Consider the following 72,089-nt stretch of genomic DNA (forward strand, 5'->3'; position numbering starts at 1 on the left):
AAGATGTGCTTTAACTGCAGACTGTCAGCTTTCATTTGGGGGTATTTAAATCCAAATCAGGTAAACGGTGTAGGAATTACAACAGTTTGCATATGTGTCTCCCACTTCTTAAGGGACCAAAAGTAATGGGGCTTCTCAGCTGTTCCATGGCCAGGTGTGTGTTATTCCCTCATTATCCCAAATACAATGAGCAGATAAAAGGTCCAGAGTTCATTTCAAGTGTGCTATTTGCATTTGGAAACTGTTGCTGTCAACTCTCAAGATGAGATCCAAAGAGCTGCAGTATCAGTGAAGCAAGACATCATTAGGCTGAAAAAACACAACAAACCCATCAGAAAGATAGCAAAAACATTAGGCATGGCCAAAGCAACTGTTTGGAACATTCTTAAAAAGAAGGAAGGCAGCGGTGAGCTCAGCAACACCAAAAGACCCGGAAGACCACGGAAATCAACTGTGGTGGATGACCGAAGAATTCTTTCCCTGGTGAAGAAAACACCCTTCACAACAGTTGGCCAGTTCAAGAACACTTTCCAGGAGGTAGGTGTATGTGTGTCAAAGTCAACAATCAAGAGAAGACTTCACCAGAGTGAATACAGAGGGTTCACCACAAGATGTAAACCATTGGTGAGCCTCAAAAACAGGAAGGCCAGATTAAGGTTTGCCAAACGACATCTAAAAAAGCCTTCACAGTTCTGGAACAACATCCTATAGACAGATGATACCAAGATCATTTTCTACCAGAGTGATGGGAAGAGAAGATTATGGAGAAGTATTAAAAAGTGAAAGTTTGATTTATGATTATTATTCTGTCCTATTACTTTTGGTTCCTTAACAAGTGGGAGGCACATATGCAAACTGTTGTAATTTCTACACCGTTCACCTGATTTGGATGTAAATACCCTCAAATTAAAGCTGACAGTCTGCAGTTAAAGCACATCTTATTCGTTTCATTTCAAATCCATTGTGGTGTATAGAGCCAAAAATGTTAGAATTGTGTCCATGTCCTAATATTTATGGACCTGACTGTATATACCAAAAACTGGCATAAAAATCTCTCCCTTTGTCTACATTCTCCTTAGTGCAATTGTTAATATCTATTTGTACAACTCCTCAGAAGTACCAGTAAGTCTTTAGCAAGACGTGTCAAGCCCTATATAAGTCACTGAAATCTGATTAATGAACCAGGATTGTCTGTCTGGTCTTGCCATGTTATTATTGATTCAGGAAGTGACAAACGTGAGTCATAAAGTGAGTTTAACAAAGTTATATGACATAAAATGCATACACACTCAGTAAACATGATTCACCCAATTCCAGCACTCTGTGATCACTTTTCCTGATATTGCATATCCGTAATCTATAGCTGTTAGTCACACTCTTCTACTTCAGTGGTAAATTTGCTAGCGCTTAAAGGAGTTGTCTCCTCATGGACAATGGGGGCATATCGCTAGGATATGCCCCCATTGTCTTATAGGTGCTGGTCCTGCACCGATATCGAGAACGGAGCTCCGTAAGTTAATTAGGGCGCACTGCGCTCCTATTCACTTCTATGGGGAGCCGGAGTCCTCCAGCCACCAACTTGCGGGGCTCCGTTCTCCATATAGGTGTGGGTCCCAGGGGTGGGACCCGCACCTATAAGACAATGGGGGCATATCCTAGCGATATGCCCCCATTGTTCACTATGAGACAACCCCTTTAATGCTCATTGCCAATATGGGGCATAGGCTTAGAAGATCTTAGCTAGGTCTAGGAGCCAGATCCAAAAGATAAAGAGACATGAAATGTTGTTTGGAGATTTTTCATATATAAATTAATTTAATTTACTAAGCTAATTAAATGATGAAATCTACAGCTATGTCCCTTTTGAGTCCCCTTGTCTCCTAAAACTCCAATTCTGTATTAGCTCCCACACAGGCAGAGAGCTTTGTGCCCTCCACATGTCGGTGACAGGTATGAAGGGGCCATTTTGTCGGGCTTAGTTCATTAGTTAGACCAGCCAACTTTTTTTCTCGGTCATGATGGAGAAGGGGCTGGGTTAGCTAATGAACTGACACAGATGGCCAATCTCTTTTAAAGGGGTTCTCCTCTATTTTGTTTAATTTGGCCAGGGAGCAGTTTAAAATAAAAAAAAAGAAAGCTTTACTGTTAAAATGTCCTGCCAGTTATGTGCTGTTGCTCTGGTCCCCACCACTTTAATCATTGCTGGGCCTGTACTGATGACATTGCCTTTACTTGTCCTGTGACCACTACAGTCTACCAGTGGCCACAGTGGTTACATGTATGTATATCACTGCGAAGGACAGTGATTGGCTTTTTACAAAATCCTGGGGCACCCCTTTAACCAAATAAGTCCACAGATAGGGAGAGGAATCTCAGAACAAATGTGGAGGGGGACTAAAATCGGGACATCCCTGAAGATTTCATAATTAAAGGGCATCTGTCATTAAGATAAAATACTTTTTTTTAGCAGATCTGTCATGCAGTTTCTGAGAAATCATTGTTTTCATTAATATTCAAAAGAAGGGCATAAGTGCACCCGAGGGTGGGCCCTAGCCTCTTCATGCATCTTAGCTCTTCTCTGCAGCGAAGGTCTCTCCCCTCCACTTTATTGAAAGGGCCAGGCAAGATGACGCTACTCGCTACTGATACCTGGTCCCGTCAATAAAGTGGAAGTGGAATGTCCAGCACAGCAGAACAGAGGAGCTAAGGTGCACAGTCCCACAAAATGAGAAAGATCTTCCTAGATTTTCAGAAGTAAAATGCTGTGATTTAAAGGGGTTTTCCGAGATTTTTTAACTGATGACCTAAACTCCATCCGTGTCTGATAGCTGGGGGTCCGACACTCAGGACCCCCACTGATAAGATTTTGATGACCAATGCAGAGGATAGGTCATCTGTTCAAAAGTCTCCGAAAACCCTTTTAATGTTCAAAGCATTCATTTTGTCAATGCATTGTGTATCCCACATGGTGATGTATAGGCAACAAACAGTTATCACGAGCAGTGTTAGCGTGGTTCCCAGGTTGATTGGCTTCCACTGCAAAATCTGAAAATATTGGGGTTTGTTGTGGATTTTGACTTCCCCGTTAAACTCAATGGGGGAAACAAAACCGCCAAAATTCTGTGCTTGACATTAACATGCTATTAATTTAAAATTCCACGACAGGTCATTTTCCACATGGAAAAAGGAAATCAGTGTGTGGATGAAATTTGTATAAAACAAATCCCACTCTCTTTGCTGGTATTCAAAATCCAAAGAGAAAAATCACAGCAATTTCAGGGCACGTGGATGACTGTTACATTTATAGCTAGTTTACTATTTTTATTTTAAACCATTTCCTTGTAGATAAGTTTTATAAAGTCCCAGTATTGAAAATTTCTAATATATCTGGATATTTTGAGATTGTTGAAATACCGTTTGTGGATTTTTTGTCATTGCTGTGTAGCCCAATCCTAAGTATTCTCATGTCCTACTATACATGCATTACTACAATATATTATAACATATAAGCATTGTAAATGAATAGTAGCTGTGACCAGTGGCGTACATAGAGAAGTAAGGGCCCCACAGCAAGGATCAAACCAGGTCCCTCACACAGGACAGAAGGGTTTCCGCCTAAACCCTTTTCAGTGACCCATGGGCCATTTTTCCACTGCTTCATTTGCTAAAAGTTGTTCCTTTAGAGAGCAGAGTCCTGACCAAGTTTTCACCTCCAGTAGAAGAGGGGATAATCCCAACTGGGCCCCCTCTTGCCCTGGGCCCCATAGCAGTCGCATAGTCTGCCGCTATGGTAGTTACGCCCCTGCCGGTGACTATAGGAAACTCTGTAATATACCTTACCATGTGCATTGATTGCACATCCTCATTTGATCAAACTGTGCCTTATACAAAGTGCCTTGTGTTTATAATTATGGTTAGCAGCAATAGATCAATGCCTGTGGATGTTATATACAGTGAATGTAGACCCACTGTGCCAACCAACTGGTTTGACTTTAGACTAGTCCTAAGGGTGCTATCTTGGCAGTCTCCTGGTTTTAACACTTTAACCACTATACAGGGTTCCAGTGTGGTTGGCTGCTGATCCACGGGTGTCAAGAGACACCATAGCAAAATAAGAAGGGAACAGGCAATACTTGTGATCAGGAAACAGGCAGAGGTCAGGGCAGGCAGAGTTTGTGCAACTCCATGAAACTTATCTGAGATAAGAGCTGGCAGCAAAGGGTCAGTACATTGAACAGGCAGTGGTCAGGTCAAGCAGGGTCATAATCAGTAGACAGACAGAGTTCAGTACAAGGGCAGATAAACAGGAACAGCAGACCTTCATTTGCTAGCAAGGCTGGCCAAGATTAGGGTGGGCGCGCTGGCCCATTAAGAGTTAGGAAGTGTGCACTCGCATGCCCTAGGGAACAAGTGAGGAGACCTAGTAGACCAGCACAGTCTGCGGCCTGCAACAGGAAACACAGAAATCCAGCGACTAGGCCTCTGCAGGTGGACAGAGGAAGGACAGTGGAACATGGGCAGAAGGAGCAGCACTGAAAGGAGGGTGAATGAGTTGCCGCCTGTGCCCGCCTGGAGGAGGGGGGTGGCGCCAGGCACAGAATGCCAGCATAACAGTAGATATGTGAGCCATATCTATTTTCAACAGTTCTGGTATCATGTCCTACATTACTGCTGCTGCTAATGAGGGTTTGCCACAGAGAGTTAGAAAGGAGAATCTCCTTCTATGGGCAAACACCATAGCACCAAGTCTCCACCCACTTACCTAAATAAAGCTAAGAATTAGAGACAGAGATTTCAGAGGGGTTAACTAGTCAAAAAAAATACAGGATACTACTGGCAAGACATGTTATTCCTCATGTACAAGCACTGACAAATTATTCTGAAAAGTTATCAATATGTATCCTTGTAAACATACTATAGAAAGGATATACTGTATGCAGAATTACAGAACTGTGTATATACAGTACTGTATTTACAGGATGTGTGGAAATAAATATATACCAGGTGCCTCATTAATGCTGGCTCCATTAAAATATATCAACCATCAAAACATATAAAACTAGACATTACTTTCTGCGTCATAACACATTCAAGCAGCACGTAACCTGTCATTGGTTATACATTCACATACAGTATATTTCTATATTTTTATTGGTACTTTAACCTCTTAAGGACACACAGCGTACCCGTACGTCCTGTGTAGTTTTGATCACCACCGCACTGTGGGCGGTGATTGGAACTGAGTGGCACAATGCCACAATGACCCCCCCCCCCCCGCGCGCGCATCGGCGATCGCAGCAAACCGCAGGTCAATTCAGACCTGCGGTTTGCTGCGTTTCTGAGTTATTCGGGTCTCTGGTGACCAGATAACCCGGAACAGGATGGTGATCTGTGGTGTGATAATACACCACCAATCACCATCCTTAGATCCTGTGAGATAATGGTGACATCACCTCACAGGATCTCTTCTGATTGGCTGCACAGGCGGACGGGGGTTAACTCCCCCGTTCTCTCCTCTCCTCCTCCATTCGGCCGTTGGATTTCGCAAAGAGAGCAGCCTGCTGCCCTATCTCCAGACTGCACCCCCTGATCTGTGCCCAGCACCCCCTCTTTCGATCCTCCACGGTGGGTTAGGGACAGGGTAGGGAAAGGTTTAGTTCAGGTAAGGAGACTTTAGGGAAAGTTAAGGTTTTTGGTGTTGCATCATCCTCTTAGGGTGTCTGGGGTCCACAGCCCCCTTGCCCCCCCTTCACCCTTTTTTTGGGGCGCAAGCTTTTTTTTTTTTTGCGCACGCTGACAGTGGACGGCAATCTTTAGCATCCGGCCACTGTTAATGCATCGCCTACACCACCGCTGATCAGCGTCGGACGGCTGATCAGCGAGTTAGATTTTTTTTTTCTTTTTTCAATTTTTGGGGGCTCTTTTTTTTTTTGTTAGTTTTTTTTTGTTAGTTTTCCCTGTTAGGTTTAGGGAAAAGTCTGGGAACACCCGTGCCCCCACACACACGCACACCTAATAAAGATTTACACGCACACACACGCAGATACACACTCCCCTATGGCCCGCCGGACGTTCTCGGCCGAGGAGGCATAAGCCAGCCTTGCCTCCGAGTCCGAGAGCCCCAGTGAGGACGGAGATGACCCCCACATTGCTTTTGTCATCCACGTCCTCCTCATCATCAAGCGATAATGATCCTCCGCGAATATTCGCTAGAATATTTGTTTCATATTCGTCAAAATCGAATATTCGTCATTTTTCTAGTTATCGCCATTATTATGCGATTTAAATAATTGCGTATTGCGATTGTAACTTAAGGCTACTTTCCTATTGGTTTGATATCTAGAATTAGCGAAGATGATGAATATGACGAATGTATTCGTCATATTCCTCAAAACGAAGATAACTAAGTATTTTCCATCTTCGTTTTAGCTCCATATCTACTTCGCTAATTCTAGCAATCAAATAGGAAAGTTGACTATCGAGACAGCTAAGTTTAATTCGCTATATGATTATATTACTTAGCTTTTTTTCATAAATAGAATAATTACAATAATCATCAAGTATTATAATTATTCTATTTATAAAAAAAAAAGCAAAGTAATATAATCGCATAGCGAATTAAACTTAGCTGTCTCTAAAGTCAACTTTCCTATTTGATTGCTAGAATTAGCGAAGTTGACGAATATGGAGCTAAAACGAAGATGGAGAATACTTCGTTATCTTCGTTTTGTGGAATATGACGAATACATTCGTCATATTCGCTAATTCTACCAAGCCAACCATAGTAAACCAGGTCCAAGTTGAAAACGCAATTTGATTATTATAACTTGAATTTCTATTGATCTATTCTGACTGGGAACGAGCAGGCCGGAGTACCTTGGGAACTGTAGGCGCCCGGATCGTCCCTGGCCCCAACACTTTCCAGGTGTGGTCCCCCATACTGGAAAGAAGGTACGGACCCAAAAAAAGTGCAGAGTGTGTCACAGGAGGGGGATACGGAAAGACACCACTACTCAATGTGACACGTGCCCCGATGATCCGGGCCTTTTGCATTATTGGTTGCTTCAGGGAGTACCACACTTCCATGGAGTACTAAATTTATAATCCCCTTTTCCATTTAGCCACTGACAATCGATAAAAACTATGGTTCTCAGACTTGAGATACCCCCAAAAAAATTGTTCAAAAAGTTTGTAAAACTAAAATAATAAAAAAAAAATACAAATTAGGCATTGCCGCATCGGTAATAATCTCCTCTTTAAAAATACCCCATGACCTAACCGCCCAGATTAACACGGTCCAAAAAAAAAGAAAAAAAAAACGGTGCAAAAGAAGAATTCTTAGACTGTAGAGATACAAATTATTATTTTTTTGTATCAAAAAGGATAATATAGTCTAAAACCTAAATAATTGTAAAAAAGTAGACTTATTAGGTATCGCCGCATCTGTAAGAATCTCCTCTATAAAAATACCCCATGACCTATCCTCCCAGATTAACAGTGTCCAAAAAAAAATTACATAACAAAAAGTTTTATAGCAAGCGATCAAAAAGTCATATAGCCCCTAAAATAGTGCCATTAAAACCGTCCCCTCATCCCGCAAAAAATGAGCCCCTACCTAATACAATCAGCTAAAAAAGCAAAAAGAAAAATGACTCTTAGACTTTCGAGATACAAAAGATTTTTTTTTGTATCAAAAAGGATAATATAGTCTAAAACCTAGACTTATTAGGTATCCCCAAAATATAAAATATCATTCCCAAAATGATCCAAACATGAAGTAGACATATGGGGAATGTAAAGTAATAACTATTTTTGGAGGTATTACTATGTATTATAGAAGTAGAGAAATTGAAACTTGGAAATGTGCAATTTTTTACAAATTTTTGGTAAATTAGTTTTTTTTTTATAATTAAAAATATATATTTTTTTTTACTTCACTTTACCAGTGTCATGAAGTACAATATGTGACGAAAAAACAATCTCAGAATGGGCTGGATAAGTCAAAGCGTTTTAAAGTTATCTCCACTTAAAGTGACACTGGTCAGATTTGAAAAAATAGCCTGGTCCTTAACCACCTCAGCTCCCCTAGCTTAAACACCCTTAATGACCAGACCACTAAAAATGGGTTTTGCGGATCCGATCCATGGATCCGTGGATCCGTAAAACACATACTGACGTCTGAATGGAGCCTTACAGGGGGGTGATCAATGACAGGGGGGTGATCAGGGAGTCTATATGGGGTGATCACCCCCCTGTCATCGATCACCCCCCTGTAAGGCTCCATTCAGACATCCGTATGTGTTTTGCGGATCCGATCCATGGATCCGTGGATCCTCAAAACACATACGAACCTCTGAATTGAGCCTTACAGGGGGGTGATCAATGACAGGGGGGTGATCAGGGAGTCTATATGGGGTGATCACCCCCCTGTAAGGCTCCATTCAGACGTTCGTATGTGTTTTGAGGATCCGCGGATCCATGGATCGGATCCGCAAAACACATACGGATGTCTGAATGGAGCCTTACAGGGGGGTGATCAATGACAGGGTGATCAGGGGTGATCAGGGAGTCTATATGGGGTGATCACCCCCCTGTCATTGATCACCCCCCCTGTAAGGCTCCATTCAGATGTCCGTATGTGTTTTGCGGATCCGTGGATCTGCAAAACACGGACACCGCGGATCCGCAAAACACATACGGACATCTGAATGGAGCCTTCCAGGGGGGTAATCAATGACAGTGGTGTGATTAATGACAGGGGGGTGATCAGGGAGTCTATATGGGGTGATCAGGGTGTTAATAAGGGGTTAATAATTGACAGGGGGGGGGAGTTTAGTGTAGTGGTGTATAGTGCTGCTTTACAGAGCTGCCTGTGTCCTCTGGTGGTCGATCCAAGCAAAAGGGACCACCAGAGGACCAGGTAGCGGTATATTAGATGCTGTTATCAAAACAGCATCTAATATACCTTTTAGGGGTTAAAAAAATTGCATCTACAGCCTGCCAGCGAACGATCGCCGCTGGCAGGCTGTAGATCAGCTAGTTTACCTGCAGTTCCTGTGCGCGCGTTCACAGGAAATCTCGCGTCTCGCGAGATGACGCCCCAGCGTGTCCAGGAGGAATAACAGGGCCGCCGCAAAGACGCAATCCTGCGTACGGCGGTCCTGTAGTGGTTAAAGGGAACCTGTCACTGGGATTTTGGGTATAGAGCTGAGGACATGGGTTGCTAGATGGCCACTAGCACATGCGCAATACCCAGTCCCCATAGCTCTGTGTGCTTTTATTGTGTAAAAAAATAAAATAAAATTTGATACATATGCAAATTAACATAAGAGTCATATCTTACTTGTGTGACCAGAGAAGAGTCATATTTTCAAGCTCTGACTCATCTCAGGTTAATTTGCATATGTATCAAATCGGTTTTTATACACAATAAAAGCACACAGGGCTATGGGGACTGGGTATTGCGGATGTGCTAGCGGCCATCTAGCAACCCATGTCCTCAGCTCTATACCCAAAATCCTGGTGACAGGTTCCCTTTAAGGTGAAATAAGGCTGTGTCCTTAAGGGGTTAACATACTGCAGCATTTGATAAAATGAGTTCAGTATTCTCTAATGACACAGTATGCCTTTTCGTATATGAAACTACTGTACAGTTTGTGGCCAAAAGTATTAATATATCCCTGCAAATTTTTTGCAGCTACTTAATTAACAGGGTTTATTACAAGGAAATATTTATACGTGTTATTTCACCTTGTGCGGTGCAGTTATATGTTCTAAAGCATTTTTTTGCTTGTATTAGTGGAAAAAAGGCTTATTAGCCGTTGTGTGGTGAAGTGAGAAAATTACAGCACTTTCTGGCGTGTATTAGTGGCAAAAAAATATATATTATTTTCTGCTCAGCGGTGCAGTTATATATTATAAAGCTTTTTGTGGCGTGTATAAGCGGAAAAAAGTAAGGGCCTATTTGCCATTCAGTGGTGCATTTATATGTACTAAAGCCTTTTGTGGAGTGTATTAGTGGCACAATAAAAATTATTTGCTGTTGTGTGGTGAAGTGAGAAAATGACAGCCCTTTTTGGCGTGTATTAATGGCAAAAAATATATATATTTGCCGTTCAGCAGTGCAGTTACCGTATTTTTCGCTCTATAAGACGCACCGGCCCATAAGACACGCCTAGGTTTTAGAGGGGGACAATAAGAAAAAAATATTTTATATTACACCTCAGGTCAGATCAGCAATCAGACACCCAATGTTAATCAGACCTCAGATCACAGCCCTAATCAGACCCCCAATGTTAATAAGACCCTAAAAAGACCTCAGATCAGACCCACAATCAGACCTCAGCTCACACCCAAAACTGAATGACCCCCAATCAGACCTCAGATATGAGCCCCAATATAAATAAGACCCTGTTCAGACCTCAGATCAGCCCCCAGTCTCAAATCAGCCCCCATGTCTCTTTTGACTAACCCCAGTCTCATATCAGCCCACATGTTTCTTTTTAAGCCCCCATTGCCTCTTTATCAGCCCCCATTGCCTTTTTATAAGCCCCCATTGCCTCTTTATCAGCCCCATATTGCTTCAGATATAAAAATAAAAACAATCACTTACCTCTCCTGCTCCTGGAAGCCTCCGCTCCTCACCATCGTGATCCTCTTCATCCGGCTGTCGGCAGTGCTCTGTGAACTGGCGCACACAGTGTAACGTCACAGAGTGGATCACACAGTGCGCAGCTCTGCACAGCCGACAGCCAAGGACCAGGAAGCGGCGAGTACAGATCCTTCACCGATTCCCGATCCTCCGGTACTAATGAGCGCTTCCATAATGAAAGTAGCTCACTAGTATTCGCCCCATAAGACTTTGGGGGGGGGCGTCTTATGGGGCGAAAAATACGGTATGTGTTCTAAAGCCCTTTTTGGCGTGTATTAGTGGCACAAAAAATAGTATTTGCCATTGTGTGGTGAAGTGAGAAAATGACAGCCCTTTTTGGAGTGTATTAGTGGCAAAAAATATATATAATTTGTCGGTCAGTGCTGCAGTTATATGTTCTAAAGCCTTTTGTGGCATGTATAAGTGGAAAAAAGTAAGGGCCTATTTGCCGTTCAGCATTGCAGTTATATGTTCTAAAGCCCCTTTTGGCGTGTATTAGTGGCAAAAAAAAAAAGTATATATTCCTTGCCGTACTGTGGTTCAGTTACATGTTCTAAAGCCTTTTGTTGTGTGTATAAGTAGAACAAAGTAAGGGTCAATTTGCAGTTCAGCGTTGCAGTTATATGTTCTAAAGCCCTTTTTGGCCTGTATTAGTGGCACCAAAAAAAGGATTTGCCTTTGTGTGGTGAAGTGAGAAAATTACAGACCTTTCTGTTGTGTATTAGTGGCAAAAAAATATATATTTGCCGTTCAGGGGTGCAGTTATATGTTCTAAATAGTGTTGATCGAGCACCAAAGTGCTCGGGTGCTCGGGTACTCTGGACGAACACATCGGGATGCTCTGGTGCTCTACCGAGCACCTGAGTATAATGGAAGTCAATGGGAGAACCCGAGCATTAAAGCAGGCACCCCCTGCTCTGAAGGGGAGGGTGCCTGGTTCATAGGAAAAGGTCAGAAATTGATGGAAACACCACCAAACAACATGGGGAGGATGTCTCGATGCATCTTGGACTCCCAGGTAGCTGCTGGGAACCATGTTGTCCGAGTAGCACACAACTTTTATAGACTGACAATAATACACACAAAACAAAACAAAAAATTGTTAAGAAAGATTCTTTCCTTTATATTTACTTGTATATAAAGTGCAAGTGCTGCCAAAAATTACAAGGAAGAGGTACTCTTCGACACATCCTGTATATCACATAATGGAGGGCCTTATTCACATTGTGGTACAATAGTTCAGGTAGTGGGACTACTACACTCATAAAGCCTATGTATTAAGTGAAAGGGCTGCCAAAAATTACAAGGAACTGGCACTCCAAAACACCCTTTGCTACACATAAAGGAGGGCATCATACACACCCTTGAAAAATTATGATTGCTGGCCTGCTGGTGACCCTCAAAAATATTTGGAGCAAGGGCCTGCTGATCTGACCATCAAAAACATTAGGGGCGAGGTCCTGCTGCTGCATTGGTGACTCTAGATAACCTTTGGGCGATTGCACGTCTCCGTGAAGGCGACGATCCATTCGGATGTCTGCCCTATCAACTTTCAATGTTCTTTTCTGCACCTACCATGGTGATCACAGGTAACGGGAAATCAGGGTTCGATGCCGGAGAGGGAGCCTCATCCAAGGTCAATGGCTAAAATCTGATTGGCTGCTGTTGCCTTGCCCCTCTTTTTTCCTAATTGTGAACCACCCAGAGAGGGTGGGTCAAGTTATTAAAGCACAAGCGTCCAAGAAAGGCAGCAGGCGCACAGCAACTACCCACTCCCGACTCTGGAAGATAATGACGATAAATAACAAGAGGCCCTGTTATTGGAATGAGTACACTTTCCGTTAACGAGGATCTATTGGAGGGCAAGTCTGGTGCCAGCAGCCGACTTGCTCCCGGCCTGCACAAGGTTCACCCAGTGTGCCGTCATGGTGAGGATTGTGTTGACCAGACTCTTGGCTACTAAGACTGGACTTGTAGGTGAGGGCTTGCTGCCACTTTGTTGACTCTAGATAACGTCTAGGCGATCGAACGTCCCCGTGACGGCGACGATTCATTTGGATGTCTGCACTATCAACTTTGGAGCAATTTTTTAACAAGGACCTCTGGTATAGCACCATTTTGCTTGTCCTCTCCACCAGAGGAATGCGAGATGAAAAGTTCTCTTTGTAGCGGGGGTCGAGAAGTGTGAACAACCAGTAATCCGTGTTGTCTAAAATGCGTTTAACGCGCTGGTCGTGGAAAGGCAACCTTACATGAAGTCAGCCATGTGTGCCAGAGTACCAACAGGCAAGACTTCACTGTTGTCATCAGAAGGTGAGCTGACCCTGTAAAATATTGTAGGTGATGGCCTGCAGGTAAGCTGACCGTGTAAAACATTATATGCGAGGGCCTGCAGTTGAGCTGACACTGCAAAACATCATATGCGAGGGCATTATATACGACGAATAAGCATGTTGATATGATGTAAGAGGAGGAGGAGGGTGAGAAAAGGAAGATTTAACCATATACCCTTTTTTGTGGTGGAAGGGGTGCATGGGAATACAGTCTATTAACTACATTAAAAACAACACATGTAAAGTGCCTTTGTTCATCCGATTTCCTCTGGTGGAGTCGAGAAGTCTGGGGAAATCCAGACCTTGTTCATATTTATAAGAAGAGTCAACCTGTCAGCATTTTTAGTTGACAGGCGGATATGCTTATCTGCTATAATGCCACCAGCAGCACTAAATACCCGCTCAGACAAAACGCTGGTGGCAGGGCAGGCCAGCACCTCCAAGGCATAGAACGCCAGTTTGTGCAATGTGTCCAGCTTGGACACCCAGTAGTTGTAAGGCACTGAGGACACTGACACGGTCTGCTATGTACTCCTTCACTATCTTCCAAAACGTTTCCCTCCTTGTGACAGTAGGCCGCGCATCAGGGTGAGGGTGTACTGCTGGCGTTGTCCTTAATTGTGAACAGCGAGCCTTTGAGTAGACACAGAAGTGGGATGGTTACGCTGATAATAGCGTTATCGCCGCTCACCATCTGTGTTGATTCCTCAAAGTTTCTTAAAACTTTACAGAGGTCAGACATCCATGACCACTCCTCGCTTCTGATTAGCAGAAGCTGACTGGAAAGGCGACAACCATGTTGCAGCTGGTATTCCACTACTGCCCTCTGCTGCTCACAAAGCCTAGCCAACATGTGGAATGTTGAGTTCCAGCGCGTGCTCACGTCGCACAACAGCCGGTCAGTTGGCAAGTTAAAGCACTGCTGCAGCGTTGACAGTCCAGATGAAGCTGTCGATGACTTTCTGAAATGTGCACGCACACATCACACCTTCACCAGTAGCTCAGGCCAATTGGGGTAGGTTTTGAGAAACCGCTGAACCACTACGTTTAAGACGTGGGCTAGGCATGGGATGCCACCAAGTTACGGCCATTATCACACAAAACCATGCCTGGTTGTAGGTTTAGTGGCGAGAGCCAGAGCTCAGTCTGGTCTTCAATCCCCTGCAACAGCTCTGCGGCGGTATGCTGTTTGTCCCCTAAGCATATCAGCTTCAGCACGGCCTGTTGACGCTTCCCCACTGCAGTGCTACACTGCTTCCAGCTACCGGCTGATGGCTGACTGGTGCTGCACGTGGTTAATTCAGAGGTGGAAGTGGAGGAGGAGGTAGAGAAGAAGAAGTGGGGGTTGGAGCCACTAACGTCGGTGCTGGCGGAAACCCTGATGGAATTAAGGCCCACAATCCTCGGCGTCGGTAGCACCTGTGCCATCGCAGGGTACAACTCGCTCCTGGCCTCCACAATGTTTACGCAGTGTGCTGTCAGGGAAATGTAGCGTCTCTGGCCAAATGCACTTGTCCATGTGTCTGTGATTAAGTGGACCTTCCCAGTATCTGCGTTGGTCAGGGGACGTATGACGTTTCGGGACACATGTTGGTGTAAGGCGGGTATGGAACATCTTGAAAAATAGTGGCGGCTACGGACAGAGTACCGCGGGATGGCTGCGGACATCAGGCTGCGGAAGGCGTCAGTGTCCACAAGCCTAAATGGCAATATTTCCAGGGCAAGTAATTTTGAAAGGTGTGCATTTAGTGCTATGGCCTGTGGGTGGGTGGCTGGGTATTTGTGCTTGCGTTCAAATGCCTGGGGTAATAACATGCTGCGCTGGGACAGGGAAGTGGATGTAGTCGCTGATGGTGCTTACAAAGGTCCAGGTGAAGGGCGGGAGGCATCCTCGCCTGCGCCTTTGACAGGCGATTGACCAGCACGTACCATAGGGGAAGAGGAGGCAATGGAGTGACCCGCAGACACATTATTGTGGACCCAGGCGTTCGTCCCACTTATTACGGTGCTTGGATGCCATGTGGCAGGTCATGCTGGTGGTAGTGAGGTTGCTAGTGTTCACGCCCCTGCTTATTTAAGTGTGGCACAGAATGCAAACTACTATTCTTTTGTCATCTGCACTTTACTCAAAAAAGCGCCATACGTGAAACAGTTGCTGGACTGTTTGGTGTGGCCAGCCTTCTCCCTTTTGCCACCCCAATGCCTCTTGCTGAAGATACCTCCCCCTCTGTACTGCTGTCCTCGCTCGGCTTTCCACCTTCCCAAGTTGGGTCAGTGACCTCATTGTCTACCACCCCCTCTTCCACTTCCTTACTCTGAACATCCTCTTGATTAGTTGACCTAACCACAACCTCAGTGATTTACAACTGTGTCTCATCCTCGTCATCAACCTCGTGAGACACTAATTGCAATTGACTCATTGGCAACTGTGTCTCATCATCATCCACCTCATTAAACACTAATTCCCATTCCCCACCGTCATGTTCTTGTGACTGTGGATGCTCAAGAGGTTGGTCACAAGATCTCATGTCCCTCTTCAAGCGTGCTTGGCGAGAGGGTCAAATCAAGTAATGGTGATGAACAGGGGCGTAGCTAGAAATGCATGGGCCCCATAGCAAAAAAAAATTATGGCCCCCCCCACATATCTATCGGGCCTCCCACCACCCCTTCCAGAGCTCCCACCCAAACACCCATCCTAGATCTCCCACCGCCATGAGCAGTTTCACACTTGCGGCAGGACGGATTCGACAGGCTGATCACCATGTCGGATCCGTCCTGCGGCTATTTTGCCGTGCCCGCTGACCGCCGCTCTGTCCCCATTGGCGCAGCACGGCGGTGCACGGAGAAAGGCCGCCGGACTAAAATTACTGCATGTCAGGCTTTTTAGTCCGGCGGCTTTCTCCGTGCACCGCCGTGCTGCGCCGGAGCTCCGCCCCGTCCCCATTATAGTCAATGGGGACGGAGCGGCGGTCCGCGGGCACGGCGAAATAGCCGCAGGACGGATCCGACATGGTGAACAGCCTGTCGGATCCGTCCTCCCGCAAGTGTGAAAGTACCCTTAAGAATTTAGATTAACTCAGAAATCATAAATTCTCAATAATCTCACTTCCTTAAATTCAAATCAAATGAATCACATATTCACATCACATCACTCACTTTTAGAGTCACCCTGTAGTCACACAGACAGCAGGTGCCAGCCAGGCACAGACTGGAGTGGCACGACCGACAGCAGGACTGAGTCTGTCACTGGAGACTGTCTGGAGACCAGGCAGGCACTGACTGACTCCACTGAGACTGAGCTGAGGACTGGACTGGACTCTGGAGTGACTGTGAGGTGGGTTCCCCTCTCTCACTTTCTCTGAGTCTGATCTGAGAGCTGCGCTGCCGCCTGCTCTACTCAGCCAGACAGTCCAGACTGGTTTTCGGCAGTCACTGTCAGATTAGCATATCAACCGCATAGCGCCGAATCTGACTGGCGCCAGTGCGGCCAGCGGGACCCTCCCTAGTCCCTCCACTCTCCACTCCACAACAGGTAAACCCCCCCCCCGCCCCGGCCCGCCCCGCCCCCTTCACCGCCTGAGTCCGCCTCCTGAGTCCTCCTCCCTCTAGTTACTAGGACTCTAGGAGGCGGAGCCGGAGGAAATCTTTCCTGCAGGCTGCACGCAGTGCAGCACTGGTGCCAGCCTGGCTCTGCCTCCGCTACGCCCCCGTTCCGGCCCCCTCCTTGGCTCCACCGCCTACCTCATGTCATGTATCTCCTCCTTCCTTGTGCGTGCTGTGCGGCAGACAGTGCGCCCCGGCCCGGGCCCGCCTGCTCCTACTACAGCTCCTCCTTCCTGTTGGCTTCCTTCCCCCCAGCCAGGCCCAAGCCGCGGACCGCCCGATCACCGCCCCCACTACACTGGGCGGGCGGTCGGGCCTGGCTGCCTGCCTGCCTGTGTGTCCTGTATTAATTAAACAAAATTTTTTTTAAAAAAATTATGCGGTCCGGACGGGCCCCCAGTGGCGTAGGGCCCCATAGCCACTGCTATGGTTGCTATGGCGATCCCTACGCCACTGGTGATGAAAAGAACTCCTCGGAATTTACGAGTGTGGGATCATTTGTTTGGCCAGACTGTAAATTGTGGGAGAAACGAGGATCAGGGTGAGGATTCTGTTGATCAGACTCTTGGCTACTGAGACTGTTCTTGGTGGAAGACATGGTGGTGCTTAACCGACTGGAAGAATTATCTACTGCAATCAAACCGACCACCTGGTTGCACTGGTCTGACTTCAAGAGTTTTGTCCTGCGACGTCCTGCAAACTGGGACACGAAGCTAGGTATCGTGGATGATTGTTTTTCTTGTGCTCTGGCAGCAGGCACAGTTTCAACGTGTCCAGGGCCATGGCCTCTGCGTGAACCATCAACATCACGGCCACTTCCACGTCCCTTAACTTTCGCCTTCTTCATATTAAATGTTATATGCACTCTTGACACACAAGATGTGGTACGGATGTCACGGTTCACAGCAAGCACAGTACAAAAGTACGTAAAAGTATGGAAAAAGGAAAATAGATTTCTCTTATATTTTTCCTATCTATGGCCCTGACACACAGAAGGTATTGCACAGATGTCACTGTCACGGATGATGTTGCAGATAGCTGGAAGTTATGGATAAACATCCGACTGGCTTGATCCCAAACTAAGGAGCATAAGGTGACCCCTGTAAAACCCTAAGAGCTCACCCTGACTGCTAAGCACATACAAGGGTCTCAGAGGTAGACGATTGCATGCCCTCGTACCTAGACTGTGTGACACCTGAAAACCCTATAAAAGTGAGGGGACGCGACCACCGGCTCCCTGCACTTAATACGGAGGGAGTCAGGGTCACCTAGAATCAAGCCAGCACGGAAACACTATACATGAAAGGACTTATCTGAACAAGCAGTAACAGAAGTCTCCAGCAGTGATCACTTCAATCCAGGAAGTAGTATAAACCGCAAAGTGAGGCAGTATGGGAGGGAATATAAAGGGAGGCAATTATTGTAAATAGGTGACAGCTGGGAGAAGGAAAGGAGATGACAAAGTAAAACCAAAACAAAGAACATCATGCAAGAGGTACAGAAGAACGTCTGCCAGACCTTCTCAGAGAGCTGGCGGTGACAGTCACAAGTCACTGCAGACACCCTCTATAGAAAAAATATTGAAAATTATAGAAAAAAGTAACTCATTTGCACTTACATTTTTCCTATCTCTGGCCCTGACACTCTAACGCTGGGTTCACACCTGAGCGTTCGCGATGGAGCGCTCTGTATGCACGATTGTACCGGCGTTTACAATCGCGCATACAGAGACAAGCGAACGCCCATTGTCGCGCGTTCCCGAAAGTCTATGTACGGGAACGCGCGAGAAAACGCCCCAAAGAAGCTCAAGAACTTTTTTGAGCGTCGGGCGTTTTACGGCGTGATCGTACGCGCTGTAAAACGCCCAGGTGAGAACCATTCCCATAGGAACACGCTGTAAAACGCTCAGGTGTGAACCCAGGGTAAAGGTATTGCATAGATGTCACAAGTCACTACAGACACCTTCTATAGAAAAAGTATTGAAAATTATGGAAAAAATATACTAATTTGCAATTATATTTTTCCTATCTCTGGCCCTGACACACAGAAGGTATTGCACAGATGTCAAAAGTCACTGCAGACACCCTCTATAGAAACAGTATTGAAAATGATGGAAAAAATATACTATATCTGGCCCTGACACACAGAAGGTATTGGACAGATGTCACAAATCACTGCAGACACCCTCAACAGAAACAGTATTGAAAATGATGGGAAAAAATTGATGGCTATATTATATTGCTGCCACCACACACAATAGTCCTTAAAAGGACTTTTGGGTCTTTGAAACGTTTTTCAACTAAATAGATTGTGAATCTTGCGATCACACTCCCTTCACGATCTGTCCCTTCCTAAGCGCAACTCTCCCTGACTACAACTGAGCCGAACATGCATCATCGGGTGCTATATAGTACCCGATGATGTGTTTTCCGGCCAGCCAATCACAGTAATGCCAGTAGCTAACTTGGCTACTGGCATTACAGTGAGTGCAGTACTTACCTGCATGTTTATTGGCTGCATAGAAGCAGCAATGCGTGCGGGGAGGAGACTCGAGTACATGCGGTATGTGCCGAGCATAGCGATGCTCGAGCCAAACAGCAGTTCAGCCGAGCATGCTTGCTCAACAGTAGTTCTAAAGCATTTCTTTTGCATGTATTAGTGGCACAAAAAGTATTTGCTGTTGGGTGGTGAAGTGAGAAAATTACAGCCCTTTTTGGCTTGGTTTAGTGGCAAAAAAATATATATTTGCCGTTCAGCGTTGCAGTTATATGTTCTAAAGCCTTTTATGGCATGTATAAGTGGAAAAGGGCTTATTAGCCATTCTGTGGTGAAGTGAGAAAATTACAGACTTTTTTGGGGTGTTTTAGTTTTCTTTTTATTTATTTATTTATTTGATCTAACAGTATGTCAGACAGAGAAGTGCCAGGCCCTTCACAGGGGAGTGGCAGAGGCCTAAATGTTTCTGGCGCAGGGGCGTGTCAGCAGGAGTCGCAGTGAGAGGCCTGAGCTCCCGATGTCATCTAGCGGTCATGTCCTGACCAGGCAGCAACCCAGCGGTTCTTGAATGGTTGATTTGGTCATCCACTTCGTCCCAAGTGACATCAGACACCCGCAGCCAAGAGTCGGTGGGTTTGTCAGACAAAACTAGAGTTTAGCGGACACCTGGATGTTCTGGTTTGACGGGTTCGGCCAAACTTCACAAAAAAGTTTGAGTTCGGGACCTGAACTTGACCCCAAACCCGAACCTCATTGAAGTCAATGGGGACCCGAACTTTGGATCACTAAAATGGCTCTAAAAAGGGCATAGAAAGGGAATGTGGAAATGTGGATAGATAGATGACTTTAAATAACATAAAATACGTAAAAATAAAAAATAATAGTCTTGATCTAGGAGGACGAGGTCCATATGGAATAGGAGTTTGAGGAGGCAGTGGATGTGGCGGTGTAGGTGGAAGCGGCGGTGCAGGAGGAGGAGGTAGCCTACACTGTTTTTTGGTTTTCAATTTTTATTTTTTGTTTAAATTAGGGTACACCCCAAAACATTGGGAAATATAATCTGTGATAACCACCTCCAGTCGTGCTAAACGCTCAGACGTCACACTGGCTGCAGGGCAGGCCAGCACCTCCAAAACGTAAGGGGCAAGCTCAGGCCATGTGCCCAATTTGGTGACCCAGAAGTTGAAGGGGGCAGACCCATCAGTCAGTACATGTAGGCGTGTGCACACATACTGCCCCACCATGTCGCACGTCCCTGTGAAGTTCACGATCCAATTGGATGTCTTCTCTATCAACTTTATATGTTCTTTTCTGCGCCTACCATGTTGATCACGGTTAGCGGCAAATCAGGGTTCCACGCCGGAGAGGGAGCATGAGAAAGGGATACTACATCCAAGGGAGGTCCATGGATGAAATTCAATTTGATCGAGTGGAAATGTGGGACAAAATATTGAAGCAGAAGCTTCTAAGTTAAGGAGGGGGCACGCAGCAATTACCTACTCCCAACTCGGATAGGTAGTGACGATAAATAACAATACAGACTCTTAAGATGCCCTGTTATTGGAATGATTATAAAAAAAATTATAGGGAATGTCACTGGGGTATTTTGGATTTGGAAACGTTAGACAAGAGACGCCCTGCTGCTGCTTTGTTGACTCTAGATAACTTCTGCCTGATCGCACATCCCCGTGACGTCCACGATCCATTTGGATATCTTCTCTATCAACTTTTGATGTTCTTTTCTGCGCCTACCATGTTGATCACGGTTATCGGCGAATCAGGGTTCCACGCCGGAGAGGGAGCGTGAGAAAGAGATACAACATCCAAGGGAGGTCAATTGATTAAATTAAATGTTGATCGAGCGGAGAAGTGGGGCAAATTATTGAAGCTGAAGCTTACAAGTAAAGGAGGTGGCGCGCATCAATTAAAGAAGATTTTTTTTATTTAATTCCCTGTCACCTATGCAGAGCAGGGGTCCACTGTGCCCCCGCTGTCAGGTGGGAATAGCACCAGCAGCGTGTCTACCAGCGTGCGCTTGTACTCGAGCATCTTACGATCACGCTCCAGTGACGGAATTAAGGACGGTACGTTACTCTTGTAACGGGGATCCAGCAGCGTGGCCACCCAGTAATCAGCACAAGTTAGAATGTGGACAACTCGGCGGTCGTTGCAGAGACACTGCAACATGTAATTGCTTATGTGTGCCAGGCTGCCCAGAGGCAACGACAAGCTGTCCTCTGTGGGAGGTGTATTGTCTGTCTCCTCTGTATCCCCCAGCCACGCAACAGTGATGGCCATGAGCTGGTGGTTTGGGTGCCACCCTGCTGTGAACATGGTTCCTTCTGCTCCATCTCCTCATCCTCCACCTCATCATCCTCCAGAACTGTGCCCTAGCTTGACAATTGTGTAGCTGGCGTTTGTGGGTGCAGGAACCCACCCTCGGAGCCACTTGTGAATGACTGGCCAAAAAACCCAATGAAATGATCCCTCTTCCTCCTCCTGTGCCACATCCTCTTCCGTCATCGCCAGCAGCATTTTTTCAAGGAGGCATAGAAGTGCGATAGTAACGCTGAGAACGGCGTTATCGGCATTGGCCATGTTAGTGTAGTACTCGAAACAGCTCAACAAGGAACACAGGTCTCGCATGGAGGCCCAGTCTTTGGTGGTGAAGTGGTGCTGTTCCATAGAGCGACTCACCCATGCGTGCTGCAGCTGAAACTCCACTATCGCCTGCTGCTGCTCACACAGTCTGGCTAGAATGTGCAAGGTGGAGTTCCTCCTTGTGGGCAAGTCGCATATAAGGCAGTGAGCGGGAAGGCCGAAGTTATGCTGCATCGCTGACAGACGAGCAGAAGCAGGGTGAGAATGCCGAAAGAGCGCACAAACGGCCCGCTCTTTCTGCAGCAGCTCTGACATATTGGGGTAATTTTTAAGGAACATCTGCACCACCAAATTCAGCACAGGCAAGGGATGTGCATCAAACCGGCTAGTCCTAGAGCTGCTACGAGATTTCGCTCATTATCGCACACCACCAGGACGGTCTTGAGGCTCACTGGCACCAACCACTCATCGGTCTGTTGTTCCATGCCCGTCCACAGCTCCTGCGCGGTGTGGGGTTTGTCCCCCAAACAAATAAGTTTTAAAACTGGCTGCTGTCGTTTACCCCTGGCTGTGCTGAAGTTGGTGCTGAAGGTGTTACACTGAACGGATGAGGAAGCGGTAGAGGATGAGGAAGCGGAGTAGGAGGAGGAAGCAACAGGAGGCAAACTGAAGCGCCCTGCAATCCTCGGTGGTGGAAGGACATGTGCCAAATTGCTATCCTGTCACTCCAGAGGTGGATGAAGAGGCCGAGACTGCAGCAGAAGAGGAAACAGGAGGAGCCAGAGACCTTTCTTTGTTTTTGAGGTCTCTACTCCACTGCAGCTCATGCTTTGCACTTAGATGCCTGGTCATGCAGGTTGTGCTCAGGTTGAGAACGTTTATGCCTCGCTTCAGGCTCTGATTGCACAGCATGCAAACCACTCGTGTCTTGTCGTCAGCACATTGTCTGAAGAACTGCCACACCAGGTAACTCCTTGGAGCTGACTTTGATGTGCTCGGTCCCTTGCTGCATTGGGCATTAGCAGGCGTACTGTCTAGGGGACAGCCGCTCCACTTTTGCACCCTGCTCCCTCTTCTGCTGTGTTGGTGGCTCTGTGCAACCACCACCTCTTCCTCCGAACTACACAGGTCACTCGCATGACCTTGATTCCATGTGGGGTCGAGGACTTCATCGTCCTCCACATCATCTTCCACCCAGTCTTCACTCTTGCCCTCCTTGTCGGTCTGCACACTTTCGAAAGCCACAGCAGTTGGCACCTGTGTTTCGTCATCATCTGAGACGTGCTGCGGTGGTCTTCCCATGAACTCATATTGAAAAATAAGTGGTTGGACATCGGTGCACTCAATCTCTTCCACTTCTGGGGCAGGGCTATGTAGATGGCCCTGGGAAACCCTGCTAGCAGAGTCATCAAAAAGCAGAAGAGACTGCTGCATTACTTAAGACTCAGACTGCTTGGCTGATTTGCAAGGGGGTGAGGTGAAAGACTGATGGACATCGGCTGCAGGTGCTAACTCTCATCTTTCAATAGGAGACTGGGTGGGAGACAATGGGTTGCTGACAGTGCCTCCAGTTCCTTCACAATCTATCGCCTGTACTTGTTCTGGCCTCACCATTCGTAGAGCCGCATTAGGCCCAACCAAATAACGCTGAAGGTTCTATCGCCTACTCGCACCTGAGGAAGGTGTTTTATTGTGCATGTAACTGGCACAGATCGACCGCGTCCTCTCCCTGCAACCGGAGCTCCACCAGCAGCACCACGACCGGGGCCATATCCCTTATTCGACGTTCTCCTCATTCTCCGCAAATTTGGGATTTTGCCCAAAATGGGTGTTTTTTTAATAACAGAATAGAACACCAGTATCTAACGCATGTATTTCACACTGACAGATGCAGCCAAGGCTGTAAATTTTGTATTTAGCCCAAAATGGGTGTTTTTTTAATAACAGAATCAAACAACAGTATCTAACGCGTGTATTTCACACTGACAGATGTAGCCAAGGCTGCAAATTTAGTATTTTGCCCAAAATGGGTGTTTTATTAATATCAGAATAGAACTCCAGTATCTAACGCCTGTATTTCACATTGACAGATGCAGCCAAGGCCGCAAATTTAGTATTTTGCCCCAAATGGGTGTTTTTTTAAACCCATAATATTATTGCAGTATTTCAAGCTTGTATCTCACACTGACAGATGCAACCAAGACTGAAAATTTTGTATTTGGCCCAAAATGGGTGTTTTATTAATAACAGAATAGAACAACAGTATCTAACATGTGTATTTCACACTGACAGATGCAGCCAAGGCCGCAAATTTAGTTTTTGGCCCAAAATGGGTGGTTTTTTTTAAACACAGAATATTATTGTAGTATTTCTAGCTTGTATGTCACACTAACAAATGCAGCATAGGCCCCAGATGTTGGATATTGGCAAAAAATTGTGTTTTTTTTAAACCCAGAATATTATTGCAGTATTTCAAGCTTGTATCTTACACTGACAGATGCAGCCAAGGCCGTAAATTTAGTATTTGGCCCAAAATGGGTGTTTTATTAATATCAGAATAGAACACCAGTATCTAACGTGTGTAATTTACACTGACAGATGCAGCTAAGGCCGCAAATTTAGTATTTTGCCCAAAATGGGTGTTTTTTTAAACCCAGAATATTATTGCAGCATTTCTAGCTTGTGTGTCACACTAACAAATGCAGCATAGGCCCCTGATGTTGGATATTGGCAAAAATGGGTGTTTTTTTAAACCCAGAATATTATTGCAGTATTTCAAGCTTGTATCTCACACTGACAGATGCAGCCAAGGCCGCAAATTTAGTATTTGGCCCAAAATGGGTGTTTTATTAATATCAGAATTGAACACCAGTATCTAACATGTGTATTTCACACTGACAGATGCAGCTAAGGCTGCAAATTTAATATTTTGCCCAAAATGGGTGTTTTTTTAACCCAGAATATTATTGCAGTATTTCTAGCTTGTGTGTCACACTAAAAATGCAGCATAGGCCCCAGATGTTGGATATTGGCAAAAATGGGTGTTTTTTTAAACTCAGAATATTATTGCAGTATTTCTAGCTTGTATGTCACACTAACAAATGCAGCAAAGGCCCCAGATGTTGGATATTGGCAGAAATTGTTTTTTTTTTAAACTTAGAATATTATTGGCGTATTTCAAGCTTGTATCTCACACTGACAGATGCAGCCAAGGCCGTAAATTTTGTATTTGGCCCAAAATGGGTGTTTTTTTAAACCCCGAAAATTATTGAAGTATTTCAAGCTTGTCTTTCACACTGACAAATGCTGCAAAGGCACCAGATGTAGGGTATTGCCAAAAAAGGGTGTTTTTATAAAACCAAGAATATTATTGCAATATTTGAAGCTTGTCTTTTAAAATGACAAATGCTGCAAAGACACCAGATATAGGGTATTGCCAAAAATGGGTGTTTTTTTAAACCCAGAATAATATTGTAGTAATTCAAGCTTGTATCTCACACTGAGAGATGCAGCCAAGGCTGCAAATTTAGTATTTGGCCCAAAATGGGTGTTTTTTTTAAACCCAGAATATTACTGCATTATTGCAAGCTTATATGTCACACTAACAAATGCAGCATAGGCTCCATATGTTGGATATTGGCAAAAATGGGTGTTTTTTAAACCCAGAATATTATTGCAGTATTTCAAGCTTGTATCTCACAGATGCAGCCAAGGCCGCAAATTTAGTATTTGGCCCAAAATGGTTGTTTTTTTTAAACCCAGAAAATTATTGAAGTTTTTCAAGCTTGTCTTTCACACTGACAAATTCTGCAAAGGCACCAGATGTAGGGTATTGCCAAAAATGGGTGTTTTCTTAAACCCAGAATATTATTGCAGTGTCTCAAGCTTGTCTTTCACACTGACAAATGCTGCAATGGCACCAGATGTAGGGTATTGCCAAAAATTGGTGTTTTTTTAAACCCAGAATATTATTGCAGTGTTTCAAGCTTGTCTTTCACACTGACAAATGCTGCAATGGCACCAGATGTAGGGTATTGCCAAAAATGGGTGTTTTTTTAAACCCAGAATATTATTGCAGTTCTTTAAGCTTGTATTTGAATGTCACGAATGCACATATGCTGTGCTGGTGGTGCACTGAGCTTGCATAAAATGGCCGCCGCCGCCCACCTAACTAACAGACGGATACGTTATTTTTCTGTGTCACTGGGCTCAGGGCAGGGTAAAAAGATTGTGCACTGCACCCACAAAACTAAATCTACCATATGTAGATCCTTGAGTTAACAAGCACTTCAGATTAAAGATTATTTCCTATTCTCTCCCTCACAGCAGCAGCATCCTATCCCTACACTAATCAGAGCAGAGTGACGTGCAGCGCTACATGACTCAAGCTTATATAGAGGCTGGGTCACATGCTGCACTGGCCAATCACAGCCATGCCATTAGTAGGCATGGCTGTGATGGCTTCTAAGGGCACAAGAGTAAAACGCTTGTTGATTTTCTGCTCTGCAGCCTTTCAAAAAGCGCCATTAAATCGCTGAGCACCAAACTCAAACCCGAACTTTTTCTGAAAAGTTTGGGTTCGGGTCCGGGGTCCAAAAATCCTAAAGTTCGGTACAAACCCGAACTTTACAGTTCGGGTTTGCTCAACCCTAGACACAACCCTTAGTTGGCATGGCATGGGAGCAGGCCCTGTGCCCTCATCTGTCCACAACCTGCCTCTGTCCTTTTATGTTCCCTCAGCTAGAGAAGTATTATATGCTGTGGGCTCAGCTCCACTATACAGCGAGGATGAGCTACTAGAAGACAGTCAGCAGCTACTGGCCAGCCAAGATGTGGAGGAGACATCCACCGCTTCCTAAGGTAGGCGGGCAAGTAGTGATGAGGAGAGTGGCGTGGGAGCTGGTGTTGCGAGCAGTCAAAGGCCCCAGATGTTGGATATTGGCAGAAATTGTTTTTTTTTTAAACTTAGAATATTATTGCAGTATTTCAAGCTTGTATCTCACACTGACAGATGCAGCCAAGGCCGTAAATTTTGCATTTGGCCCAAAATGGGTGTTTTTTTAAACCCCGAAATTTATTGAAGTATTTCAAGCTTGTCTTTCACACTGACAAATGCTGCAAAGGCACCAGATGTAGGGTATTGCCAAAAATGGGTGTTTTTATAAAACCAAGAATATTATTGCAATATTTGAAGCTTGTCTTTTAAACTGACAAATGCTGCAAAGACACCAGATATAGGGTATTGCCAAAAATGGGTGTTTTTTTAAACCCAGAATAATATTGCAGTAATTCAAGCTTGTATCTCACACTGAGAGATGCAGCCAAGGCTGCAAATTTAGTATTTGGCCCAAAATGGGTGTTTTTTTAAACCCAGAATATTACTGCATTATTGCAAGCTTATATGTCACACTAACAAATGCAGCATAGGCTCCATATGTTGGATATTGGCAAAAATTGGTGTTTTTTAAACCCAGAATATTATTGCAGTATTTCAAGCTTGTATCTCACAGATGCAGCCAAGGCCGCAAATTTAGTATTTGGCCCAAAATGGTTGTTTTTTTAAAACCCAGAAGATTATTGAAGTTTTTCAAGCTTGTCTTTCACACTGACAAATTCTGCAAAGGCACCAGATGTAGGGTATTGCCAAAAATGGGTGTTTTTTTAAACCCAGAATATTATTGCAGTGTTTCAAGCTTGTCTTTCACACTGACAAATGCTGCAAAGGTACCAGAAGTAGGGTATTGCCAAAAATTGGTGTTTTTTTAAACCCAGAATATTATTGCAGTTCTTTAAGCTTGTATTTGAATGTCACGAATGCACATATGCTGTGCTGGTGGTGCACTGAGCTTGCATAAAATGGCCGCCGCCGCCCACCTAACTAACAGACGGATACGTTATTTTTCTGTGTCACTGGGCTCAGGGCAGGGTAAAAAGATTGTGCACTGCACCCACAAAACTAAATCTACCATATGTAGATCATTGAGTTAACAAGCACTTCAGATTAAAGATTATTTCCTATTCTCTCCCTCACAGCAGCAGCATCCTATCCCTACACTAATCAGAGCAGAGTGACGTGCAGCTCTACATGACTCAAGCTTATATAGAGGCTGGGTCACATGCTGCACTGGCCAATCCAATCACAGCCATGCCATTAGTAGGCATGGCTGTGATGGCTTCTAAGGGCACAAGAGTAAAACGCTTGTTGATTTTCTGCTCTGCAGCCTTTCAAAAAGCGCCATTAAATCGCTGAGCACCAAACTCAAACCCAAACTTTTTCTGAAAAGTTTGGGTTCGGGTCCGGGGTCCAAAAATCCTAAAGTTCGGTACAAACCCGAACTTTACAGTTCGGGTTTGCTCAACCCTAGACACAACCCTTAGTTGGCATGGCACGGGAGCAGGCCCTGTGCCCTCATCTGTCCACAACCTGCCTCTGTCCTTTTATGTTCCCTCAGCCAGAGAAGTATTATATGCTGTGGGCTCAGCTCCACTATACAGCGAGGATGAGCTACTAGAAGACAGTCAGCAGCTACTAGCCAGCCAAGATGTGGAGGAGACATCCACCGCTTCCTAAGGTAGGCTGGCAAGTAGTGATGAGGAGAGTGGCGTGGGAGCTGGTGTTGTGAGCAGTCAGGCTCCTGACCCAGAGACCGTTGAGGCGGATATCTATCAGTGTCGTGCATACAGTACTCAATGATGATTATGTAGCTGATCGCACTTGGGAGCCTGGTGAATTAGGGGCTTCATAATCATTGGGAGAATGTTGGCACCATGGCCCTGCGTCAACATATGCAGCGTCACCATAAAGTGGCCTGGGAGAACCGTGGCTCTGATGTGGTGGTCCAGCCTGCCGCAGCAACTGCTGGATCACCGAGTGGCGCGCATCCGATTTCAGCCAGTTAAGGCTTCACCACCTCAGCCGAAGGGAGCTGTCTGTCCTTCGCAAAATCTGCTGGCCCTGATGCTCCTGCTCCTCCTCGTCAGCAATCGATCACCGAAGCGATTGCCAGGAGACAACAGTATGTGTGCACTCATCCAATGGCGCAGAAACTGAATGTGCTCCTGGCCAAGTTGCTGGTGCTGCAGTCCCTCTCTTTCCAAGTGGTGGACTCTGCACCTTTCAGAGAACTGATGTCTTGTGCCGATCCGAGGTGGAGAGTCCCAAGCCATCATTTTTTTTGCCAAAAAGGCAGTACCAGCCCTGCACACACATGTAGAACAGAAGGTGGGCCAGTTCTTGAGACTTTGCGTGTCTGTCAAAGTGCACAGCAGCGCCGACGTGTGGAGCTGTAACTACGGTCAGGGACAATACATGCCCTTTACGGCCCACTGGGTGAATGTGGTTCCTGCACAGCCACACCAGCAACTTGGCCAGGTCATGCCACTTCTGCCTTCACATTCTCACCCCATTGGTCCTGCGAAAATGTCCGTCTCTGCCTCCTCATCCTCCACCGTGTCATCAGCCTCCACTGCAGGGACAATTCACAGTGCCCCTCCAGCATACCACATGTGCAGAGCACAGTGGTGTCACGCTGTTTTGCACCTTATTTGCCTGGGCGAACTGAGTCACACAGAAGAGAAACTGCTCCGTATCCTTCATCAAAAAATCGAATCCTGGCTTTCTCAGCAACAACTCAAAATCTGAACCATGGTAACCGACAACAGGAAGAACATGGTGTCGGCGCTGCGTCAAGGAGGGCTGAGCCATGCGCCCTGCTTGGCACATGTATTCAATCTGGTTGTCAATCAGTTTTTGAAGTCTTCCATCCATTTCCATGACCAGGAAACCTTGCATGCACTTCAGCCAATCGTACACTGCAAAGCACACCCTCTTTGAGCTGCAGCGGCAGAACGGCATCCCCCAACATAGGCTGATATGCGACGTTTCTACCCATTGGAATTCCATCCTCCATATGTTGGACCAACTATACGAACAGAGAAAGGCTATCAACGTTTCCTGATGATCCAAGTGGACAGGAGTACACCCCTGTGTAACTTTGATGCCAGGCAGTGGCAGCTCATGAGTGACACCTGCCATTTGCTCAAGCTCTTTAAGGAGGCCACGCAATTTGTAAGTCGCCAGGATTACGGGATGCACAACGTCATTCCGCTGTTCTATGTCCTGGAACAGATGCTGGTAAATATTTCTGGTCAGGGGACTGGAGACGTGGCACCTACATCTCACAGCCACATGAGCCCTGTGGGGTCTGAACTAGAGGAGGAGGAGGACATTGGAGCACAACCAATGTGTAGCGAAATGGGTGGTTTTTCTACACAGGTGACGAGGAGCAGGAGCAGCTAGAGAACCTACAGGGTGATGAGGAAGACGAGGCAGAGGACCCAGACACACCGTGGCAGTATGCAGTGGAGATGGAGGCAGGGAGTCCCTCTAAGTCACTGTCACCGCCAGTTCTCTGAGAAGGTCTGGCAGACGTTCTTCTCTACCTCTTGTATGACGTTCTTTGTTTTGGTTATACTTTGTCATCTCCTTTCCTTCTCCCAGCTGTCACCTATTTACACTAATTGCCTCCCTTAACATTCCCTCCCATACTGCCTCACTTTGCGGTTTATACTACTATCTGGATTGTGTTCACTGCTGGAGGCTCCTGCTGATGATTCCTCAGATAAGTCCTTTTCCTTTATTTGTGTTTCCTTGCTGGCTTGATTCTAGGTGACCCTGACTCCGTCCGTATTAGGTGCAGGGAGCCGGTGGTCGTGTCCCCTCACTATTATATGGTTTTCTGGTTTCATACAGTATTATATAGAAAAAGAAGGGGAGTGAGCACTCACAACATTTGGACCATAGGATTCACGATTAATTTCTTTAGAGTAGGACCTGCTGTGTCCAATAAATAAAATACATAACATATACTAAAATACAATCAGATAGCATAAAATGACAAATTGGTACCAATGAAAAAATACCCTATTGGTGGGGTGAATCACTTAATGGCACGTCCTGCACATAAGTATTGCTTATAGGCACATAATGTTTATGGTGCCACCATACACAGTTCAATATTTAATTTCCAAGGGTTACTGTTGTTAGTAACGGTTCACAGTTCAACTGGAGATGTCCCAAAAAATGTCTGTGGTAGATCACTTCAAGTGCTAATTAAATAGCTAACTTAATAGTGCATGCAAAATTCCAGTGTTATAGCACGATGAATACCTCCAACGGTTCTCCTCATACAGCTATGAATATAACCGCCTCAACCGGTAAGTTTAAGTTGCTACTATTCCAGATAGTGATACAGGTTCCTACCTGAGTCCTGGCACTGTGTCCCGCTGCTGTGTCAGCCGACCAGTCCTTCCACGAGGTGCGTGCGATGTCGATTGCTTCGGCGTCCCGTCACGCACGTCTCAGCTGGATGACGTCACACTCACAGGACTGGGTAGACGGGACTAGTGCCTTGGTAGTAGCGTATGTTGCTGTATAGTAAAGCGGTGATTAAAGCTGAAGCTTTTCTTATCGCATGGCCATGCAGTTTTTAAGTAGAGGTTCCGAAGTGAATTATGGACATTTGGCACCATATGGATAACAAGAGGCAGAAAGCTGAGAGTTTTAAATTTAATGATTTTAATTATAGTGAAATCCCAGAGAATAATACAATGACGGAAAGCTTCAGGAATCTGGAAATTCTGTTACAAAAGCAATTAAGGCAGCATTGGGAGATCCGTTCCCTACAATATTATATAGAAGAAACGAAGATCCCAAAAGGCTTACTAATTAATAAGAGCCCAGCACAGGATCTTATTAATGATGAATTCACCAGGGAATGGAATAATTTATTGACTAACCAGTTGATTGCCCTGATGAATTTAATCATTAAAAGAAGAAAAGAAATCCTGGGGGATCTGAATTTAAAAATTGGGAAACTAAGAGATCATATTGAAAAATTCCCGAAAAATTCTGAATTCAATGTATGGCAAGATAGATTGTGTAAAAGTTTGGATAAATTGGAGGTGGATATAATTAATAAGAAAAGTAAGAAACACACAGAAGTCCATAAAAGCAAACAGCAAGAAAGACTTATAGAGACTCAGGAGGATAACAATAATCCCCATCAGGGACTGACAGATATAGAACTAAGGAGCGAAGAAAGAATAAACACCTATAACGTACCTATTAACAACAGGTACGAAGAATTGGCAGGACAACATTTTTTAGATCTTACCCCGGCACATCACAGGACACGCACGAGACACAGAGATCGGACACCACCACAGCACAGGTCACCATACAATTTGAGGCACAAGAACTCCAGGCACCCACATTTGATAGGAAAGAACTCTCAAACAAATTATCAAACACGGAATCCACACACATACCATCACAACGACACAAACCATCACCAACAGCACTACCTAGTAAGAGAAAGACAAGGAGGAGTAAGAGAAAGGGAGCCACATCACCGGAGACACTCACAAACTCAGAGGTGGGATCAATAATTAACTTAAGTTCTAAAACCCTCACTATTCCACAAATTAATTTATTAAATAAGGGGTTGAAGTTTTCCCCATCCAATACTGTAGATACATTTTCAACATATATAGGTGTCCAAAAATGTATTAGGAATCTTTGCCTTAGGAAATATTATATAAAAAATCCCATAACTAGAGAATTCCCAGATGGGAAATCAATAGAGTCATTCAAACACACCTCCTTAAAAAAGAAATCCAAAATGTTCCCACGAAACAAAATTTGTAGAGAAATTGCAACATTTCAAAAATGCGTGGAAGACGACCTTAGGAAGATAGCAGTAAGGCCTCCTAATAATAACAATCTAACCAAACGAGAGATCCAGGCCATCAAATCACTGCAAAAAGATAATAAGATAACGATACGCCCGGCCGATAAGGGCGGGGCGACAGTGATTTTGGATACTGATCAATATAACAGGGAATGCCTGAGGTTGTTGATGGATCAAAAAACATATACAAAACTTAAAGGTGACCCAATACAAGGGTTTAGCCAAGGTTTGGAGGACCTTTGCAAGAAAGGGTTGGAGAGGGGAATTCTATTAAAACAGGAGGTTGAATTCATCTTGGGCACAGAGGGAAGATTACCTACCTTCTACTGTTTGCCCAAGGTGTACAAGAGTTTGACGGATCCTCCGGGACGCCCTATAGTGTCTGGGATAGGATCCATTACCTCTAATCTATCGAGATATATAGATACCCAGCTCCAACCCTATGTGAAAAATACTAGATCCTATTTGAGGGACACCACACAAATTATCCGGATCCTAGAAGGTCTGGTCATTGAACCAGGTTGGATTATAGGGACTTTAGACATCCAGTCCTTATACACAGTTATAGACCACCAACAGGGAATGGAGGCGGTCAAACAACAATTAAGAAAAAGTGGTACATTTGAAGACCCCCAAATCCAATTAATACTGGAAGGGATCCAGTATATTTTACAACATAATTATTTTTATTTTGAAGGGGAGTACTTTTTGCAGAAATGTGGCACCGCCATGGGAACCAGATTTGCCCCAAGTTACGCCAACCTGTTTTTGGCGGAATGGGAATCAACTACCATCGAGCCCAGACTTGGGGCCGATCTGGTCCTATGGCGGCGCTACATCGATGATGTAATATTCATTTGGAGGAGGGGGGAGTCCGAACTGTTGGAATTTCTGGAAGAGATTGATAACAACAACCTGAATTTAGTTTTTACATCTAACATTAAGGAAGAAACAGAATTCCTGGACTTACTGATAAAAAAAGAGGATAATCGCTATTCCTGCAGTACCTACCAAAAACCGACTGCTAGGAATGGCTTTATCCTCTTTAACAGTTGCCATCTACCAAGGTGGCTACTGAATGTCCCCCTAGGACAATTTCGTAGGATTAAAAGGAATTGTACAGAACCAGACAAATTCGAAGAAGAGGCAGCCAAAATGAAACACCAATTTTTAGATAAAAAATATCTAGTCACTGTTTTGGACGAATCATTAACCAGAGTGAGAGAACTTGAAAGAAAGTCCTTTTTTGATGACAAAAGGACAGTTGAGACTTTGGAAGAGTCCAAAATGGACATTAAAATGATTTTGCCTTTCAATAGCAATTATAAAAAAAAATAAAAAATTAAAATATTATATCAAAACACTGGTATCATATATTAAGTGACAAGGTAATCGGCTCACAACTGCCGAATATACCCAAGATAGTATATACAAAGGCCCCAAGCTTGAAACTTAAAGTAGCCCCATCAATAAGAGAAAAGAGACCCATAAAAACACATTTAGGTTCCTTCCTGAATCTAAAGGGGTTCTTCAAATGTGGGCGCTGTATGGGGTGTAAAGTGAGCCTGCAAGAAAGGAAGATTACTACAATACATTCAGCTCATAACTCTTTCACTTGGGAGATTAATGACTGCCTTACATGCAATTCATCTGGAGTCATTTATTTGATACAATGCCCATGCAAACGCCAATACATTGGCAGGACAAAAAGGCTATTGAAAACCAGAATCAGCGAACATGTCTGAAACATTAAAAAGGGATATGCAAAACATTCACTCTCTAAATATTACGATGAGGTACACAATAGGGATCCGTCCAAATTATTTTTTGTGGCATTGGACAAAAATCAATAAACACTGGAGAGGGGGTGATTTTATCAAGAGGATGTCCAGAGCCGAATCCAAACACATTTATGAATTTGGCTGTTTACTTCCAGCAGGCCTAAATTCGGACCTGGAGATCTTCGGCTTCTTGTAGGGCGGTGGTCCCGTCTCTGATGGAGGGTCCCAGGTTGGCCGTTTATCGACCCTGGGACCCCCCCTCGGAGCGGGGATCACCGCTCCTTAAACCTCTGAACCCCATCATTTATTGCTGGTACAATCCCAGCCCCTCTTTATATGTATATATATTCATATATTTATTTTTATATCTCTATTTCTGCAATGTCTCCCAGTAAGGATAAGGTTCTCTCAGCTTATTTTAAAGTATGTATATTTATTTATTTATATTTTTATCATGTAAATTCTATGTTTTTATTCGTATATTATTTATTAAACTGTGATGTTATACTTATATACCTATGTTGGCACAATTTTGCAATATGCTAGTTGCATAATTATGAAAAACGCATCTCAACTGTAAAAATCGCAATCATACTGCACTAAAATTGCACTTAAACCACAATGGAAGGTTAGCATCCAAACGATCCAGAATCCAGAATTTCCAGAATACTAAATGCACTATAAAAGGTGGAGTGGGATTTTGAGCTCTTCAACAACTGAGGAAGGGGTGCAGACACCCCGAAACGCGTCTGATGATAGGAAGAAGCGCCCACTTAACCTGCGGAACCTCTACTTAAAAATTGCATGGCCATGCGATAAGAAAATCTTCAGCTTTAATCACCGCTTTACTATACAGCAACATACGCTACTACCAAGGCACTAGTCCCGTCTACCCAGTCCTGTGAGTGTGACGTCATCCAGCTGAGACGTGCGTGACGGGACGCCGAAGCAATCGACATCGCACGCACCTCGTGGAAGGACTGGTCGGCGGGACGCAGTGCCGGGACTCAGGTAGGAACCTGTATCACTATCTGCAATAGTGGCGACTTAAACTTACCGGTTGAGGCGGTTATATTCATAGCTGTATGAGGAGAACCATTGGAGGTATTCATCGTGCTATAACACTGGAATTTTGCATGCACTATTAAGTTAGCTATTTAATTAGCACTTGAAGTGATCTACCACAGACATTTTTTGGGACATCTCCAGTTGAACTGTGAACCGTTACTAACAACAGTAACCCTTGGAAATTAAATATTGAACTGTGGATGGTGGCACCATAAACATTATGTGCCTATAAGCAATACTTATGTGCAGGACGTGCCATTAAGTGATTCACCCCACCAATAGGGTATTTTTTCATTGGTACCAATTTGTCATTTTATGCTATCTGATTGTATTTTAGTATATGTTATGTATTTTATTTATTGGACACAGCAGGTCCTACTCTAATAAATTTATCGTGTATCCTATGGTCCAAATGTTGAGAGTGCTCACTCCCCTTCTTTTTCTATATACCCCCACTATTTTGGGTCGGGCACCCAAGTTGTGAGCTAGCAGCACCCATCATAGGCCACTAAGTGAGAGCCAATCACCCATTTTGATTCAAGTCATACAGTATTAGGTACGTGGGCATGCAATCGTCTACCATAAAGATCTTTGCATGGGCATAGCAGTCTGGGAGAGCTCTAGGGGTTTTATAGGGCTCACCCATATGCTCCTTAGTTTGGGATCAAGCCAGTCGGATGTTTATTTATAAGTTCCAGCTTTTTGCAACACCATCCGTGACAGTCACTTGCACAAATGGCCCGATGCATGCTCACTTCCTTGCATAGTGACAGTCTAATTGTCACCATGCGGCAGAGGGATGACTTCTGGCTTTCCATCTTGTTGGACCCTCGCTACCGGCCTAAAATGGGGGCCTTTTTTTATACTCGCTGAGAGGCAGGACAAACTGAACTACTATAGAGACATCCTATCTAGTCAGTTGGGCCCTCTGCGCTCACGTTCCTCTGCCATGGCTGCTGTGGCAGGGTGGGGTAGGGGGTAGGAGCAGTTCCAGCTCTATCAGCAGCAACTTGAGTCTAGAGTTGCTGATGAGCAGCTTTCTTCACCCGCCTAGTGAAGAAACTACTCACCAGCAGCAGCTAGACCTGGAGCAGGACCTGAACCAGCACGTGGTGGCATACTTGGACAGCTACCTGCCACCCCACATTTAATATCCGCTGGACTAATGGGCAGCAAAACTGGAGTTTTGACCGCAACTTGCAGAGTTTGCCCTGGAAAAGCTGTCCTGCCCGACCAGTAGTGTGGCATCAGAGTGGGTGTTTAGTGAGGCGGGGGCCATAGTTAAAGAAGAACTCGCCTGTTCACCCAAAATGAGAGAGACTGACCTTTCTCAAGATGAATCAGGTGTGGATCAGCCCAAATTTCCACCCACCAATGCCTGATGCATCAGACTAGATCATCCATGATGCCACACCAACACTTTGACAAAAGAGACCAGTTTCTTCAGGGTACCTGCCTCAGCTACTATTCTGATGCTGCGAGGCAGGTGGTAGCATCAGAATAGTAGCTAAGGCAGGTAGCCAGAAGAAACCGGTCTCTTTTGTCAAAGTGTTGGTGTGGCCCCATGGATGATCTAGTCTGATGCCTCAGGCATTGGTGGGTGGAAATCCTGGCTGATCCATGCCTGATTCATCTTGAGAAATATCAGTCTCTCTCATTTTGGGTGAACAGGCGAGTTCTTCTTTAACTATGGCCCCCGCCTCACTAAACACCCACACTACTGGTCGGGCAGGACAGCTTTTCCAGGGCAAACTCTGCAAGACTCCCTATACGTGTCACTGCAAGGTACTGTGTTCTACACCACTATAAAGGCTCTCTGCAGCCAGGAAATAGACGTTTTTTTTAAGTGATTCGCCATTAATAAATTCAGATCTAACCTTTTTTTTTTTTTTTATTCAGCGAACCGGCAGAATCGAATTTTAGAGAAATTCGCTCATCTCTATTGATGACCTATCCTGAGGATAGGATCCTGTGATGAAAAATATGGTTCCAGACTTCAGAGGTTGCACTGATGAGGCCCTCTCCATTCTATGCACAAGCTCAGCAGTCCAGTATTTATCTTTCAGTGCAGCTTTGAGCACTGACCACCACAAGGAGACAGAGGAGAGTTTGAAAATAAATAAAATACCAACCTGGAGTGTATCTGCAGTATTACTCTACTGGTGCAGATAATATGCTGAAATCGTGGTGACCAATTCCCTTTATTGCTACAGAATACAAAGATAATTGTACATCACACCAACAGTATAGGGGGTGGCCCTTTGCCGTTTCTGAATGACTGTGCCCCAGTGGACAAATTATGGTCTATAAAGACACAGTTTGATGCAATTTGGAGACCAGACTTTTTCATGCAAAATCTATTCCTGACCTTACATGCTTTTTGCCCGAATGGATACATATTCCCAAAAATATAGTAAAAAATCTTATGGAAAGTCTTCCTAGAAGAGTAGAGGTTGTCATAGCCTCAAAAGGGCAAACAAGGCCCAATTCAAAATTAGCATTCATGGTTTTAATGATGGATGTTAAACAAGCTCATATAGGTTTGATGACCAAGTGTCCACATTCTTTTGGCCATACCATGTATATGTTTAGTTGCTGTATTTTACATACTGTACAACTTAAAAATCGCTTGGTTACAAAACACTATTATTATGTGAGAAAATTATGTGATGCATTTTAGGCAATAGTCATAGTTAGAGATGAACAAACTTCTTGAAATTCGTTTTATATTCGATTCATCAAATTTTTCAACAAAAAAAAGGGTCCTAATTCTCCTAGGACTCCTACCGTTTTTTTATATCTTGTAATTTTTTTTATATCTTGCCGGGTTTTTTTTTAAAGAATTTTTGCTCTTTATCCCCTCCTCCCTTTTCAGCTCTTTAAGACAATGTCAGCAATAGCAAATAATTTCAGAGTGACCCTGGCATATATAGCAATGGATAAACGCGTGGTTGACAGTGTTAACAAGCAGTGTGTTTAAAACACTGCACTGTCACATTTTTTATGCTTTTAATATTAGAAACATAATAATTTTTTTTATAGACCATACGGAAACCACTCTCCCTAGGATTATTCAAATGGTTAAATTATTTGGTGAGGTGTCTGGTCTTCTTATAAACTGGACCAAGACTAGTCTGCTTCCAATAGACCCCCTACCACAGAAAGAGATTCCTGTTACACAGTTGGATATTGTTGATACCTTCCAATATTTGGGTTTGACGATATCGCCTCGGGTCGAAAATTTTGTAGAACTTAATTTGATTCCCATCATGGTAAAGATTAGAGCTAAAATAGGAATTTGGCTGAAACTTCCCCTATCTAGAGCTGATCGAGTTTCACTAGTTAAAATGGTGATATTACCACAATTGCTCTATGTGCTCAGGAATACACCTATTTGGATACAAGACAAACATTTTAAACTTATAGAGAGTCTAATTAATGATTTAATATGGGGAAGAAAGCGAGTTCGACTTAAGTTGGAGTATTTGTATAGATCAGTGGAGTGTGGGGGTTTAAATCTCCCCTACTTTAAGGGATACTTTATTGCAGCCCAGCTCTTGAGGTGCTATGAATCAGAGCATAGCGCACTTCTGGGGAAGTTGGTAACTAGTCATGCCCACAATAATATTTTTTCCTTGTTGGAATCTGGCCTATTGAAGAGTTATGAGCAAGGCTATAGAGAGACTATAAAACTACTCCTTAAGGTGTGGGCTACAACTAGGACATGGTTGAAAGTTAAGGGTTCACTTACATTTACGCCTCTTTGGCACAATTTGTATTTAAAAAGGCTGGATGAAATTGCAGCTGACACATTTTGGCAGAAGAATAAAATTTTATATATTTCACAGGTAGCTAAAGATAGAGAAATTAAATCCTATATGGAAATGACACAAAATTTAAAAAATCTTTCATGGTTTAGGTATTTCCAATTGCGTTCTGTGTTATCCAGCTTGGATGATAAGCGGCTGTTGGATATAGATAATGTTTCCTTTCTGAATGATTGGGTAGGAGGTACACATTCTAGAATAAAAATCTCAAATATATATAAGTTATTAATTAAAGCACGGTTTAGTGATATACACTCTCCAGGACAAAAAGCGTGGGAGGCGGACTGTCCGAATGTACAAATAGAAGGGTGGGATAATATTTTTGGGAATCTATCTTCACTATCCCAGAACTTTAACCATGTCCTGATACAATTTTATATCTGCCACAGATTATATATTACTCCACTGTGGATGAACAAATGTGGGTTAAGAGACACGTCCAATTGTCCCAAATGTGACACTGTAGGAGCAGACTTTCTCCATATAATATGGACCTGTCCAGAACTTATAAACTACTGGAACGGTATCAATAACTATATTATGTGTAAATTAAAAATTCTAATCCCTTTTGAACCACAAGTATTTATTCTCAATGATCTCTCCAAATTAAAAATTCATAGTTATCAAAAGATTTTCTTGAGTAGAGTATTCATGTTGGCTAGAGTTTTGATCAGCCGTACCTGGTTTGCCCGATCCACTCCAAATAAAAACACATGGATAAATTTAATCGATAAGGTAAAGAACTACGAAAATTTTTTATATAGACGGAGGGAAAATGAATACCAATGGACCAGGATATGGGGTGGTTGGAGGTCTGGTTAGCTGAGATCAAGTTGTTTTATTTATAAGGGGTCCTACTTTGATGCACCACAAACTGGGAGGGAGGGAGGGGAGGGTTTTTCTAAATATTTTGAAAAGATGAGTGGAATATACGCACATATAATTACTTGGGTTACTAAGAATTGAGAGATTGTAATAAATTTTTTATTGTAAACGTTATGTAGTTTTCCCAATAAAAAATTTAAAAAAAAAAAAAAAAAAAAAAAAAAAAAGAAACATAATAATTGTCTCTTATTGGTGGCAGATGTTGTTAAAACACACACATTGTTATTGGGAAAAAACAATGGCTTGTTGGGACCAAGCGTCCAAAAATTATACCTCAAGCGATGCAGATCCCTGCCAATGTTTTAATACACACAAAAGTTAATGTCAGAAGAAGCAGTGGCTTGTTCTGCACAGTAGTCCAAAAATGATGCATTAGTATTGTCACAATAAACAGTGGCTTGTTCTGTGGAACAAGCCTAGAAAAATTCTCCCTTTTATTTGCAAGCAGAAGCAGTACAGTGTGGATGTGGAAATGGAAAGGTGTGTAGGGGTAATAGTGGAATCAACAGTGGTATTAGCAGTAGCAGCACAGTATGGAACAGACATGGCAACAAGTAGATGGCAGTGGCAGTCAGTGGCGGTTTTGACCAACACGCAAACAACACAATTGCGTGGGGCCCCTGGCAGGCGAGTCAGGCAAAGTCACATCTTGCCCAGGCAGCACCGTTCACTCTTATTGGCCTCAGACCACTAGGCCTGAAGCCTAGTGGTCAGTACGATGAAACAGGCTGCTGCGATTACCGGAACCTCTTGTGTTGGGTATTAGGCGACACGATGACATCTTCAAATCCACCTGTGTCTTGGCGTCATCACACCATCTGTACTGGGACACAGGTAACGCTTTGTAGTGAGGTGAGTACTTTTTTTTTCTTCCACTACTGGGCAAAGTACAGAGGAGAGATCATTATAAATAAAGGGGGAAATACTGGGGGGGCCATTATAATAAAATATGTGCACTACTGGGGGGCATCATAAATACAGGTGGAACTGCTTGGGGACATTAAACATACTGGGGGCAATGCAGGGGGCATTAAAATAATACAGGGGGCATTCCTGGGGGAAATTATAGTAATATAGGGGGCACTGGTAAGGGGAAATTATACAGGGGGCAATACTGGGGCAGTACAGAGGGGAGAGTATTATAAATAAAGGGGGCACTTCTGGGGGACATAATTATAATACAGGGGGCACTACTAGGTGCAGTACAGAGTAGAGGAATTATAAGTACAGGGTGCACTTCTTTGGGACGTTAAACATACTGGGGCCCTACAGCGAAGCAATTACAAATATAAGGGGCAATATATACTGATGGCATTATATATGGCATTAAACATATGAGGGGCAATACTGGGGTATTATAAATACTGGGGGGCCCTACAGGGGGTTTAATAACTGCATTATTACTACTGGGTGTACTGTGGGGGCATTATTATTGGGCACAATATGGAGGGCACTGCACTCTTGGAGACCATAATCACTACTGGGGGAACTGTAGGGAGCACTTTTATTAATTAAGTTTCTCTGGGAGAGAATCTTTTGGGGAGAACTATCTGTATGGCAAAAAAATACCACATTTACCCAAAATTTGCAAATTTCCATGTTTCAATTTCTCTACTTCAATAATACATAGTAATACCGTCCAAAATAGTTATTACTTTACATTCCCCATATGTCTACTTCATGATTGGATCATTTTGGGAATGGCATTTTATTTTTTAGGGATGTTACAAGGCATAGAAGTTTAGAAGCAAATCTTGAAATTTTTCTGAAATTTTCCAAAACCCACTTTTTAAGTACCAGTTCAGGTCTGAAGTCACTTTGTGAGGCTTACATAATAGAAACCACCCAAAAATGACCCCAGTGGTCATAAACTACTGTACGGACACACGGTAGGGCGTAGAGGGAAAGAAGCGTCGTGTGGTTTTTGGAATACAGATTTTGCTGGACTGGTTTATTTACACCATGTCCCATTTGAAGCCCCCCGATGCACCCCTAGAGTAGAAACTCCATAAAAGTGACCCCATTTTGGAAACTACAGGATAAGGTGGCAGTTTTGTTGGCACTATTTTTAGGGTACATATGATTTTTTAATGCTCTATATTACATTTTTGTGAGGCAAGGTTACCAAAAATAGAAATTCTGAAATTTCATCTCCATTTGCCATAAACTGTTGAGGAACACCTAAAGGGTTAATAAAGTTTGTAAAATCAGTTTTGAATACCTTGAGGGGTGTAGTTTCTTAGATGGGGTCACTTTTATGGAGGTTCTACTCTAGGCGTGCATCAGGGGTTCCTCAAATGGGACATGGTGCCCAAAAAAAAGGCCATCAAAATCTGCCTTCCAGAAACCATATGGCGTTCCTTTCCTTCTGCGCCCTGCCGTTTGGTCATACAGCAGTTTACGACCACATATGGTGTGTTTCTGTAAACTGCAGAATCAGGGTAATAAATATAAAGTTTTGTTTGGCTGTGGCCCTTGCTTTGTTACTGGAAGAAATTGATTAAAATTGAAAATTTGCCAAAAAATAGCTGTTTTTGCACCGTTTTTATAATTTTTTTACCGTTTTCATCTAAAGGGTTAGGTCATAGGGTATTTTTATAGAGCAGATTCTTACGGACTTGGTGATACCTAATATGTCACTTTTTTTTATTTATTTAGGTTTTACACTATATTATCCTTTCTTAAACAAAAAAAAATACATTTTAGTATCTTCATAGTCTGAGTCCTATTTTTTTAGTTTTTAGCCGATTATCTCAGGTAGGAGCAAATTTTTTGCGGGATGAGAGAATGGTTTTATTTTGGGGGGCATATGACTTTTTGATCGCTTGCTATTACACTTTTTGTGATGTAAGGTGACAAAAAAAATACTTTTTTTGCACCGTTTTTATTTTATTTTTTTGACCATGTTCATCTGAGGGGTTAGGTCATGGGGTATTTATATAGAGCAGATTCTTACGGACGTGGCGATTCCTAATATGTCTACTTTTTCTTTTTTTATTTATTTGAGTTTTGCAAAAAAAATTGGGGGTGAGACAATCGGAAAAAAACTATGGTTCTCATACTTGAGACAAGTCTGAGAACCATATTTTTATTTTCGATTGTCAGTGGCTAAAAAGAATTAAAATTGGGGAAGGGGATTATAAATGTAATACTCCATGGAAGTGTGGTACTCACTGAAGCAACCGTCAATGCAGAGGCCCCGATCATCGGGGCACGTGTCACACTGAGTGGTGGTGTCCTTCCGTATCCCCCTCCTGTGACACACTCTGAACTTTTTTTGGGACCGTCTCTTCTTTTTAGTATGGGGGACCACAACTGAAAAAGTGTTGGCCAGGGAAGATCCGGGCGCCTCCAGTTCCCGAGGTACTCCCGCCTGCTCTTTCCCGGTCAGAAAAGATCAGGGCCTTGAGGACTGCCTCATAGAACTGGAGGAATTTCCCTGTGTTGCCAGCGCTACGGGACAGCACAAAAGAGTCGTACAAGGCAACCTGTACCAAGTAGACCTCAACTTTTTTGTACCATGCCCGGGATTTGCGCATGGCGTTATATGGCTTGAGGACTTGATTAGAGATATAAACTCCTCCCATATACCGATTGTGGTTTACATACAATCGGGCTTGAGGACCGTTGCCACGGTACCTCGCACAGGGATAGGGGTGATGCCGTTACCGTGAATTGTGGACAGTACAAGGACATCCCTCTTGTCCTTATATCTGACCAGAAACAGGTTTCCACTGGTAAGGGCACGGGTCTCACCCCTGGGGATAGGTACCTGGAGGGGGTGGGTAGGGAGGCCGCGTTGATTTTTCCGCACGGTCCCTCACCGCGGACGTGGATATGGCGGTGAGGGACTGGTACAAGGGGAGAGAAGTAAAAAAGTTATCCACGTACAGGTGGTAACCCTTATCTAGCAGTGGGTGCATAAGGTCCCACACAAGTTTCCCGCTAACACCCAGAGTGGGGGGACATTCTGGGGGTTCAATACAGGAATCTCGCCCCTCATACACACAAAACTTGTAAGTGTACCCTGAGGTACTCTCACAAAGTTTGCACAGCTTCACGCCATACCTCGCCTGCTTAGAGGGAACATACAAAGCAATGAGAGACTCATCAACCGCGACCTCCCTTTCAGGTACATAGGCCTCCAAAAATTTGGCCCCGAAGTGATCGATGACCGGCCTGATTTTGTACAGGCAGTCATAGGCAGGATCACCTCGGGGGGACATGCTGCATTATCTGCATAATGCAGGCATTTCCGAATGGCCTCAAACCGGGTACGTGTCATGGGCGAACTTTAAAGTGGGGGTCTGGTAGAGGACGTCCCCACTCCAGTAATGCCTGAAACTGGGTTTTTTGACTAGGCCCATGTGCAGCATGAGGCCCCAAAATGTCTTCATCTCGGCTGCACTGACCGGAGTCCAGCCACCGGACCTAGACAAAAAGGAGCCCGGGTGTTGAGAAATGAACTGTTGGGCATACAAGTTTGTTTGCTCCACCATCAGATTCACAAAGTGGTCACTGAAAAAAAATACTAAAATAGTCATATTTAGTGAAGCCCACTGTGGGAATCTGGATTCCTGCTTGGCCAACAAAATCAGGAATCACGGGCTCAAAATCCTCTGGGATACACCATGCAAGTTCACCGGTAGGGGGCTCAGGTGGACTTATCTGGTGGTCCGGAAAACTAGTACGAGCCCCAGAGCTGCTCATACTAGTGTGGGCCACAGGGTCCCTGGCATGGCAGTCCCCTTGCTCCGCCTGGCGGCATCTCTGCCGCCTTGGGGGCTCATCATCATCACTAGACAAGAAGAAAGTGGGGTCATCCTCGTCCTCACTGGGGCTCTCAGATTCGGAGAGGCAAGCAGGGTGTATGCCTCCTCGGCCGAGAACGTCCGTAGGGCCATAGGGGAGAGTGTGTGTGTGTGTGTGTGTGTGCATGCGTGGAAAACTTTATTCAGTGTGCGTTTGTGTGGGGGACGGGTGTTCACGTACTTTGCCCTACACCTAACAGAAAAAAAAAACTAACTTAAAAAATTGAAAGCCCCAAAAAGTGTAAAAAAAAACCAAAAACGATACAAACTCGCTGATCAGTGGTATGAAGCTGATCAGTGGTGGGGTGGGCGATGTGCTAACAGTGGCCGGATGCTAAGAGTGCCGGCCACAGTAAGCGCATGCAAAAACAAAAAAAAACACTTGCCCCCGAAAAAATGTGTGTGTGGGGGCGGGGGCAAGCTTTATTCAGTGTGCGTTTGTGTGGGGGACGGGTGTTCATGTACTTTGCCCTACACCTAACAGAAAAAAAAAACTAACTTAAAAAATTGAAAGCCCCAAAAAGTGTAAAAAAACGAACAAAAACGATACAAACTCGCTTATCAGTGGTACGAAGCTGATCAGTGGTGGGGTGGGCGATGTGCTAACAGTGGCCGGATGCTAAGAGTGCCGGCCACAGTAAGCGCATGCAAAAAAAAAAAAAAAAAACACTTGCGCCCCCAAAAATGTGTGTGTGGGGGCGGGGGCAGGCTGCAGCTCCCCTGGGGGGGTCTAGGGTCACACAGCTGAGTGTTGTGGACCCCAGACACCCGATCCGGGTGCTACACCACAATAAAAATAAATCCCCCTAACTCTCCCTCACTATCCCTGCCTAATCTACCTCTCCCTACCTCTCCCTACCTCTCCCTCACTGTCCCTAATATGCTGTTTTGTGCCTGATGGCACAAAAAACTTACTCTGCCGGCTCTGCAGCCGGAGGCTCCTCTCTCTCCCCGCTCCACGGACGTGTATGAGCGGAGAGAGGAGCTACGGCAATTCAAATCTGCCGCTCCGCCCAGCCAGCCAATCAGAAGCGATCCTGATCTAAGGACGGTGATTGGTGGTGTATTATCACACCACCGTTCACCGTTCTATTCCGGGTTATCGGGTCACCAGAGACCCGAATAACCCAGAAACGCCACAAACCACAGGTCTGAATTGACCTGCGGTTTGCTGTGATCGCCGACACGGGGGGGTCACAGGACCCATCTGGGCAATGTACCAAGGTGCCTGCTGAATGATTTGAGCAGACACCTTGTCCAGATCACCGTCCGCCGCACGGCGGTGATCGGAACTACACAGGGCGTACCTGTACGCCCTGTGTCCTTAAGTACCAGGACATCAGGTCGTACAGGTGTCCGTAAGAGGTTAAGAATGTATTTGAACAATAAATAAAGATCCATTTGTTGATAAGAACTAATATTTTGACTCAAAACAAAAAAAAAAGTATTTTAAGTTCTTAATCAGATGATACAGGCAATTAAAAACATGGGACAAATACATCCCTTGGTCGGTCCTCAAAGGGTTAAAAGGGCAGTCACCGTTAAAGGGGCGGCCATTGTGAAAGTTATTTAATACAAAATTGCAATAAATAAATACCCGAGCAACGCTGGGTCACCAGCTAGTATATATATATATATATATATATATATTGTATTAGTCTGGTTTATTTGTATGCCAATGCTTTTTGCCTAGGTTGCTGCATATTTACCCTAAACATGTATTTATCTTAGGATAATGTAGTTAAAATGCTTGAAGGAAAGAATCTAATTCCTTAGTTTCTACTCCACCTTCAGGTATTTGACACACCCAGGCACTCTTTGTGTTCGAATTGTACACGGAGAGAAGACATGGCTGACAGCTTAAACTTTGAAGTCTGATAAAAAGCAGTAACTTTGGACTAAAGGCACATACTGGAGGATAGTTTTGGATCTTAGGTGGTCGTTTTTCTTTTACGGTGGTTTAGGCACGTGAATATATTGACCTATGTTAAAGGTAAGCAGTTTTATGACTTTGAATAAGATGCAGTGATTCACTATAAAGGAACAAATGCTGTGATCAGGATAGTATTGTGAACATACGATGTTCCTATATATACTCTTTATGTACTGAATCCGTTTTTTAAACCTTACAGAAAAACATTTTAATTGTTATTGTTGGTAAACATGTGTAAAAGCATTAAGAGATGATTTTGTATCTTTCTTTATGTTCTACATAAACTGCTCAGTATTTTACAGGAATTTCATTTAACAAAGTTCAATGACCCCAAACTATGATGAAAAGATAATGGACAGAGCACATATTTTTGGTAAAAAGTCGCTACTGATATACATATTGTACATTCAGTTTTTGCTCTATATAATAGAGTTAAGAATGAATACTGCAGTACAGGACTAAGTTAATTTCTTGTCACTTCCATAGTCATAATTCCCTTTCTTGTCACTATCATAGTCATAACTTCTTAAAGCTTTACCTAATACTCAAATTATTGGACATTAAAAGGAATCAGTCCACCTTTTCTATTGATTTATGAGAAGTATTTAGTTCCATCAGATATTAACCCCTTCCTGACGTGACGATTTTCCATTTTCTTCATTTTAGTTTTTTACACCTTGCCTTTCCAGAGCCATAACAGTTTTATTTTTTGTTCACATAGCCATATGAGGGCTTGGTTTTGGGGGGATAGGTTGTACTTTCTAATAGCATCATTTTATCTTGCATATGGTGTAGTGGGAAGCTGGACAAAATTCCAAATGGGGTGGAAATGGAAAATAATGTCAATTGTATCACAGTTTTATAGGTTTTGCTTTTACAGCATTCCATATACAGTAAAACTGACCTGATCTCTTCATTCTCTAGGTTAGTACAATTACAGTGATATCACATTAATATAGTATTTCTCTGAAATAAAAATAAAAACATTAGTATAAAATTATTTCTTTCTTTGCATCACCATATTCTGACCACCATAACATTTTACTATTTCAGTCTACAGAGCTATGTGAGTCCTTAATTTTTGTGGAGTTTTTAGTGATATGATTTTGGAGTGTGTATGCCTTTTTAATTACTTTGTATTCCATTTTTGGAGGGTAGTGAAGCAACAAAAATGCGACAAATTGGCCATTTTTATTTTTTTCGCTGTTAAAGAGTTCACCATATGGGATAAATACATTTATATTTTAATAGTACTGATGTTTTGGGAAGCGGTGGTGCAAATGCTCTTTATGTCTATTTTTTTGTTTATTTTTGTTATGGGGAAATGGAATTATTCGAATTTTTAGATTTTTAAAAACTTTTTTCCCCTCTTTTTGCATTTATATTAAGTCTCCTTAGTGTACTTGAGCATGCGATCATTAGATCATTTGTCCCATAGATTGTAATGAATTACCAGTGCAGTCTATGGGACATTCAATACTTTCCTATGGAGCCCTGCATCAGGCAGTGCTCCATAGGAACTATCACTGTCGTAACCTCGGATTCTTAAGAGGGACTGAGGCTATCTCAAAGTAATGAATGGCTCCGCTTATCGCAGCACAGGGTATCCATTTAGGCCCCAAGAGGGTATGTTCTCAGATGCTGTTGTCAAAATTTACCACGGCATCTGAGGGGTTAAACATCTATGATTGGTGTTATTGCCAATTACAGACATTTGCCAATGGTATCTGCTGTTTAAAACATGAGAAATTTGTTGGTTATGTTGCCCGCTGCTCTCTGGCGGGGCTAAATAGGAACTATGGTGCTCGCTGTGCCACAGATAGGGCTCCATAGGAACTGTCACTGTGGTAGCCTCATATCCATTAGAGGGACCAAGGCTACCACAACAAATGAATGGCTTCCACAATCGCCACACGTACCACAGATATCAGGAAGGAGTTAAAAACAAAAGGAGAGACTTTTTCTTTGGCGCAAGTACACACTTGGAAAGTACTAGTTCTCCTTGCATAGATCCAATCGGTGTAGCAATTCTTAAGGTCATGGAAAAAATATGTAAATTAGCTCTCCTCCAGAAGGAAGAACACTGTCTTTCTAGGGTCATGTGTAGGTAGCTACCCTGTGAGTCAATGTCTGACCCATCTGAGACACCTTTCTACAGACAGCATTGTTTCTGAGTTTTTGCTCGTTATCAGTGCAGAGTAGTTTTCTGGTTGGCTGAGATGATGTTAATGCAGGTCTTTTAAAGTGCTATTTCTCCTTGCATAGATCCAGCTGACTAACACCTTTACTACCTATAGGTGGCTCTATAGAGAGTTTTCTTCCTTTTGAGAAGAGCTAATTTGAAAACCAACATGTCACGTTTCCGGATGATCTTCCCCTGAGAAATGTAAGGCATGAAGGAAATGCTATAACCATGTATAGCAAAATATAATAGCTTTCTGTATAGTATACACTTGTATCCCTTTCTATTTTGACACGTTTAACACATTAACTAATTATTGCAGCAAGTTACAACTTGTTTTTTAATGATTGTTTTGCTGCAGTTGTTACTTTAATGTGCCAAGTGTTAAGCTAGAAATGGCAAAATCTCTATGTGACTAGTCTACATATTTAAAAAAAAAATAAAAACAGGTGGATGTTTTTTTATATATGAAAGTCACTCCATTTATTTTACTTCTTGTCCAGGTTCTTTAGGCTCATCATTCTTGGACTTTTATCACAGCAGGTAGTACCTGGGAGTACCTGGAAATGTTATGTTATGTTATGTATCTTATTGTTATGTAATGGTATGGCTGGTATGGGACAGGGCTAACAGCCAGGTTCCTCCTCTCTTGGTAGGAGTGGGCTAGTCCTGCTAGGAGGGGGGAGTCTAGCTATAGAGGAGGAAGGAAGCACTGCTAACTGCTCCTACTCCAAGGGTCTTAGGGGCCAGCTTTTTATCCAGTTTTTCTGTGGGAGCACTACACCAGAGAGTGCAAGAAATTCCAACATACATATACTTGAAAAGCTACAGTGTTTACAGTCAGCAGAGTGACCATCAAGCCACAGCTTTACAGACCCTGCTGTGGGTGAGCCTCTATGGATCAAACACCCATCACCGAGATAACATTCAGGCTTGACAACTCAAAGCCTGCATTTTACAGTGGACAACTATATCCACAAGTGTCAGAACACATCTGTTAGCCAGAAGCTCAAATGGGAGATTCATCAGCAAGATAGCACATCAGAGTTCAGATTAACTGCCACTTATTCAACCATCAAACTTCATCATCTGGAGATAGAATTTATTCTTTGTACAAACTACTGTTGGATATACTACCAGTTATCCAGTTAAAGAGAGACTTTTATTATTTTACTTCTGGCCTGTCTTTAAACCAACTTTCCACTGCACCAATCCCCAGGGAACAATGGCCTGAGAGAGTACACTATGACACATCATCTTATCAGAGCCACTACCATTCTGATCCTCTGCACTGGCTCCTCAGGGTCTCGTTTCACATCTTCCTCTCATAGCAGCAGTAAACTGACAATGGATTAACTACATATTTTGGATGTCTTACCATTTTAGTGGACAGCTAGAGAACAACTATGTTTTATATCTAATTCTTAATGGCATAGTACAACTTAAATAAAAAATGTTCTCTATAAATATTGGAGTTCATTTGTTAAGGCTGGCATTTTAGACGTCGGTCTTAATAAAGTCCATGCTTCCTAGCTGGTTTACATTTAGGCCATTTTCTATGGCTAAACCAAGCGTCCCCTTCCCTGCCCACTTCACTCCGACTTTTTTAGATCTGGCGTGAGCGGGGAAAAGTTGCAGATTGCGGTGCAGCTAACTATTGTGATGCAATCTGCTCCTGAAAACACCTAATATAATCATATTTCAGGTTAATAAATGAACCCCATTGTGTTTAAAAAAATTACTTTTTTTGAAGTGTCTCTTTAAAAAAGAGATATGCTTTGGTTTGATGGTCTTGGAGGTAACAGGTAACCATCTGGTATACTGTTTTCAGCTTTTGCTCAGTGCCCATTTAAAGGGGTTGTGCAGGGTTTAAAAACCTGGCTGCTTTCTTCTAACATACCAAACATATCCATTGGTATGATACCACTGTTTATCCCCGTTCAAAACAGCCACGTTTGGCTAATCCAGGACTACCCTTTTAGTTGTTGATTTATCCTTAAAGGGATTATGTCATGACATTTGAGGCCTATAACCTAAACATATGGCCAGGTCCCTACTAATAACCTGAATACGAAACTGTCATTATTAAATCTGCCTGTGGCTCTATTAGCACATAAAACAGGTTTTTATAACCTGACATTCACCTACCTAAGGTGCCCAAGGGGACGTCGCTTCATACAGTGTGCCCGGCTGCACCCATCTCCGTCTGGTGCCCAGCGCCGCCCTCCCTGTCTATAGCGCCGCCTCCGCAATTGTCCGGTCCCTCTGCCAGAACCCGCGCGTGCGCACTAGGCATAACCCGAGGGACCGGACGATTGCAGAGGCGGCGCTATAGACAGGGAGGGCGGTGATTTCAACTGGGAAGGCGGCGCTGGGCACCAGACGGAGATGGGTGCAGACGGGTACACTGTATGAAGCGACGTCCCCTTGGGCACCTTAGGTAGCTGAATGTCAGGTTCCTGTTTTATGTGCTAATAGAGCCACAGGCAGATTTAATAAGGACAGTTTCGGATTCAGATTATTAGTACAGACCTGGCCATATGTTTAGGTTATAGGCCTAAAATGTCATGATATAATCCCTTTAAGGCGGATTTACACTGCCCAATTGTCAAGCAGATTTTCGAGGACAAATGTTCCTATGAACGCTAGTTCCCAATAATCTTCCCGCCTAAAGGTGCTGTATATCACCCAATGAACGAGCAAAATGCTCATTCATTGCGTGAAACTGTCATTAGTGCTGGCAAGTAAATTAGCATTTCTGGGCAGCAGATCATGTTGTCTAAACAGCACTTTGCTGCCCAGAAACAATGCAGCTGAATTAGAACGAACGATCGCAGTAGCCATCACTCGTCCTAATACTGTGGAGGTAATCACTGCATGCAAGTGTAGTGTTTCACCTCCACTAATGAGCAGTCAATTGTCGGGAAGGAACACAGGGAGCATTAGTCATATTTTACGCATTTTAATTAGCAGTTTAAGATCAAGAAAACTATTAAACCAATACTGCTTCCTCTATGATTAACATTGATAGCCACTCTCTTTTTAATAAGACAAATGTAGGTTATCACAGCTTTGCCACCTTCACAAGCATCACTAAATATTACATCTAGTGATGAGCGAAGCAAGCTTCGGAAGTTACATCCTAAGTCGCTTCGTTCATAACTTCGGATTAATACTGTATGGAGATCTCTTTTCGAACAGTATTAGAATGTATAGGCTCTGATGAACCGAAGTAAGTTATTTGCGAAGTTGCGCATGACTTCGTTGAATAACTTCGGTAATTGATTTTTAAAGTGGAAAACCACTTTAAAACTTGAAACCATACTTTACACTGCTTCACAACTTTATCCCTGACCTGTCTGGTTTGTTCTTTGGTTTTCATGATGCTGTTTGATCACTAATGTTCACTAACAATCCTGTGAGGCCTTCACAGAACACCAGTAGTTATACTGAGAATAAATTATGCACAAGTGGACTCTATTTACTAATTAGGTGTCTTCTGAAAAGTTCAACTTATTTTAAAAATGCCATCTTTTTATGCACTTATGCACATTTTTTACAATGAAACAGGTCAGGTCAGGGTCGACATACAGTATGTTTTTAAACTAGCTTGACCTGTAAACTGACACTTATCCAGGATCTACCAGTTCCCCACCAATAACCTCTATGTGGAAGGCAACCCACAAAGTGCTGTTTTTTAATGAAAGCAAAGATTGGATTTATACTGTCCTAATGATCAAGACAGGTCTTCAGTACTCCCTAAAACCATTGCAGAGTAATTCCATAAGCCAAGCCCAAATGAGCCTATTTTGGTGATTTCTAGCTAGTTTCAAGACCTCTCTGCAACTTTGCTGTTACTGGCAAACATTATTCTTCCTTCTAGTACTTCTTTTTACAAATAATAACTAAAGCCAGACTAAGGGCTAGTTCAGACAAGTGATGTTGACATCTGGTTGCTGTCTAAGTGTAGAACAGATTGTATTCAGACTGAACACTGACCCATTATAGACCATGGCCCAGTTCTCATGTGTGGCCGATGATCCGCGCAGAGAAAATCGCAGCATGCAAGATTTGCCCATTTTAGTGAATGTATGCATTTTGAATCATTCATCAGAAAAAGTGCTTAGGCTACTTTCACACTCGCGTTTGGTGCGGATCCGTCATGGATCTGCACAGATGGATCCATTCAGATAATACAACCATCTGCATCCGTTCAGAATGGATCCGTTTGTATTCTCATTAACATAGCCAAGACGGATCCATCTTGAACATCATTGAAAGTCAATGGAGGACGGATCCGTTTTCTATTGTGTTAGACTGTGTCATAGAAAATGGATCCGTCCCCATTGACTTACATTGTGTGTCAGAACGGAGCCGTTTGGCTCAGTTTGGTCAGACGGACACCAAAACGCTGCAAGCGGAATGAAGACGGAACGGAGGCAAACTGATGCATTCTGAGCGGATCCTTTTCCATTCAGAATGCATTAGGACAAAACTGATCCGTTTTGGACCACTTGTGGAAACCCTGAACGGATCTCACAAACGGAAAGCTAAAATGCCAGTGTGAAAGTAGCCTTAACCATGAGATGTTTTTTGGGCTACTTAGTCTCTCATCCTCAATCCTCCACCCCATGTCCAAAACCTATCCCTTTCCCATGCTTCCTAATCCTATTATGTTAAAAACAAGTGTATGTTAACTATGTTAACTTGTCGAGGCAAGTAAACAAAAAAAAAGGGCTTGCCTTCTCTATCAGGAGCCCAGCTGTCTCCGACAAAGGGCTTCCTGCAAGTTAACTGCAGCTGCATGATCTGCATAAGCTCCTATCTCTGCAAGGATATTCAGAAATACCTTTGTAGATCACTCAGATGTATATAGTGTGGGCAGCCTGCAGACAGTAGAAGGGCATCTGTCAACATGAAAAATGGGCTTGAACAACTGTAATGTATGAATAGCTGAAGAGATACAGATACCGGCAATGCAATTATTATTTCTGAACTCCCTTTCAAACACACCACCACCATCACATACAGCCTGTGCTCTGTATGCTAATGCAATTCAGGTCACAGACTGTTTGCTTGATGACTGCAGGGCAGTGAATGTTACTTAATAGCTAATAATTAGATAATAATACAATAATTGACATAACATAAGCTGAAGTGAGAATCCCCTTAAAGAGGTTATCCCTCAAATTAAAAAAAAATGTAAATATCTGCTATAATGCACACTACGATTTTCACTATAGCAATGTAAAAAAAATTGCTGTTCTTGATTGTAAGTTTCACCCTTTTTGGCTGTTTTTGCTCATCCCTTTGTAGCTATGGTCAGTTCATTTTCTCGTGTCTGGCAGCAGCTTGTCTCATGTGACAATCAAGCACCTGCATCTCCCAGGACTGCACTGCAGTAAACTTAAAACACCTTTGAATGCAAATTATTGCATTTTACTCATTTTGCTGAAACATTTAGCTAGGGGCTACTGAAACATGGTTGGGGATGATCAAACATGGTTGTGGGCTGCTGAAACATGGCTGAATTGAATTGAATTTCATTTACTTTCTGTTGTGGGGATAAATGGGTTTGCTATAGTTCAATTTGGGACTCCAAATACCAGCTGAATAACAGCATGTTCATAGTTTAGTGGCGGAAACCAGATGATAGGTTCCCTTTAAATCTATGGTGAAAGGGGTTGCTTACTATAGAACTGGTACTATGGTTACAGTTGTAAGTCCCTATGGCTATCTTGCTGACCAATAAATAGACAAGCTCTTTAATGGACTGATATTGTAATCATAATCTTGTGTGTGGTTCACAAAGGTAGAATCAAACATCTTTCACCCAAAACAATATTGTGCCATTTGCCGATACAACTTAAGTCCTCTTGCACACGACTATATGGCTTTTTCAGTAATTTGTGGTCCGCCCCAAAAAACGGATCCGCAAAAAATACGGATGACGTCTGTGTGCATTCTGTTTTTTGCAATAATAGGACATGTTCTATCTTTGAACGGAACGGAAAAACTGAAATACGGAAACGAAAGGAATACGGAGTACCTTCCGTTTTTTTTTTTTGCATATCCATTGAAATGAATGGTTCCGTATATGGTCCGTATATGGAACGCAAAAAACAGAAAGTAAAACAAAAAGTGTGCAAGAGGCCTAAAAATCAATATAGCAGCCCAGTTGTATACATGATAAGAGGGCTTCCCCAACCCCTCATACATGACAATATGGAATAGGTGCATCATTCCATAATCATCTCATAGTTTAGGCAACAAAAAAATTGCATATAGAAAAATTTAAATAAATAAAATATCATTTATTTTTCAGTTGATGCTGAAGAGCAGAAATGAACTGGGGAGTGTATGAAGCTCTACTGACAGGTGTTAATAAATTCTCCACTGAATTTGGACGTGTGTGGCTGTCTATAGTCTTCATCTTTAGGATCCTTGTATACGCAGTAACAGCAAGTCGGGTTTGGGGAGATGACCAAAAAGATTTTGACTGCAACACTCGACAGCCTGGATGCGGCAATGTCTGCTATGACCAATATTTTCCTGTCTCACACATCCGTCTGTGGGCTTTGCAGCTTATCATGGTTACATGTCCTTCTCTTCTTGTTGTAATGCATGTGGCATACAGAGAAAGTCGAGAAAGAAAGCGTAAAGAAATGATGGGAGAGAACTGTGACAAGCTTTATCAAGACATTGGAAAGAAGAGAGGTGGGCTTTGGTGGACCTATCTTATAAGCCTACTGGTTAAAGCCGTGGTGGACTCTGTTTTCATTTATGTGTTTTATCGACTCTATGAAAATTTCTTTCTTCCTCGAATAGTAAAATGTACTCTTCCTCCATGCCCCAACACTGTGGACTGCTTCATATCTCGGCCATCTGAGAAAAATATATTCACCCTCTTCATGATAATTAGTTCTGCTGTATGTATTCTTCTGAACCTCATAGAAGCCGCATATCTTGTTGGAAAGAAGTGTAAAGAGACCATGCTGTCCAAAGGCCAGCCAACTAAATCTAAGAAAGACTCTGACTGCAGTGAAGCCAATGGGCGCAAACAAAATAAATGTGAAAGGACAATTTTTATTTCAGAAGATATCAATACCTCAAGTACTAAAGCTGATCAAAAAAGACACAATAATAATGCTGCATAGTGATGGAGGGGAACTAAAGCACTTACAGTCGAGTATTTGTTATTGTCCATATTAAAATAGGTCAAAGTGTTTTTGCCAGGGCTAAGACATTATAACCACAAATGTATAATAATTCACAGCTCCCGGGGTGTAGAGGAGGCAAGTGGGTTTGCAAACCAAATTGCAATTAGTGATGAGCGGGAGGTGCCATATTCGATTTTGCGATATTTCGTGAATATTCGATTGAATATTCATCTTATATTAGTTGAAATCGAATATTCGTCATTATTCTATTTATCACAAATAAAATGCAATTTAATTATTCGCACATTGCAATTGTCTTTTAACTGTATAAGGCAACTTTCCTAATGGTTGGCTATGGCTATGGCTAATATGTGTATTTTACGAATATTCGCTTTATTGCTATATATTCTTGTTTTAGAATATTACGAATATTCTAAAAAACAAAGTTATAGCAATATAGCGAATATTCGTAAAATACACATATAGACTGCAATTTAGCTAATATACTGCTATAATCTTTTTTTATAGTCAATTTTCTTTTGTCTCTTCTGAAGTTCAGATTTGGAAAAAATATATTAGCTAAATTGCAGTCTATATGTGTATTTCTTGAATATTCGCTATATTGCTATAACTTTGTTTTTTAGAATATTTATCATATTCTAAAATTTAGAATATGACGAATATGGCGAATATTCTAAAAAACGAAGTTACAGCAATATAGCGAATATTCGTTATTTTGAATATTCATCTTTTTTTTTCCAATCTGTACGGTCGTTCACATACTCCTACCCGACAAGTGTCCCCGTCACTATCGGAACGCCTGTGGGTTAGAATATACCATCGGATGTGAGTTTTCACTATTGCTGAACTGAAACAGTTCTATAAAGAGGAATAGTCAAGAATTACTCCTGACCGTTGTGCACGTCTGATCTGCAACTACAGGAAACGTTTGGTTGAAGTTATTGCTGTCAAAGGAGGTTCAACCAGTTATTAAATCCAAGGGTTCACATACTTTTTCCACCTGCACTGTGAATGTTTACATGGTGTGTTCAATAAAAACAAGGTAACATTTAATTCTTTGTGTGTTATTAGTTTAAGCAGACTGTGATTGTCTATTGTTGTGACTTAGATGAAGATCAGATCACATTTTATGACAAATTTGTGCAGAAATCCATATCATTCCAAAGGGTTCACATACCTTTTCTTGCAACTGTATTCGTTTTTTAGAATATTCGTCATTTTATTTTCCATACGAAAACATGATTCCTTCCTGCTTAAGTTGCTTGTGGGCCAATGACTTATTGACCCACAAGAAAAAAAGCAGGGAGGAATCATATTTTCAGATGTTAAAAAATGACGAATATTCGATATAGCGAATATATAGCATTATATTCGTAATATTCGCGAATTAGCGAAGTTGCGATATTCGTGATTAATATTCGCTATTTGAATATTCACGCTCAACACAAATTACAATGTAGCTCAAGACTGCACACAAGTCAAGCTAGATTTCTGTAGTATTATTCAGAAGCTGCTTAGGCTAGATCCATAGACCTTCTTTAGAGCATCTTCACAAATTATGTAATTATGTGAATTACAAAGAGTACAAACAATAGGATATGTCTATGTATATCACATACAAGTACAAGCTACAAGTACCAAGATAACTTTGGAGTGTGAGGAGTCTTGAGCAAGTGTACATTGTAATCTAGGATGGTAACCAACTTCTTGCCCCTCTATTACAGCATTTCCTATGCTTATATATGCAGATGCACAAAATCCAATCAGTTTACTTATTATTCTGGTGTAACAGACCACATGCATTGAATATCAACATAGGAGCATTAACATAGATAGGATTTTATGAAATGTCTAATATCTTTTGTATCTAAGATATCGTTCCTGCAATACGTTAGTACTACTGTGATTTTATGTTACATAAGTAATACACACAACAATTTTGCTATCATTTACTGAGGTCAAAAGAACAGTATGTTCTGTAACAGCACAGATAGCAACCCTATGTGCTATCTTTATTATGTTTGCTAAACATTTACTGGGATTTTTTTAAATGTTTCATGCAATGTTTTTCTGGGGGGCTGGATTGGCAATACCAATAAACACTCCAAGTCTAAAGGTAAGTATCCAGGTGGACTACATGTGCACAATTTACTAATGTTAAACCACTGTAAAACATAATTTAATGTATACCATAATAAAATATACATTATCATACCACCTTACCACTTCTCCTGATAAAGCAAAAACAGCAAAATCAGTCAGGAGGGAACGGATGGTCCATTTTAATGTATTATTGACTTTTATGCGCTTTCAGTCCAATACATGTTATGGGCCTACTTTAAAGTAGGTAGGACTATTAAAATTTGTTGAATTTTATCTAAAGGTGCTGCACAATGTGTCTCTCTTTTCTTTGATCAGTGCAGATTTCGGAGGAACCAAAGACTGGAGACTAAGTTAAACCTGGAGAGTTTGGAAAAGTAGAGGAGGAAGAAGTATTATAGTGCTGCTAGTGGGCACCTAATAATTCCCGTTGTGTTGTTTTCAGGGAATCACACAGGGATGACCACCTGAAGAAAGCACTAGAAATGTATACTACGAGTGATACCATATAGACTAAGGGTACTTTCACACTAGTGTTAGAAGAATCCATCAGGCAGTTCCGTTGCCGGAACTGCCTGCCATTTGTTTCCGGATCCGTATGCGGATCTATCTGACAAATGCGTTGCAATACCAGATCCGTCTCTCTAGTGTTATCCGTAAAACTAATCCAGTATTTATCTTTTTCACAGATTTAAAGGTCTGCACAGACCAGGAAACAGGATCCAATTTTCCGGAACACTTGATACCGGATCCGGCATTAATACATTTCAATGGAAATTAATGCCGGATCCGGTTCCGGAATTTTCTCCGGCCAAATACCATAAAAGGGACTGAACTGAAGACATCCTGATGCATATTGAACGAATTGCTTCCCATTCAGAATGCATTGGGATAACTTTAATGCTAGTGTGAAAGTACCTAAGGAGACTATTTGACATCCAAACTACTCCACATCCACACACATACCAAAGCAGTGGTGAGAACTTTTATAACTCTGTGTTTTTGTTATATGAGACATTGATTTTCTTTGCACATATCATTTTTCTTCCTGGACTATAGGGATCAGGTCTCCTGTGGTAGCTCATATTAGATTCAGATACTGCCCTTTACCTACGTTGTATCAAAGAAATATGTAACTATATCTCTCTCTAGACTGTGGAGAAGTAAATTGTGGGGGCATTACATATCCTATGAACCTGTGGGGTAAATATGTGAGGGATCACTTTCCATGCAGGGTAGGTAAGGGTTACAATGTTTTCCAGGAGATGCAAGTGCTTGATTGTCTTATATGAGCCCAACCACAGAAAGGAAAGAAAGTCCTTCAGGTTAGCATGTAAGTGAATAAAAAAAAAAAGTTTTACATTCATCAGATAAGTACCCCTTGCTGTTTCTCCTGTGACCAAAATTCTGCTCTACCTTCTCCTGCATTCAGTGATGTACTAAAATGCTCAGTAGCTACCCTGCTCCTCTCTTCCTCTCAGCTTCAGTGTAGTGATCTCATAATGAGAAAAAAACACTGAGGAAGAAACTGTCCTGGTTTCGAAAACGCGTCTGGTAACTATTGCACCATAGCAATATTTATATACAGTTGCAAGAAAAAGTATGTGAACCCTTTAGAATGATATGGATTTCTGCACAAATTGGTCATAAAATGTCATCTGATCTTCATCAAGTCACAACAAAAGACAATTACAGTCTGCTTAAACTAATAACACACAAAGAATGAAATGATACAATATTTTTATTGAACACACCATGTAAACATTCACAGTGCAGGTAGAAAAAGAATGTGAACCCTGGGATTTAATAACTGGTTGAACCTCCTTTGACAGCAATAACTTCAACCAAACGTTGTGCAGATCAGATGTGCACAATGGTCAGGAGTAATTCATGACCATTCTTCTTGACAGAACGGTTTCAGTTCAGCAATATTCTTGGGATGTCTGGTGTGAATCGCTTTCTTGAGGTCATGCCACAGCATATCAATTGGGTTCAGGTCAGGACTCTGACTGGCCCACTCCAGAAGGCGTATTTTTTTCTGTTTAAGCCATTCTATTGTTGATTTACTTCTATGCTTTGGGTCGTTGTCCTGTTGCAACACCCATCTTCAGTTGAGCTTCATCTGGTGGACAGATGGCCTTAAGTTCTCCTGCAAAATGTATTGATAAACTTGGGAATTCATTTTTCCTTCGATGATAGCAATCCATCCAGGCCTTGACAGCAAAGCAGCCCCAAACCATGATGCCCCACCAACATACTTCACAGTTGGGGTGAGGTTTTGATGTTGGTGTGCTGTGCCTCTTTTTCTTCCAAACAACTCAACTTTGGTTTTATCTGTCCACAGAATATTTAGCCAGTACTGCTGTGGAACATCCAGGTGCTCTTGTGCAAACTGTAAACGTGCAGCAATGTTTTTTTGGACAGCAGTAGTTTCCTCTGTGGTATCCTCCCATAAAATCCATTCTTGTTTAGTGTTTTACTTATCATAGATTCGCTAACAGGGATGTTAGCATATGCTATAGACTTTTGTAAGTCTTTAGCTGACACTCTAGTATTCTTCTTCACCTCATTGAGCAGTCTGCGCTGTGCTCTTGCAATCATCTTTACAGGACGGCCACTCCTAGGGAGAGTAGCAGCAGTGCTGAACTTTCTCCATTTAAAGACAATTTGTCTTACCGTGGACTGATGAACAGCAAGGCTTTTGGAGATACTTTTATAACCCTTTCCAGCTTCATGCAAGTCAATAATTCTTAATCGTAGGTCTTCTGAGAGCTCTTTTGTGCGAGGTAAGCATTTACATCAGGCAATGCTTCTTGTGAAAAGCAAACTCAGAACTGGTGTGTGTTTTATAGGGCAGGGCAGCTGTAACCAACACCTCCAATCTCATCTCATTGATTGGACTCCAGTTGACTGACACCTCACTCCAATTAGCTCTTGGAGATTTCATTAGTCTAGGGGTTCACATACTTTTTCCACCTGCACTGTGAATGTTTACATGGTGTGTTCAATAAAAACATGGTAACATTTAATTCTTTGTGTGTTATTAGTTTAAGCAGACTGTGATTGTCTATTGTTGTGACTTAGATAAAGATCAGCTCACATTTTATGACCAATTTGTGCAGAAATCCATATCATTCCAAAGGGTTCACATACTTTTTCTTGCAACTGTATTTGAGCTGAAGAAACCCAGAATAAAGCCATCGTACTATTGCAAAACTGCCATCCGCAGCTACAGATTATATCCAGCATCTCCTTGTTCACAATCCGCATGCACTGAAACTATAAAAGTGCAGGCACTAGCACGGGTCTTATCACAGACACCTGTGGGCTACAGACACCTGTGGGCTACAGACACCTGTGTGAGTGAATATTGGAATCCAAAAGCCGCATATGCACGTATGTATGTTGCAAACAGCTGACACATCGAGTTTGCGGTAAGACACCAATATCTTTTTCACACTTAAGCTGGATAGATCATATTTGTACTGTGATATAAATCTGAAAAGCTGTTTGGAGAATTATGGGGTATTATAGATACCAGGACTGCCATACAATTGAAAGCAGCAAGCTTTATACCTGTGTACAGAATAACGCTATGGAACATTGATTGTATTGAACAGTGCGAGAGCTCCGCACTGCAACAGGATAGAGGGATCGTGATTTCATGTGAATCTTTATTTTTTACCCATATGTATTTGATGTTTTCTTTTTATATGGCTATTGGTTTTTATAGTCTTATGAGTGGTATATGTATGCATTATAATAAATTGTGATATTTTATAAAGGGCCGGTCATTGAGTTTATATTTTTGAAATTATGTAATTATTTAATCTTTTTCTACTGCAATTATTTTGGGGTTCATGCTTCTGAACTGACCCTCATCAATGTTCTATGGGTGGGCCACCTTATTGATGTGCTTCCATGTTTGTTTTTAGTGTTTTTAAGGTGTAAACGTGTTGGAACGCTCATTACCGATGATCTGTCGGTGTAAAGGTGCTTGTTCAATGGGTAATAAGGTCGTTTGTGTGGTCACCTAAAGTCATCATTTTCCAGCAGCCATCTAAGGAGCGCTCAGCTGCCAGCAAATAATAACTTTGTATCAAGACGAGCAATGGCATTAGCGATCACTCCTCCCCATCCTATGGAGGAGATTGCTGCATGTAAATGTAGCTGTATCATTCACTTACGAGTCGGCAATTGTCAGGAAGACAATCTTCTGCTCAATTGAGCAATACAAAAGGGCCTTAAGGTTCTAATTTATCATTTACACACAATATGCTTGTCGGATAACCCCATTTTCTTTTTGATGTTTTTAAAGGGGTTGTGCAAGGGTTTTATATCCTCAGGATAGGTAATCAATATCTGATCGGCTGGGGTCTGACACCTGGCACACTTGCTGATCAGCTGTTTTGTCCGATACCCACCAATCAAATATTGATTACTTATCCTGAGCATAGGTCATCAATATAAAACCCCTGCACAACCCCGTTAAATCTCTGTTTTGTAATGGTGATAGTCTGTTGTGAAGAGGACACTGCCGCACAGGTTTCCAGCATAAATGCTTACTTTCTGCCAGAAAAATATTGCTGCATGTTGAATCACCACCAACTAACCAAACTGCCTCCATATCCTTGCTGGTGCCAGAAGAGAATTGCACTAAAGTCTGCTATTACTGTTGGTGCTCTCAAGTTAAAAAGGAGTAAAAAGACTTTGTTACGTTCAATTCTCGCTTCATCCTTCACTGCTACACAACTTTCACTGCAACAGACCCTAGGGAGTGGGGGCTTTAGGTAGGACACAGTGACACAGCTACACTACATCAGTGCCACTACCACTCCCATCCTCTAAACCGGCTCCCGCTGGGGCTCGCTGCATATGCCTCTTACAAACAACTGGGAACATAGAGGGGGACATAGCAGTGCACCGCAACAGTAAGGACCACTTCACCGCCTGAGCAACAATGCTTTAAATGACACATTGCCATAACATGGGTTTAAAGCAGAAAAAATTAAATCAGATGATCATTCATGTTTCCATCCATAAAAATGGACATATCTAAATGTCCGTATGGTGTCTGGGTGTGTTTTTTTGGACCCATTTATTTAAGTCTCAGATAAAAAACTGACAAGAATGGTACATGTTCCATTCCATGCAACAACAATAAATGAAGCATGAGTTGGTCCATTTACTTTAATAGTTCTTTCACTATTTGGGTGTAGTCTGAAGAGCCTATAGACAGAATTAAATGCTCTCTGAATCAGTCCTAACATGATGAATTGAGAAATCTCCTTCTGAATGCTCTCCTAGCACAGATATGTGACTCATGTCTACACAAAGGTGGGTTGCAGGTAATCCGGGTAAACATTTTTCAGTTTTAAGGGGTGGCAAGATTTTATGTATGACGACAATGCTTAGGAACATTTTGTTCTCATACAGGTACTTTAATTTACATGTTTTTTCTATTAAATATACAGAGCATTATTGGGCCTAGACAATACACATAGAGGAACAATACTCTTCTAGTAAATGCTGCACTATCCCAGGCACTTAAACCTTTACCCATGCTCTGTGTGCATTCTGGGAATCTAAAGCCACTAAATACCATATATTTCTACAATCTCCTTACAGTTTTGCAAATGCTCTGTACAAAGATTAGCTCATGGCTATCACTATTATCTAATACATAATATAGATGATTCTAAGACCTTTGTACATAACAAAAGAAAGAAAATCAGGGCATGTCACTATCAGTATTGCTTCATGGGGAGCCTATCTCTGTAATATAGTTATCGCCAAAGGCATAAAACCTTAATTAAAATATAATTTTTATTATACACTATCAGAAAATGAAAAAAGAACACATAGAGGGAGTTAAGATAAAAATATGGCAATGCTGGAGGATGTTACCTATAGTGGTCAGAGTTCTAAGATCCTTAACTGACATACAGATGGTCTATAGACTTTTTTGTCTAGCATCATCTCTGTTTTTTGTCTGACAGCACCATTTTTTATCTTCTCCCTTACAGGACTTTTGATTAAGGCCACTTTCACACGGGCGAGTATTCCGCGCGGGTGCAATGTGTGAGGTGAACGCATTGCACCCGGACTGAATCCTGACCCATTCATTTCAATGGGGCTGTGTACATGAGCGTTGTTTTTCACGCATCACTTGTGCGTTGCGTGAAAATCGCAGCATGTTCTATATTCTGCGCTTTTCACGCAACGCAGGCCCCATAGAAATGAATAGGGCTGCGTGAAAATGGCATTGCATCCACAAGCAAGTGCGGATACGGTGCGATTTTCACGCACGGTTGCTAAGGAGATGAGGGATGTATGACCCGGGACCCATTTTATTATTTTCCATTATAACATGGTTATAATTTGATCGCGCAGCCGGGATCCTCTTCTTTGTTCTTTTTGAAGGACCTGCAAAAGGACTTTGATGACGTAATCGCGCTCACCGTGTGGTGAGCGTGGTGACGTCAGCACAGGTCCTGCTGAATGAAGATAGAAGGATCTTCGAATGTTGAAAATACCGGGAGCCACAGCGGGCGAACGGAGCAGCACCCAGGAACAATAGTAAGTGATCCCTGGGCGCCGCTCTATGTAGCCTGCTACTTAGTTCATATTCTTTGGACCCATGAAAAGTCCTCTTTAATTACATTCATTGGTGGCGCAGTGCGCCCCCCTCTTAGTATTAGTATTATTGGTGGTGCAGTGCGCCCTCCCAAAGCCCTCCCGCTGCCCCCCTTTATTAGTATCATTGGTGGCGCAGTGGCCACAGGCCCCCCTCATTGTTATATGGTGGCCACAGGGTCCCCTCAATTCCATTGGTGGTAGTGGCAGATTACACTGCTGGGGCTCCGATCGGTTACCATGGCAGCCAGATCGCTACTGAAGCCCTGGCTGCCATGGTAATCTCCCTGCTGCTGGGTGCACTTTGCACAGGGCAGCAGGGAGAGTGTGAAGTCCTAGTCTCCCTAATACAGCTCTATCGGGGTGAATAAGACAAGGGATGAAAAGATCCAGGTTATAGTCCCTAAGGGAGGAAATGGTTATTAAATAAAAAGTTTTAAAAAAGTAAAATAAAAACACCAAAATACTAAAAGTTTAAATCGCCCCCTTTCCCAATTTTACATACAAAATTTGCAAACAATAAAAAATAAACATATTACATATCGCCACATCCGAAAAAGTGTGAGCTAATAAAATATAAAAAAATATTTCCGCTTTGGTGAAGGCCGTAAAAGAAATAAAATCAAAACCACGCAATTCGCCATTTTTTGTCACCTTGTCCCCCAAAAGATGTCACTGGATTTGAGAGGTATGTGGTGCTGTATTCTCCTATATGTAGTGCTGGCTCACTACTGTGACCTGCCTCTCATCTTCTCCGTCAAGTCCTTTTTTTAATTATATGCATTTTAAATTCAAATTAAATTTTTTTATTTGGCTCCTACATTTTTTTTACATTGTCTTGTTTACATTATCATTGACCAAGAACCATTAGCATTTTATACTTTGTCAGTCTCAGTTCAGTCACCAGGTGCTCTTTTTCATGTTCTGCTAGTGTACAGTCGTGGCCAAAAGTTTTGAGAATTACATAAATATTAAAAATTGGAAAAGTTGCTGCTTAAGTTTTTATAATAGCAATTTGCATATACTCCAGAATGTTATGAAGAGTGATCAGATGAATTGCATAGTCCTTCTTTGCCATGAAAATAAACTTAATCCCCAAAAAAACTTTCCACTGCATTTTATTGCTGTCATTAAAGGACCTGCTGAGATCATTTCAGTAATCGTCTTGTTAACTCAGGTGAGAATGTTGACGAGCACAAGGCTGGAGATCATTATGTCAGGCTGATTGGGTTAAAATGGCAGACTTGACCTGTTAAAAGGAGGATGATGCTTGAAATCATTGTTCTTCCATTGTTAACCATGGTGACCTGCAAAGAAACACGTACAGCCATCATTGTGTTGCATAAAAATGGCTTCACAGGCGAGGATATTGTGGCCACTAAGATTGCACCTCAATCAACAATTTATAGGATCATCAAGAACTTCAAGGAAAGAGCTTCAATTCTTGTTAAGAAGGCTTCAAGGCATCCAAGAAAGTCCAGCAAGCGCCAGGATTGTCTCCTAAAGAGGATTCAGCTGCGGGATTGGAGTGCCACCAGTGCAGAGCTTGCTCAGGAATGGCAGCAGGCAGGTGTGAGCGCATCTGCATGCACAGTGAGGCGAAGACTTTTGGAAGATGGCCTGGTGTCAAGAAGGGCAGCAAAGAAGCCACTTCTCTCCAAAAAAAACATCAGGGACAGATTGATCTTCTGCAGAAAATATGGTGAATGGACTGCTGAGGGCTGGGGCAAAGTCATATTCTCCGATGAAGCCTCTTTCCGATTGTTTGGGGCATCAGGAAAAAGGCTTGTCCAGAGAAGAAAAGGTGAGCGTTACCATCAGTCCTGTGTCATGCCAACAGTAAAGCATCCTGAGACCATTCATGTGTGGGGTTGCTTCTCATCCAAGGGAGTGGGCTCACTCACAATTTTGCCCCAAAACACAGACATGAATAAAGAATGGAACCAAAACACCCTCCAACAGCAACTTCTTCCAACAATCCAACAACAGTTTGGTGTAGAACAATGCATTTTCCAGCACGATGGAGCACCGTGCCATAAGGCAAAAGTGATAACTAAGTAGCTCGGGGACCAAAACTTTGACATTTTGGGTCCATGGCCTGGAAACTCCCCAGATCTTAATCCCATAGAGATCTTGTGGTCAATCCTCAAGAGGCGGGTGGACAAACAAAAACCCACTAATTCTGACAAACTCCAAGAAGTGATTATGAAAGAATGGGTTGCTATCAGTCAGGAATTGGCCCAGAAGTTGATTGAGAGCATGCCCAGTCGAATTGCAGAGGTCCTGAAAAAGAAGGGCCATGTCACCACCAGACATCTGAGAAGCTCTGACAGACGTTCTTCAGAACCTCCTCCTTGAGGTTCCTTTTGTTTTGCTTTCGTTTTCTCATCTCGTTAGCCTTTCTCAGCTGTCATGTAGTTGCACTGATTGCATCCCTTTAAATCCCTTCCCATACTGCATCACTTTGCGGTTTATTTATACAACTTCCTGGAGTGTGTGCATGCTGGATACTACTACTGAGTCTTCTACGGATAAGTTTTGTTCATTCATTTGTGTTTTCCTGTTTGCTGGATCCCAGGTGACCCTGACTCCTTCCGTATCAAGTGTAGGGAGCCGGTGGTCGTGTCCCCTCACTATTATAGGGTGTTCAGGTGTTATACAGTTGAGGAACGAGGATATGCGATCATCTACTATTGAGATTTTTGCATAGGCTGAGCAGTTAGGGAGAGAGCCAGGTCTGTTGCAGGGCTATCCCTTTGGTTCCTTAGTTTTGGATCCAGTCAGTCGGATCTTCATTTTGTGTCTTCTAGTTTTCTGTACACCTTCCGTGACAGGCCAACACTGCAAATACTGACTCTTTGCATAAATGTCATGTAATTGTCGATAAAAGCCTTTGAAACGTATGAAGTGCGTGTAATTATAATTTACTACATCACAGAAACAATTGAAACAAAGATCTAAAAGCAGTTTAGCAGAAAACTTTGTGAAAACGAATATTTGTGTCATTCTTAAAACTTTTGGCCACGACTGTATATTTTAGCCAAAAACTGCTCTTAAACTGCAGAAATAATAAGATAATATGCAAGTGTCTAACAATATTTTAAAAAGTGACTAATCAATTTTGTCAGGAATTCTTTTATAGCAGAAACCCTATATGACCACAGACAACAAGCGGAGTTGGCTAATTTTAGGACTTCCATAGCAGTAAAAGGAAAGTAAGCTGTGCATGTGTGGCCACCACCCAATTCACTGCTAGGGGACTTCCAAAAATAGGCAACTATTTTTAAAAGTGACATAGTGATGAATAGAGGGTGCAGTGTCTCCATTCACTGCAGGGCCCCATTCTTAAGATCGGTGCAGGTTGCAGAGGTATTGATATCCTATCAATATGCTATAAGGGTCCATTCACACGTCCGTTTTTTCTTTCCTGATCTGTTCCGTTTTTTGCGGAACAGATCAGGACCAGATCTGGACCCATTCATTTTCAATGGGTCCTGGAAAAAATCGGACAGCACAATGTGTGCTGTCCGTTTCCGTTGTTCGGTTCCGCATGTCCGTTTAAATATAAAACATGTCCTATTCTTTTCCGCAAAATTCGGATCCTGGTACAATACAAAGTCAATGGATCCGCAAAAAACGGAAGACATTCGGATGTCATTCCGTATGTCATCCGTTTTATGCGGAATCCGTTCCTGGAAACACATAACACATTTTTTATTTTTATTTTTTTCAATTTTTTTTCAAAGAAATCCAAACAACTTTATTTGATTATTGAAATTTATACATGTTTCTGTTTTTTGCGGATCCGCAAAAAACGGATGACATACGGATAACATACGGAAACATTTTCAGGAACAACGGATCCGCAAAAAACGGACCTGAAAATTGCCTTAGACTTTTTTCACACGTCCATAATGGTGTCAGTGATAAGAAGGTTATTGCTTCATCAGTGACAACATCAATGGGATGTTGGGTCTAAGTTTGGTCCATGTGTCCCCCTTTTCCCTCCATGTGTGATCTGTATTCCACATGCACTTCTAGGCTGAAAAGGGATTTCCACAGCATCCCCTATTAATGGTCAGTGAAAAACCCTGATAGAACATGGATGCCATCCTTGTTCTGACAGTGCCTTTTAGAGAGCCATAGACTTAAAACGACTAAATGGACCAGTCGTGAATACTTCCATTGTTTTTCTACTGGCCCACAGTCAGTGGAAAAATAAATATGAGGTATAAAAACATTAAAATCAATGGATGCGTCCATTGGCCACTGATGTGTGAAAAAACCCTTAGGCAGCTTGGCAAAATATATTTAATGCAGAAATATTGCATTGTATTATACTAGTTATCAAGCCCCATAGTGTTAAAGTCCCATAGTACAACTAACACAAATTTTAAACAAATAATCAATAAATATTAAAAATTATAAAAAAAATAAATAAAGAAAACATAAATGTCCTTTATTCGCATTAGGCTACTTTCACACTGGCGTTTCTGGGTCCGCTGTCCGGTGGTCTATCCAATGCCACATTAGCCTGCAACTCGGGCAAAACCCGCCCCCACAGAAGACCCCGCAAGCCAATCCACCTAACCTGCAACACGTCCGGATCAAAACCAAGCTGTCTTCCATTCCACCGCACATCCGCCCGACAATCCCTCCAATACACGTATGAATGACCGAATATCCATGCAAGACAACAGTCAGACCCGATAAGAAAAGGCAACCCCTGGACCTCCGCTTCTGGAACCAGCTGCCGAAAACGAACCCACTGGAAACGAGAAAGGGAGTCCGCAATTGAATTATCCACCCCCGGCACATGAACCGCTACAAAACAAGCATTCAATTTTAAACCCACAAGAACAAAATGCCGCAGCAGCCGCAAAACAGGGGGAGAACTAGCCGTTTGTTTGTTGCTCACTTGAACCACACCCAAATTATCGCAATAAAACCTCACCCGTCTATTCCGCAGCACATCACCCCACAACTCAGTCGCCAAAACAATAGGGAACAGTTCCAACTTTACATGGTTACCCAACCAACCGGCCGATCTCCATTCCTCTGGCCATGACCCAGCACTCCACTGCCTTTGACAAAAAAAAAACATAACCACAAGAGCCAGACGCATCCGACCAAAGCTCCAAGTCCACACTAGTTACTGACTCCTCCATCCACACAGATTTGCCATTAAAACCAGTGGGAAAACCCCCCCACACAGCCAAGTCCGCACGGACTTCAACCGACAACCGAACATAGTGACTCGGAACCGTCACACCCGCCGTCGCCATTGCAGGACGCCGACAAAAAATCGCCTCATGGGCAATATGCGGCAGGCGAAATTCAACTTACCCAAAACAGATTGAACACGACGAAGCTGCACCTTCTTCAACCGCCCCAACAAAGCCACTTCATTACGCAAATCCTCCACCTTGTCACCAGGAAGCCTACACTCCATCGCCATGCTGTCAATCTCAATTCCCAAAAACCGAATCAACGCGGAAGGGCCCTCGGTCTTTTCGAGGGCCAAGGGAACCCCGAACCGAGCCGCAACCCGCTCCATGGTCCACAATAAAATCGAACAAACACGTGACCCCCCCCGGACCCAAAAACTAAAAATCGTCCAGGTAGTGCAACACAGAATTCCACCCCGCCTCCTGTTTTACCACCCACTCCAAAAAAGAACTAAACGTCTCAAAAAACGAACATGAAATGGCGCAACCCATTGGCAAACAACAATCAACATAAAACTGGTCTTCCCACTTAAAACCAAGTAAGTGAAAACTGTCCGGGTGAATGGGAAGCAAACAAAAAGCCGTTTCAATGTCTTGGCCATCAAAGCTCCCTGCCCCAACAAACGCACCCATCGAACTGCCGCATCAAAAGACGTGTAAGAAACTGAACACAGGCCCTCATCAATGCCATCGTTCACCGACCCCCCATGCGGATAAGAGAGGTGATGAATAAGCCGGAATTTATTGGGTTCCTTCTTGGGGACCAAACCCAAAGGAGACACCCACAAACCCGGCAACGGGCACTCAGCAAAAGGACCAACAACCGGCCCTGCAGCCACCTCCTTAGCAATCTTCTCACTAACCACAGCCGGGCGTTGCAAGGCCGACCGCAAATTACGGGATGCCACCACCGGCCCCACCTAAAACCCTCCGTAAAACCGATGGACAACAAGTCCGCCGCCTCCTTATCTGGGTAATTCCTTAGAAAGGGGGCCATCTCATCCACCCTCACTGGCGTCACCCCTCTTCTGCCCAATCTCAAAACCCTTTCCTCTACCCCGTTTAAAACACTGCGACAAACTGTGGGCCCCGCCGCAGTCGGAGCAATCATGCTTATACCGGCAGTCTGCAAGGAACTTGCAATATCCCTCGTTATATTGCCGGACCGCCTTCCTCTGCTGAAATCGCTCATCATAGCAGAGCCACGCAGACCCGCCATAGACCCTGTATGCTTCCCCAATCGCATCCATGTAACAAAACAGAGCCGAACAATGCCCCGGCGCCTTTTCCCCAACAACACTCGCCAGAATCGCAAACGCCTGTAACCAGTTCATAAAAGTACGAGGAATCAGCCTGTATCGCCATTTCTCCTCATCCTCCTTCTTGCTCTCATCAACCCTACCCCTGTCTTAATTAAACTTTTCCAAAGGCAGTAAAGAAAAAATCTCAACATATTCGCCCTTCCAGAGTTTCTCCTTCACCTCCATTTTCAAATGGGCCCCCAATGGCCCCTCAAAACATACATAAATTTCCCCTTTTGCCGAATCCGCCAGCCTCACATCCTCAACGACAGCCCCTTTGTCAACACCCACAGCACCACCACCAACCGCCCCTGCGGGCACAGCTACCGCCGGGCCTGGAAAGCCAACCCCCCCCCCCCCCCCCGCCACCTGTGGCAAAAAAGGCGCAGAAGCCGAGGGCGCCCAGACCGCCGGCGGGGACGCTCCAGTCCCAGAACCCGCCCCCACCACTAATGACAAGATACTCGCCAACATCTCCCTAGCAAAATTCTCAGCTCCCACACTAGGCAAGCAAACCCCACCCCCCACCCCAGGCACACATGAAGCCCTAGTCGTCTCCTTACCTGGCCGTCCCTGAGTTGCCCTTGATGGTCCAGCAGAAAGCGAAGCCGGCACCACTGCAGGCCGCAGGCCCCCGCGCCCGTCATCTTCAGGTCCAGAGTCCGGATCCACTTCACCCTCTTCCAGGGCCAGCGCCCCAGGCACCTCCTCACCAGTCCCA

The 72,089-nt window shown here is 43.1% G+C and overlaps 1 protein-coding gene across 2 annotated transcripts; it reads left to right on the forward strand.

Annotated features, from left to right (window-relative positions):
* Window positions 1–46,548: 46,548 nt before the first annotated feature.
* LOC122931505 (gap junction beta-5 protein-like) lies at window positions 46,549–56,382 on the forward strand. Of its 2 annotated transcripts, none has more exons than XM_044285570.1 (2): window positions 46,549–46,800; window positions 55,248–56,382. In XM_044285570.1, exon 2 carries the CDS (start codon window positions 55,267–55,269, stop codon window positions 56,077–56,079), a length of 813 nt encoding a protein of 270 aa, XP_044141505.1. In that variant the 5' UTR covers window positions 46,549–46,800; window positions 55,248–55,266; the 3' UTR covers window positions 56,080–56,382. The 2 variants fall into 2 exon arrangements, with proteins under 2 accessions (XP_044141505.1, XP_044141506.1); XM_044285571.1 differs by lacking the exon at window positions 46,549–46,800 and adding an exon at window positions 48,973–49,126.
* The last annotated feature ends 15,707 nt before the right edge of the window (window positions 56,383–72,089 follow it).

Source organism: Bufo gargarizans, chromosome 3, assembly GCF_014858855.1.
Source record: "Bufo gargarizans isolate SCDJY-AF-19 chromosome 3, ASM1485885v1, whole genome shotgun sequence".
In the NCBI taxonomy this organism is placed as follows: Eukaryota; Metazoa; Chordata; class Amphibia; order Anura; family Bufonidae; genus Bufo; species Bufo gargarizans.

Bases quoted from the DNA above. Each gene is read 5' to 3' on its own strand.
- LOC122931505 (XM_044285570.1), top strand. From the start codon at position 55,267: ATGAACTGGGGAGTGTATGAAGCTCTACTGACAGGTGTTAATAAATTC.